Raw genomic sequence first — 72,089 nt, 5'->3', positions numbered from 1 at the left:
AAGTGAGCTATATGATCAGATCTGAACTTTAGGAAAATCAGTTTGGGAGCTTTGTGGATGATGGATTGAAGTGGGAAGACACTCAAGTGAGGGAGGCCTCAAGACCAATGTTTGGCATCATATGAGCCAGAAAAACACCATAGAAGAGAAAATTATAAATAAGCAACCATCCCTCGCTGAATGTTTACGAGGGCTAAGGCTGGGCCCCAATTCCATCAATGTCACAAATGGTAGAGATTTTCTTTCAAAAGCAAATTGTTCATAAAAACCAGCCCAATCCCTTGGTATTTTAGGTACCATATTGGAACAAAATGAGATACTCCTAGGTCAGTCAGCAGTTAACAAAAGGAGATTTATTTAGCCATAGCACAAAAAAGGAGATTAAAGAAAGATAGACATTGAGATTTTTCTAGTTGGTTCAGCTGAGACAAGCTTCTGTTGTGATCTGCCTGTCAAGCATCAGAGATCTCCTGGCTGTCCCCTGTTTTGTATTTAGATGATGAGAAAATGATATCAAGAGTTTGAGTCAACCAGTTGAGTCCCCTGAACCAAACAAGTCTCAAAAATTTCTCAATACTTTTAAAGGAAAAAGCAGCTTAACTTGCATGGAGGAGGGATGGGTGAGTTAGAATATCGCTCTTACCACAAAGTTTCATTAGGTGCAGAGTTTTTGTTAAATGCTTCCCTAAAAACAACATAATGTAATCATACAAAGGCTAGGCTAGGATCTAGGTTTATCTTCTGCACTGGGGCTTCATATTTATTCAATACTTCAGTGGCCCCATGAGCCAACATGAGTATACCCTTTATAGATGCAGTTGGCAACTCATTCATGCCATCTCACACTCTATGAATTTTGTCCATATTCTCCCTTAAATCCTCCATAGGGATGTCCTTCAGTGTTCTGGGTGTCTTCTAGATCTCTTAACATTGTAAAGGCACCAGTACAGCAAGTACCTTGATCTCAATGCATGACCTTAATACATGACTTTCTTGATGTCATGCATCTTTTTTTTTTTTGATGTTTTTAATGGTACTTCACATGTCTTAATTCTAATATTTTAGGTTATTATTTTACATATCTCTATGCTAAAAAGCATAGTTTATTTCTCTGTGAAGAGGATCAATCTTTACTCAGCACCTACTATATGGTCAGTCATGTCCTACTGATAAAGGAAGGAAAGGAAAAGTAACTGTTAGAGCTTATGTTATCATCCCTGTCCTCAGGGAACTTAAAAACTAGTTGAATGAAATGGTGAGATGAGGCTCAAGAGGGAGACAGAGCAATACAGTAGAAAACAATGTGATCCTGAACTCCTAGACTTTAAAACTGGTGATTGACTTGTTCTTTTAAAGAAGTGACTTTGCTAAGTGGTCATATGTCAGAGTTCCATGATACCGACATCTAAGTTGGTGTGGCTGTTACTAGACTGCCTGTGAGTCTAGAGAAATGATAATTGGCCTTGGGACTGATTCCCCTGAAAGTATATTTAATGAAATACTTACTAATAATATCAGACAGAGATGATTTCCATCTGTTGGTCCATTTTTTTGGTCAAGCACCCTTTGGCCTCCCATGCACACTAAATATTTATCAGCTTGCTTGAAAAATACATTTTGAATCTTATATAGGTTCTTTATAAATAATCCAAAACTTTTTGTGGGAATATTCCTGTAGAGTTGTGTTCTAATATCAATATTTCAGCAATGAATTGACATCAAGTCTGCCAGTAGCCAACCTGTTTATTGTTTCCTACATACCTATGCATTCACCCCCAATCACTCATTTCTATTCTGCAGCATCCTTGGGCTTGGTATAGTTAAGTTTTTTCAAGCCATTGCCATTTGGGCTGCGTGCTTTATTTTTATCTTTCTTGCTGCTTTAGGTGAAAGGAAAAGGGTGGTGGTGGTCCAGTATAGGGTAAGGGAAAAGAGAAGAAAAGGCAGAGAAAGCAAAAGTCCTGAAGAAAAGTGGAGAGAAACAGAGGAATACATATAGAGAAACAACAGGCAGGTAACCTGATAGAGAGACAGAAAAAGGCACAGAGAAAGAAATAAAGAAGCTGAGATAGACTTCGAGAGACAAAGAGATTTAGCAAGCTAAATCCAAAGACAGACAGAAAGACAGATGGGGGAGGGAGAGAAGAGAGAGAGAGAGAGAGAGAGAGAGAGAGAGAGAGAGAGAGAGAGAGAGAGAGAGAGAGAGAGAGGATGTCTTGAACAGAAAAACAAAAATAGAATATCCAGAAAGACAGACAGACACACACACACAGACAGAAATAGCTAGAAATGCATATAACAGTGTCACTGAATAAGACATAATCATATTCATACACAGAGGAGCAACAGAGAAAGATTCAGAAACAAAAAAATGAACAAATGAGAGACACAGACACAGAGACAGAAAGAAGTGGATTCTTCATTACTTTATTGGCAATGGCTTTGTAACCGTGGAAACTGGAAAAAGGTCAATTTGTGGGCAAATGTAGGTTAATAATAACACTAATAATTCATAATATTAAAGATAGGTCCTGATTAGTAGGAATAATGAATTCTCTGAAGGTATGGCTTTATTTAAATTTACACTGTATATTTCTGTTGAACCAGAACCAATTTTTTGAAAATATAATTTTAGCTTCAAATTATGTGAAATCAAGTATGTGTGACCACTTTGTGGCATACATTATTCTCTCTAATAGAGGCTGAGCTGTAAGATCGCTTGAAGGTTTCCACAGCGCTTTCTCTTGCAACATAGTGAGGTAGGTAGCATAAATATTATTATCCCTATTTTCCAGAAAAAAGTGAAACTCCCAGGCGTGATTTGTCCAAGGTCCCATATGCCCAGCACAGAGCTCTTTCACCATTTCACTTTGTTCCTCACATTTTTCTTCCTTTCTAAATAGTATTTTATTCTTTTCCCAATTACATGTCAAGGCAATTTTTAGATTTTTTTTTTACACGATTTTGAGTTCCAAATTTTTCTCCCTCTTCCTATAATGATAGGCAATTTGATATAGGTTACACATCACATTTTTCTTTTTGAAGCAGTGTGATATGCTGGAAAGAAACCTGACTTAAGATTCAGGTTCGAGTCTGGGCTCTATTAATAACTTGTTAACTTGTGAAAATCAGTTGATCTCACAGGGATCATTTTCCTCATTTGTCAAGTGGGAATGATAGTACTTCTATTCTCCTTACAGTTGTATTTATGAGGCTCAGATAAAATAAATGACATGACCATGCTTTAGACACTATATGATGTTATGCAGTATAATAAATTGTTATTATTAGCATTATTGCAATAATTATTATTGTTTTGGTGGGCCCTGTGATTTCTTTGGTCTGGGAACCTCCCAGTGTGGAAGCTCCATCCATTGATACAAATCAGCAACTTGTCTGCACTTTATAGTCTTAGAGAGTTGGCTGATGCAGTGAGGGGTTAAATGACTTAACTATGGTCACTATGGTCACACAGCCAGTATGTATCAGATACAAGGGTAGAACCAAGGTCATCCTGACTTTGAGACTGGCTCTCTATACCCTATGCAACTGTCTGTCAAGGAATTATGATTATCATTATATTTTATGCTGCTCCCAACTAGTTTATACTTAAATTTCCTAATAAGTAATTTCTAGTTTAATGTCAAACATTGATTCATTGGGAGCTGTCTTAAACATGATACTTACTTGCTGACGTGGTTTGCTCATGGTCTGGATTTTTCCACATTTTTGTCCAAGTACAGTCGTTGTATTGTAGAAGAAACAATCTGACTTTATTTCCTGAGTAGAGTTCCCAGTTTATTCCTTTGGTTGGCTTTTAGTTGCATTCAGTCTTAAACTAAGAACATTAGCCCTGGGCTAAAGTCCAGGAAATACATTGATTCACATTTCGACCAGAGTTAACAGTGACCTTGATGAGTCTCCTTTCTGCTTCCTCTTTCTTCCATCATTTCTGCAGGATGTAAATAGTTTTCATCTTGTAAATGTGAAATGATATGTAAGTTTATTATAATTAGTTGTTGTTAATTGAATAACTCTTTTTGAATTATATACTGGTAATTATTTCAGAGGAAATTATTTCCACCTCCTTACTCTTTTGCCTGATAATGTGTTCCTTAAATTTATAGTCACAGGAGGTGAATGGTTTAATGGGTGCTTATTAAAAATCCAAAGAGGGAGTCCTGCTTTTCCTTTCATTGTGAAATGGAATATTTTGTAAGGGCATATTTTCCTATGTCTATCATGGGAGACTGGAACACCTTGCTTTTCTGTTTCCACAGCCCAATCTTCATCCCCATCTCCATCCTCATTCCCATCCTCATAGCATCCCTTAGATATAAGAAGGTGGTTTAATAGAAATAACATTGAATTTAGAGTTAGAAGACCTGGGTTCAAGTATTGAGAGTTTTACTTAACAGAGCTGTGTGATAGCAAGCCAGATGCTCACTTTCTATGAATCTCAGTATCTGTAAAATGGGGATAAATAATACAGACTTTACTCAAATGTAGTAACATCTGTGTTTTGAACACCTCTATACAAATAGAGAATGTTATTATTAGATTATGAGTAAAAAGAAGGGCATAGGTGGATAGAGTGAGGGGCCTGGAGTCAGGAAGACCTGAGTTTAAATCTGGCCTCAGGCACATACTATCTGTGTGACCCTGGAAAAGTCATTTAACCCTGTTTGTCTCTGTTTCCTCATTTGTAAGGTGAGCTGGAGAAGGAAATGGCAAATTAATCTAATATCCTTGCCAAGAAAACCCCAAATGGGGTCATGAAGAACCAGGCATGACTAAAATGAGTGAACAGCTACAAAAACAAATATGATGCACAGAACAGGTTCTCATTTGCATTGGTAGAGGAAAAAGTATATCAGTCCAAAAATGGGAAGAAAGTATAGTAAGATTTCAATTCATTAGAGTTTAATTAATTAGCTTAATCAACTAATATTCTCTTAGCTACCCCCCATTCCCCATCATGTTCAGTTTTTTTAAGAAGATCAAAATTAGAACAAAATAAGCTGATATGAGAGATTTATCTAGTCAGGAAAATCAGCAAAACAAATCTAGACTACATCTGGGGCCAGTCAGCTCAAGCAACTTGGACATCATTACTTCTGTCCAGTGAAGACTAAATTTGGGAGGGCAACCCTGAGACCCAGCAAGAGATGTCAGGAATAGATGATTCCATACATTTATTTGATTGTACATGAGCAACAAAATGGGCATTCACTATAGATTTTCAGCAAAAAATTAAGTCTTTTTATTTTGAATTGAATTTCTATTTAATTGAATTTCTTTCCTGCCTTTTGTGGCTCAACTCCTCGAAAAGGTCATCTATAATATTTTCTTCCTTTTTCTCTCCTCTCTCTTCTTAACTCCTTACAGTCTGGTTTCTGACCTTATCATTCCACTGAAACTACTCTCACCAAAGTTACCAGTGGTCTGTTAGCTGCCAAATCCAAAGACATTTTTCCAATCTCCATTCTCCTTTACCTCTCTAGAGTCTATGACCCTATTGATCATTCTCTCCTCCTCAGTATTCTCTTTAGGTTTTAAAGGCATCACTCTCTCCTGATTCTCTTCCTATCTATGTGATTACTCCTTCTAAGTTTCTCTCTCTCTCTCTCTCTTTCTCTCTCTCTCCTTTCTCTCTCTGTCTCTTGCTGTTTCTGTCTCTCTGTCTGTCTCTGTCTCCATCTCCTTCTCTCTCTCTCTCTCTCTCTCTCTCTCTCTCTCTCTCTCTCTCTCTCTCTCCTTTCTCTCTTTGTCTCTTGCTGTCTCTGTCTCTCTGTTTGTCTCTGTCTCCATCTCCTTCTCTCTCTCTCTCTCTCTCCCCTTTCTCTCTCTGTCTCTTGCTGTCTCTGTCTCTCTGTCTGTCTCTGTCTCTGTCTCTTTCTCTCTCTCTCTCTCTCTCTCTCTGCTGCATCCTCATCCCAGATCATGTCCTCCAACAGGATTCTATCCTGGGCCCTCTTATCTTTACTACATCATTTGGTGATTTCATCAGTTCCTATAGATTTGATTACCATTTCTGTGGGGACAGTTCTCAGATCTAATTATAACTTTGCTAACCTTCAATCTTACATCTCTAACCACTTTTTTGACATCTCAAATTGGATGTCCAATATATATCTTAAACTCAATATATCCACATCTGAACTCATTATCTTTTCCTGTTGCCATAGATGGCAGTGCAGTCCTCTAACTCCCTCAGACTCATAACACTGGTGTGTCATCCTCACATTCTCAGTATTTCTCTCCCCCCATGTCCAAGTTATTGCCAGGGCCTATTGTTTTCACTTTTGTAACATATCTTGAATGTGCCTTTTCTTCTCTCCTGTGACACTGCCACCACTCTTATGTAGGCCCTCATCACCTCATACCTGGACCATTGCAATGGCCCGCTAATGGGTCTGCGTGCTCCAAGTCTCTCCCTACTTCCAATCCATCCTTCATTCAACTTCCAAAGTGATTTTTGTAAAATGCAGGTCTGACCACATCACTCTTCTACTCAGTAAACTCTAGTTGTTTCCTGTTGCCTCAGGATAAATTGCAAAATCCTGTGTTTGGAATTTAAAACCCTTCACAACCTAGCCCCCTCCTACTTTGACAGTCTTATTTACACCTTACTCACCAACATATAATCTTTGATTTAGTGATGTTGGCCTCCTTGATGTTCCTTAAATAACATATTGTTATTTTATTATTTCTTTTTTTTTGTTTCTTTGTTTCTTTTTATTAAATAATTAATTTTTAGTTTTCAACATTCATTTCTACAAGATTTTGAGTTCCAAATTTTCTCTCCATTTTTCTCTTCCTCCCACCCTGTGTTGACATAAATTCTAATTACCCCTTTCCCCAATCTGCCCTCCCTTCTATCACTCTGCTTCTGTCTTCTGTTATCCCCTTCCCCTTCTATTTTCCTGTAGGGCAAGACAGATTTCTATACCCATTGCCTGTATATCTTATTTCTCAGTTGCATGTAAAAACAATTTTTAACATTCACTTTTAAAACTTTGAGTTCCAATGTTGGCATTTTCTTTGACTGTCCCCCATGCCTGGAATGCTCTCTCTCTTCTTATCTACTTACTGGCCCCCCTAGCTTCCTTAAAGTTCCAACTAAAATCCCATCTTCTATAGGAAGCCTTTCCCAATTAATTAATTCTAGTGTCTTCCCCCTCATTTCCAATTTATTTTGTATAAAACTTGTTGTACATATTTCTTTTTTTGTGTCACCCCCTTAGGTTATAAGTTCTTTGAGGGCAGAGAGTGTCTTTTGACTCCTTTGGTCTCCTCAGCATTTAGCACAGTACTTGGCAAACAGTAGGCATTTAATAAATGTTTATTGACTGATTGTATCCTCATAGCATTGTGCTTATATATTCTGCTTTGTGCTTAGTTATGTGCAAATATTAGTACTCCAAGTAGACTGCAGACTCCATGTAAGCAGTACTACAGGGCCTTAGATATAGCAGTAAAAGAGACCTCGGTGGCCATGTAGTCTAATTTCCTTATATTACAAATCAGGAAACTGAGGCCCAAAGAGGTTATGTGACTTGCCTAATGTCACATGGATAGCAAAAGTCAGAAAGGTTATTCTAACTCAGGTCCTTAGACCTTTTACATCTTTCTCAGCACAATGCTTATTGTTAGTAGGTACTAAGTAGTAGCTGTTTTCCATGCTGGAAGAGTACCAAAATGATATCACTGCGTCAGGGACAAGGTGCAGTTGAGCTGTGGCTGATCAGACCAACACTAGCTTGGAAGGCTCTACCACAGGTCAGGCACAAATAGTCCATGTGATTGAATTGAATTTGTACCCTGCCTACTTCCTTAAAAAGTTGAAGCAACTTATATATAGATGAAAACACAATTCAAGATAAGACATTTCAGGAAGAAATAGAGTACATCTAACAGAAAAGAAAGGAACAGATGCTTTCAGAGTTGAGATTGCAACATTTAGGCAATAGCTCTAGCTCCTAGTTTTCTATCATTTAAGCCAAAAAGTTAACATAACTTTTGTTTTTTGATACCAGGTAGCAGACACATTCATCTGTGGGGACAATATTTTTTCCTAGAACTGAGCTCAGGCAGGAACTTATTAAATGAAATAGTGGCCAACATCTTCAACCATTGTTTTATAAAAGATAACATAGATTTTCAGCAAATGGCGTTAAAATAAAAAAAAAAAAAGAAAAGTTTACAGCTATTCAGAAAATTCAGTTTCTCAGAATCTGATTTTCCAGAGGATTCCTGGTCATCCGTTCTCTTCTGATTTGACTTTTAAAGACTTAACAATTGAAAAAAAAAAGACAACCTTTCTCTGGGCTAGTGCCATTTCTTATGTCTTTAAAAGTTCTCTCAGGAGCCATTGGGGATGAAGAGGAATAAGGGCTGGATTTCTAGGTTTTGCAAAGCCCTATACATGTTATCATATGTGAGCTTCATCCAGGGAGACAGGTTCTACAACTAAAATTTTAAAGATGAGAAATTGAAAAGTCAGAGAGGTTAAGTGACCTATCCAGAAGCATATTGTTATAAGTGACTGAGGAAGGATTAAAATCCAGGCCTTTTTGACTCCAAGTCCAACACTCTTTTTATGAGGCCAAATGACCAAGATGATTCCTGAGATTCTTTCCAGTTTCTTATAGCATTTATTTTTTAAAAACTATGTGTGTGTGTGTGCATGTGTGTATATACTTCATTTTTATATTATCTTCACTTCTAAATATGTTACTTTCCCTAGAAAGCTACCTTTTATAGCAAAAATGGAAAGGGGGAAAACCGTGTCAACAATATGCAACGTTCCCAGAGAAGGGAGGGCAGTGCAGTACATTTTCTCCATTCTTTTAGGTCCAAGTTTGATCATGATAAATATGCCCAGCTCTTTCTTTCTGTGAAAAGATGCAAGGTGGCATGGGGTGCGGGTCGATTGTTTTTCACACCTGATTGTGATTTCCAGGTAATTATCACATATATCATTCTTCATATAACTTAGCTGCAGACCTAGATGCCCCTTTGGCAAGGTGGTCCCAAGAATAGCTCTCCAGAGTCATCTGCTTCCATTACTGAGGTCTCCTGATAAGAAGAGCAAAGAGAGTTTTAAATCCTATCATGAATGGATAATGTCTTTAAAAATGGTCTAGGCGGAAGGGCTTGTGGAGAAAGCCATGTGGCATGATCATTCTGAAGAAAGTTTATATCCTCAGTAAAACCAGAGGTTGCTGTGATTTACAGGGCTGTGTACCTCTGAGCATTATCATATATTATGCTTTTTGACGTCAAGATGCTAATTGCTGAGAGATTCCTGGGTATGCCCATAAATTAGCTGACAGTACTTCATCTGACTGGGCTTTTTGTGCTTTAGTCATATCAAAAAGTAATTATATTTTCTGCAGACTTAATCCCACTGGTTTAATGGAGCATGTAAAATATGCCTTACAATTTACCTTTTATTAATCTGAGTTTGTGGAAACTGGGCACCATCTAACGAGCTGGATTCTTTAAAACTCACCATACCCTTCAGTAATAGAACCTTTGTTTAACTTTGCCAAGCTTAGGAGAAATGAACTTTTATCAGTGCCAACTCCCCTTTCCCCTCCCCTGTTCCCCAAATGAAGCCCAGTCAACAGGCACTTACTATATGTTAGATACTTCACTAAAGAAGTAGAAAGAGAAGAACTCTTGTCCTAAAGGAACTTACATTGCAAAGGAAGAAGATAATATGTAAAAGGAGCTGGGGGTGGGGTGGGTTGGGGGGAAGATGAAGGTCAGGTCTAAGGAATCAGGAGTACAGCCTGAAGAGGAATCACGCCCATGCCATACATCTTAAAAAATGTATGTTTTAGGATGAACCAGGCAGTCAGAGGGAAAAGCAGCAGGGGAGCAGGGCAATTTCAACTTCCACAGTGATGAGATCTCTGGGACATTATAGAGAAAGTCTGGAAGAGTCAGGAGTCTAGACTGGAGAAGAATGAAGGACAGTGATCTCTAAGGGTCATGGTAAATAAAGGAAGATTCCATCCAATCCCTTCTCTTTACTTACTTACATACATACTTACTTACATAGTCAGTACCTTCATTCAGGTGCTCATCATGTTTTTCCCTCATTCCAGTCCATCCTAAACACAGCTAAAGTGATTTTCCTTAAGCCTGGAGCTGACTACAGTGTCACTCCTCTACTCAGTAATAGACTCCAGTGACTCCCTATTGTCTGTAGGATAAACTAAAAACTCCTGTGCTTAGCTTTTAATGCCCTTCAAACCTTGTCCAATTTATCTTTCCATGACTTCCCCTCCCTGAAGGGTGAATACTTTGCTTCTCACCCAGGTCCTGGTTGCACCCTCTGTTCCACATGCCTGATTTGCATTTTATTTCCCCTCTGCCTCACAGAAGCCTCCTATTCTTTAAAATGCCACTGGCTACAGTAAAGTTTTCCTGATCCCCTCGCCAGCTGTTGTCCTCCCTCTCTAACTACCATGCACTGATTTTCTTTACACTTACTCTTTGCATGCTTATCTATGTTCTGACTGCTTTAATGTAAACTCCTTGTGAGCAGGGATTGTTTCATCTGTTTTATTTGTACTCACCTCCATGCCTACCACAGTGCCTACTACATATTAAGAGCTACGTAAAGACATTGATTGATTCAGAATTTCTACCAGAGAGAGCCAGTCTAAGATAGAACCAAGGGTTGCAGATTGTGAATTTGTCTTTGCCTAGACCACGGCTTTCTTTATTGTGTTTGCTTTTGTTGTGGCCTCCATATTCTGCTTCTTCTTGTTCAGTTGTTTTTAGTTGTGTCTGACTCTTTATCACCCAATTTGGGGGTTTCTTGGCCAAGATACTGCAGTGATTGCCATTTCTCACCCCCTCTTTTCATGGCAACACCACACCAATATCATGCAAACACCATGCCAATGTCATGGCAATATCATACCAATATCACACAATATTAAATGTCATACCAATGTAGTACAATCTGGACACTATCACACGAACATCACACCCAATATAATAATTATGACAATACCATGCCAATATTAAACATCATATCATTATCATACAAATACCACAGTGATGCCATGCCAGTATCATGTAAACACCACAACAATGTCAGATCAAATGTCTCAGAAGCTCCATACCAATGTCATGACAATAATGAACACCACACCAATCTCATGCAAACATGATGCCAATGTTGTACCAATATCATGCTACTGTCACAGAAACATCATGTCAATGTCACATCAACATTAAACCTCATGCCAATGTCATATCAATATCACATTAATATTAAAACCAATGTTAATATCACACAAACATCACAGCAAATTTATGCCAATGTCATGCAAAAATCACAGCAATATCATCTCAATATCATCTCAATATCATGGCAATATCACATCAATATTAAACTGTCAGGAGTTTTATTTAGAGCAGTGATGAGACTCTAGTCTCCTCTTCCAAGCTAGAACTCACTTCCTCATATCAGCATTTTAAGGATATTTTAACCATAGTTAAGACAAATTAACCATTTCTCTCCTCTCTACTCAATAAACTCTAGTGGCTCCCTATCACCTCCAGGATCAAATATAGAATCCTGACTTTGGCATTCAAAGCTCTTCATAACATACTACTCCCATGCTTTTCTGTTCTTAAACTTTATCTTGCCCCCCCACTCCAAGTACTCTCTGATCTAGTGACATTGAACTCTTTGCTCTTCTTTGAAGAGTCTCCTTTCTCTCAGTATTTTATTGACTGTTTCTGATACTTGGAATGCTCTTCCTCCTCGTCTCCATCTTCTGCCTTCCCTGACTTCCTTTAAGGCCCAGTTAAAATCCTTCTATAGGAAGCCTTTTCCAATCTCTCTTAATTCTAGTATTCTTTCTCTTGATTGTTTCCTATTTCTCTTGGAAGGCCTCCTTCACCCCACAAGCAGGCATTCAGGCCTTGCCTGAAAGTGGGCTGGAGTGCTGCTCCCGCTCCAAACTGATTAGTTAAGCAGTGAAGTGGTGGAGAATTTAGCTCCTCAGAAGCCATTATGGGAAGCAAAATAGGTCCCAAAATCCAAATTTTTAATTTTTCACTTGGGCAGACAAAAAAAGTGTAGCATACCCATAAACAAATGAGGCAGGTGAGTAAAGCCTTGCATACATTTGCATGGGAAATGCATACAGGGAGCAGGACTGGGAATCAGACTATAAGAGCTTGGGTAAAATCCTGCCAGATAAGTCTTCAACTGAGAGATGAGGTTCAGTAGGTTCAGATGAAAAAAATAAAAAGTAAAAAATATTTTGTCCAGATAAGAGATGAGACTTTGGTTATTTTAGTCAGATGTAGCTAGATGGCATAGCACATAGAGTGCTAGAACTGTGATCAAAAAGACCTGAGTTCAAATATGGCCTAATGCTTAGTAGCTGTGTGACCCTGGGCAAGTCACCCTCTATTTGCCTTAATCTACCAGAGAAGGAAATGGCAAACCACCCCAGTATCTTTGCTAAGAAAACTCTAAATGGGGTCCCCAAAAAGTTTAACATGATTGAACAACAAAAAGAAAATATATATTTTGTACACAGTTTTGTTTTGCTGTCTTCCTCATCAGATTGTGACCTCCTTGAGGGCAGGCACTAACTGATTTGGGGAATGTCACTTCATTTCTCTAAGTTTGTTCAAATACCACAGGCAAAAGCTTTTATTCCAATTTATTTGTTTCTAAATGGCACAAGAGGTAATCACGAGTCAGTCAATTGTCTGAGTTGCAAAGCAAGCCCATTTGAGGGCTATCATCCCTGAAGATAGTAGTCAGGGAGTTTCAGAGGCCTTTATATATGACACTGGTTGTATAATATTATTTAGATATGGTACATTTAGGGGTGAAACTGTCAATCAATCTCTTTCTCTCTTTTTCTTCCCTTTCGTTATAACTGTTATTGCTGGTAGGATGCTCTAAACTTTTTCATTATTTCCCAGCTCATTTACCCCCCTCAACAGACCTCCAAAGAAAGAGCAAGCAGTTGGGAAATTGCCCATGGTGTTAAACCAAACTATAAGTGTTCTAGAGACTGGCATCATCTTTATGAGACAAGAAAATCAGATGTGGAAATGACCAGTGAATTATTCTAAAATTTTTAGGAAAACACCAGTTTCTGTTCCTTTGTGCTTGGTGTAAGAGTAAGGATGAAGCCAGAGAGAATTTATACTTTATGGAGCAAAAAGATGTCTGTGAATTAGCCCTTAAAATGACTCAGCAATCCCCCTTTAGAGCAGTATCTAGCAAGAAGTCCAAATCATTCCTAGATAAGTAGCATGACATGTGCCTTCAAATTAATTTTGTGATATATGATGTGAAAATAATACAAGAAATATTGAAGACAAATCAACTGAGTGGGAGGGAGGAATAGTTATTATCAGTGGTTCCAGAGCTGCTGAAATATTTCATGTGTTAAGTTTTTGTGCCCTTTAAATTTTGGTGTTTTGGGACAGAGCTCATTAACCTGCCCTAGTCATAATTCTGCTTCAGAGCTCTTCTGAAGTAGGTATGGATTTAACGGGAGCATACCCATCAAATCTCTGGCCAGGATAAACTCCTCTTCCTGTTTAAATTGACAGAACTGAGACTTGAAATTTCAGCTCCTATCGAACATCAAGAGGGCAACCCTGTTAGTTTGGTAAAAAAAAAAAGATCAAGCTTCTGAATGGCAAAATATTCTTGCGGTGAAAATTAAAAATAAAAATGGTTGGAGATTTGGTTGAAATTGAAATGCTGATGGCCCCTTACGTGGAATGGCTGGGAAGTTCAGAAGGCATGGTAAAGAGTCTTTCAATTACAGAGTAGCTTGCAGGAACACTATGTGGAATCAACCAGTTAATCCCTTTAAGTTCAGTCATTATTCTGTTCCGCCTTCCTCAGGCATTTTCACCTTGAACTCCGAATCTAAGGAGAAATAGAAGGGGTTGACTGCAGCTCGTTTTATTCATCCTGCCAGTCTGTGGTTTGGGAAACACTACATTAACAGGAAGAAGGATGAGGAATAATAATGATGATACCGTTATATAATACTTCAATCTTTATATAATGCAATGTCACAGGAAACATTTTCCTCAAAACAACACTGTAAGACTGATATTTTAGAGATGAGGTGATAAACTTTGTCCAGGTCACTAAATTAGCTCCAATATAGAACTAGGATTTGAACCTCAGGTCTGATTCTAAATCCAGTGTTCTTTCCAGGAAGCATCTGGGCTTCTCTCATTAGACACTGTCTAATTAGAGTGACTTTTCACTTTGTTTATACTTGTGATGGCTGGGATTGTGGGTAGGAGTGGATCATGGGAGGAAGCAACCACTAGCATTATAGATTTTAAATGGGAAAGGACAATAGAGATGATCATTATGTAGATGATGAAACTAATGTTCAAGAGATGATGACTTGCCCCAGGTCACATAAGACTGAAATGAGTCTGGGCATATAGGACAGTGGACAAACCTGGGCATGGGTTACTGGAGTAACGATGCTAGAGGTCCTGGAGCTAGAGCACACACATCCAATCTAGGAATAAGGCAGTGGAATGACACATGTTTTGGAAGCAGAACTGTGATTTTATTGGTCTAGAGAATTCCTCGTGAGGAAATTCTCTTTATCCAGTGTGGGTAGGTGTCTACTTTAGAACTTAGTCTTGGAATTTTGCTTAAGGCACTGAGAAGTTAAAAGACTTGCAGGCTCACACAGCCAGTAGGTATCAGAGCAGAAACCTGAACTCAAGTCTCATTTCTGAGACTAGCTTCCTACCCAATAGTAAACATAACCTTTTTTATTTTTACCCATCTACTTGAACGAATTGCAGTGTGATGCCATGATATGGCCTTAAGGTTATAAGCTTTAGAGAAAGTGCTTCCTTCCACTGGTAGAGATACTTATGAAAACACTGGTTTAGTCCCTTTTCTTTCCTGCCCCACCCCCCAATCTCAGAGATTTCCCCCCTTGTGAATTCTAGTTCTTCATATCCTCAAATGCCTTTATATTATTATAATCTACTTTTGATTTTCCTGCCTCCCTGTGTCATTCAGCAACCTCTTCTGACGACTGATGAAACAGTCTGAGTGGAGTAAGCTTGGCTACTTGGAACTTGGTGCAATGAAAGTCCAGAGCAGATTTATCCTATTTTAGTCTTGTACATTTGTGATCTTGGTTACAGAAGGGTAGTGCTTTAGAGAATGTTGCTACATAAAAAACAATTGAGATAGTTCAGGTTACCCTAAGTAGTACAGTGGATAGGTCTAGGGTCAGGAAGACCTGAATTCAAATCCATCCTCAGATACTTCCTAGCTGTGTGACGCCAGGCAAGTCACTTAACCACTGTTTGCCTGGGTTTCCTCATCTGTAAAACGAGGACAATAATAGTACCTGCTTCCCAGGGTTGTTAGAAGAATCAGATGAGATAAAGTGCTTAGCACAGTGCCTGGCACATAGTAAGTATTATCTAAATGTTAGCAATGATGATGATGATGATGTATTTTTTATGTGCATATCCTCATATTAAGTAGAGAATAGGAATTTTATATTAGACTTTTTTGTATCTGCAGAAGCAAACAGAATGTCCTACATATTCAGTTACTGAGCAGAAGCTCAAAATATGTTTGGTGATATAGTAGGTACTGTGAAGTCCAGAGTCAGACTCCTGGTTCCTTCTCAGTTTACACAGGCCTAGGTAGGAATCAGTCAAGAAGAATTGTTTTCATTCTCATTGTTCAATTCTTTCTATCGTGTTCAAATCTCACTGACCCTATGTGGGGTTTTCTTGGCAAAGGTACTAGAGTGGTTTGCCATTTCCTTTTCCAGCTCATTTTACAGATGAGGAAACTGAGATAAATAGGCTTAAATAATTTGCTCAGAGTCACAGAGCTAGTAAGTGTCCAAGGCCAGATTTCAACTCAGGAAGATGAGTCTTTCTGACTCCAGGACCTGCACTCTATCCACTGTGCCACCTAGCTGTTCGAAGATGAATTTACTTAGCACCTCATAATTGCCAGGCACTTAACTGTGACCACCAACAATGACAAAGTAAAAGAGTCTGTCCTCCAAAGAGCTTCTATTTAAGTGGGATATGGGCATGTGCAATTATATGCAAAATAAATGCAAGTTTTATTTTATTTTTTGAGAAAGACATTAGTACCTGAATAGACCAGGAAAGACTTCATATAGAAGTCTTGACACTTGAGCTACATTTTAAAGGAAACGAGCCATTCTAAATGTGGTAAGGAGGTGAGGAAGCACAGTATTTCAGGTATGAAGGGTACCAGGGCAAAAGCATGGAGATGGAAGATGGAGGGTCCTGTGAGAGGAACAAGAAGGCCAGTTTAGTTGAACCATAAGATATGGAGGGTATAATGTGTGGAAACTTAGGATCATGGAATCATTATAGGATCAAATATTTGGAGCTGGAAGGGACCTGAAGGGCTATCTACTACACCCCCAACATTTTTTTTCAGATGAGGATACTGAGGCACAGGACAGTTCAGTGACTTGCTGCAGAGGATTTTAAACTAGGTTTCCTCATATCATGTCCAACGTCCTTTTTACTGCACCAAGGTCTTTCAAATGCCAAGCATAAGTTTGAATTTGATCCTAGAAGCAATAGGGATTCATTCGTTAAATAGGGGAGTAATCAGGTCAGACCTGTGTTTAGGAAAACACTTAGATAGCTGTATAGAAGCTATATTGGAGAGGGGATAGACTTGAGGCAGAGAGATAAATTAAAGTGATGTTGCAACGTAAGAGATTCCAAGAGTCTGATCTGGGATGGTGAACGACATCTGGAGTGTAGCAACTTGATTATATAGAAACTCATATTCAATAATTAAAAAAAAAGAACTCTAGGAGACCAAAGATTGTTGATAGAAAATAAACGTGAAACTTCCTTAGGCATAAACCCATAAACCTGTGAAACTAAAGTGTTAGAAGAGGTGTACAACCTTTTTCTTTTGTGTCCTTTTCCATGGAACTTTTTATAATTTCTATTACATGTTGAGTACTCAAGAGATGTTGGTGCTATGAATGAAAGAAGTATAAGGCAGTAAGGTAATGTGGTGGATAGAGTGCTGCACTTGGAATCAGGAAGTCTTATTTGGAATCTGGTTTCAGGCACTTAATAGTTATAGTTCAGTCACTTAAATTCTATCTGCCTTAGTTTCCTCATCTGAAAAAAATGGGGAGAATGATAGCACTTATCTTTCAGGCTCACTGTGAGGATCAAATGGTAGTGTGTATATGTATGTATAGGGATATAGACACATACTCATATATGTTTGTATAGATATGTATATTGCTTTATAAATCTTAAGGCACTATATATTAAGCATTAGATATTATTACAATCTTAAATGAGACTATCAACAACATGAATCAATTTTATAACCTATCAGATTTCATTGTGGTTCCTAAACATGTTTTCTATGTATTGGCAGCACTGTAGAGTGAAAAAACTATGAACTGGGGATAAGGAGACTTATGTCCTTGTCCCATATCTCCTACTAATTAACTGTGTGACTTTAATGAAGTCACTTTACCTCTCTTGGCTTCGATTTCCTCCTTTGTTTTATGAGAGATTCAAACTTGGTAAACTCTAACGTCTCTAATTTCCAGCAGCCTTGTCTTTTTCTTCTTCCAAAAGTTTTAGGATTACTCCTGAGGTTTGTGGAAAATAAATGAAGAAGACTGATCAGATATCCATATTTCTCTTCATATTTCTTTCTACTGAAATAGCCCTGACTCTTGAAAAAAAGGAGTTGAGCAGTAACATATTTGGTAGCAGAAGTCAAATCAACTTGGGGCATCAGGAGAAAAAAAGAGATGGATGGTTAAGTGCAGTTCAATTATCACAGCTAGGAAAGCAGTTTCAAGTCTATGCCCCACTTAAACTGAGTCAGGAATCCATCTTCTTCTATGAAGTACAGCATGCTGTTAGTTACTAGGAAAAGAGAAGGCTCCAAACTTTTTGAAAGGGCAGCATATTCTCATCATCAATGAAATAGAGGGAGTTTCAGATATAGGAGGAGGATCAGCCCTTGGAGGCTCAGTATCATCCCTGGATTATAGATGTTAGAGCTGGAAGGGACCTTAGTGATTCTTTATGTTTGTTGTAGTGGTGGATATCTGTTGTCCATGGTGCCAGAGAGGCTGGTGCTGGCAGATTAACTGAGCTCTGGAGTTCTGAGCTTCGGATGTCTAGGCTGCTCAGGTGTCTGCACTAAGTTCTGTATGAATATGGTGAGGCCTTGAGAGCAGGAGACCAGTATATTGTCTAAGGGAGGGAGGAAGGGAGGGATGACAAACCAACCCAGGGTGGAAATGGAGCAGGTTAAACTCTTGTTAACAATCAGTAGCAAGAAGTGGGACAATAAGTAGCTCATATACTTCCAGCCTGGACAGTTTTATGAGAGAGAGAGAGAGAGAGAGAGAGAGAGAGACAGAGAGAGAGAGAGAGAGAGAGACAGAGACAGAGACAGAGACACAGAGAGAGAGAGACAGGCAGACATACTACCCCAAATCATACAAATTTGACATCAGAATTGAACCCAATAGTCCTGACAAAAAAGAACAGTACTATTACCTCCCCTCCCCACACCTCCCTATACCCTCATTCCAGTCTTGGATACCATACTTTTTTTTTTTTTTTAATTATTTATTTTTAGTTTTCAACATTCATTTCCATAAGATTTTGAGTTTCAAGTTTTCTCCCCATCTCTCTCCTCCCCCCACCCCAAGACACTGTGCATTCTGATTATCCCTTCCCCCAATCTGTCCTCCCTTCTATCACACCCCTCCCTTCCCCATCTCCTCTATTTTCTTGTAGGGTAAGATAGATTTCTATATTCTGCTACTTGTATTTCTTATTTCCCAGTTGCATATAAAAACAATTTTTGACATTCATTTTTAAAACTTTGAGTTCCAACTTCTCTTCCTTCCTCCCTCCCCACCCATCCCCCCTGAGAAGGCAAGCAATTCAATATATGTTATACATGTGTAGTTATGCAAAAGACTTCCATAAAAGTCATGTTGTATAAGACTAACTATATTTCCCTCCATCCTATCCTGCCTCCCATTTCTTCTATTCTCTCTTTCGACCTCGTCTCTCCCCTAAAGTGTTTACTTCTAATTACTTCCTCCTCCCATTTACCCTCCCTTCTATCACCACCCCCCCCACACCTGGCTTATCCCCCTCTCCTCTACTTTCCTGTAGTGTAAGGTAGATTTTCATACAAAATTGAGTGTGTATCTTATTCTCTTCTTAAATCAGATGTGATGAGAATAAGCTTCCCTATTTCCCTCCCACCTTCTCCCTTTTCCCCTCCATTGAAAAAGCTTTTCTTACCTCTTTTGTGAGAGATAATTTGCCCCATTCCATTTTTTCCTTTCTCCTCCCAATATAGTCCTCTCTCACCCCTTAATTTTATATTTTTAGATATGATTTCTTCCTATTCAACTTACCCTGTGCCCTGTGTCTATATGTATACAATGCCTCCAACAACCCAAATACTGAGAAAAGTCTCAAGAGTTACAAATATTATTTTTCCATATAGGAATGTAAACAGTTCAATTTTAATAAGTCCCTTATGATTTCTCTTTCCTGTTTACCTTTTCATGCTTTTCTTGATTCTTGTGTTTGAAAGTCAAATTTTCTATTCATCTCTGGTCTTTTCATCAAGAATGCTTGAAAGTTCTCTATTTCATTTAATGACTATTTTTTCCCCCTTAACTATTATATTCAGCTTTGCTAAATAGGTAGGTGATTCTTGGTTTTAATCCTCGATCCTTTGACTTCTGGAATATCATATTCCAAGCCCTTTGATCCCTTAATGTAGAAGCTGCTAGCTCTTGTGTTATCCTGATTGTATTTCCAAAATACTCGAATTGTTTCTTTTTGGCTGCTTTCCATATTTTCTACTTGACCTGGGAACTCTGGAGTTTGGCTCCAATATTCCTAGAAATTTTTCTTTTTGAGTCTTTTTCAGGAGGTCATCAGTGGATTCTTTCAATATTTATTTTACCCTCTGGTTCTAGAATATCAGGGCAGTTTTCCTTGATAATTTCATGAAAGATAATGACTAGGCTCTTTTTTTTTTTATCATGGTTTCAGGTAGTCCCATAATTTTTAGATTGTGCCTCTTGGATCTATTTTCCAGGTCAGTTGTTTTTCCAATGAGATATTTCATGTTGTCTGCTATATTTCATTCCTTTGATTTCGTTTTATAAATTTCTTGATTTTTCACAAAGTCATTGGCTCCCATCTGCTCCATTCTAATCTTTAAGGAATTATTTTCTTCAGTGAGTTTTGGATTTCCTTTTCCATCTAACTCATTCTGCTTTTTAGGGCATTCTTCTCCCCATTGGATTTTTGGATCTCTTTTGCCATTTGGGTTAGTCTATTTTTTAATGTATTATTTTCTTCAGCATTTTTTGTGGTCTCCTTTAGCAAGCAGTTGACTTGTTTTTTCATGATTTTCTTGCATCACTCTCATTTCTCTTCTCAATTTTTCCCCTACTTCTCTTACTTGATTTTCAAAGTCCTTTTTGAGCTCTTCCATGGCCTGAGACCAATTCATATTTTTCTTGGAGACTTTTGATGGAGGAGCTTTGACTTTGTTTTCTTCTGTTTGCATGTTTTGGTCTTCCTTGTCACCAAAGTAAGAATCTATAGTCTGATTCTTTTTTCCAGTTTTTCCTCATTTCCCCAGCCATTTACTTGACTTCTGAACTCTTTGTCAAGGTAGTTCTCTACTTCCAGTGGGATGAAGAGTGTATTGTCAGTCCCTTGATCCCCCAACAATCTGTGGGCCTAGAGCTCCAGAAATAGTGGCTATCCCTACTGCTGCTGTGGCTGCCTTGGGTTCCTCTATCCTCTTCCCCCTCAGCCACCCTGGGGCTGGGGCTGGACCATTCCACTCTCCTGCACTAGACCCACAGGCTTTTTCCACTGATTTTGGGGTCATGAAGTCTGGAAACCACAACAGGTGTGAGAGATTCAGTCTCCCAAGGGCCTGCTCAGGTCCTGTCTGTTCCAGCATGGCCCACACTACACTGCGCTCTGCTCCCAATATGGTGTGATAGACATTTCCCATCGACCTTCCAGGCTGTCTTGGACTGGAGTTTTTCTTTACTCTGTCATTCTGTCGGTTCTGCAGCTCCAGAATTTGTTTGGAACCATTTTTTACATATATTTGGCTGGGCTTAAGGGCAACCCTCTAGAAAGTCCATGCTGTTACTCTACCATCTTGACTCTGTTTCAAGCATACCTCTTTTAATCTAACCAAGTGACCTCATTAGTTTTTGGAGATAATTGTATTTTATCATTGACAAACTGAGCTTCTAATCTACTAAAATTAGAAAGATAAAATTGATAGAGTCCTGGACCTAGACTCGGGAAGACCCGAGTTCAAATGCAACCTTGGATGGTGTGGCCCTTAAATTTCTCTCTCTGTTTTAGTTCCCACAGCTGTAAAATGGGGATAATAATAGGACATATTTTCCAGGGCTATTGTAAGTATCAAATGAGATAAGATTTACAAATTGCTTTGTAAATCATAAAACACTTCATAAATGTAGCTAGGTGGCTCAATGGATAGAATGTTGGACCTGGAGTCAGGAGGACCTGAGTTCAAATCTGGTCTAGAACCTCCTAGACTGTGTGACCCCAGGCAAGTCAATTAACCTTGTTTGCCTTAGTTCCTCATTTGCAAAAAGATCTGGAGAAGGAAATGGCAACCCACTCCAATATCTTTGCCAAGAAAACTGGAGAATTGGACACAACTGAAACAACTCAACTATTACTATTACTTGCTATTACTATTGCTATTACTAATTAGTTGGAAAGCACTTATCTAAAAAATATTCATATTATTATTACATATATACATATAATTATAATATATATATATATATTATGTCATTATATTATATAATGTCATTGTCATTATATTATGTGCATTATGTCATTATAGGATATATAATGTCACTATACTATATATATTAAGTCATTATTATTATATTATGTCATTATATCATATAATAGCATTATTAACTTTATTTTATTAGGTATTTTAATTAAAATATATAATAATTATTATTATCCACAGATATTTTTTCAAATACCATACTTTCTAGCTATACCTTTTCCATCTTGCACTTGTGTATTTATTGAGTGAACTTGGGAAAGGGTAGCAAATGACCAGAGATGGTCAGAATCACTGATGAATCCATGGTACAGCCCCTGACTTTAAAGGTATTCTATTAACTCATGTGCTTATCCATATATGGCTTACTCATGAGTTTTGATTCCCTAAAGGATAGAGAGTTTTGTATATATTGGTAAACAGCATCAACTTCCTTTCTCCAGCTGAGTATGAATGGTCATAGACCCCAACCTTTTTGCCACTTTCAGAATCAGTCTCTGTGATTACCAGAAATAACAAAAACAACAATAATAATAGATAATCATAGGCAGCATTTATATAGCGCCTACTATGTTCCAGGCACTATACTAAGTGATTTACAAATATTATCTTATTTGATCCTCAGTACCCTGGGAGCTAGGTGCTATTATTATCCCCTTCTTATGATTTAGGAAAAAAAGGTTCATAGTGATTAAGCATTTTGCCTAAGGTCACAGCAATCTTTATTGTTCTAGGAAGGGCTGGTTACTATAAACTAGGACCAGTATCAAGATCCAATATGGTACCTTCTTATTGCTTTGATCCCTTTTGGAGTCAGTACATAACACATCACCTCCCAACATCTTTTCCTTTCAATTTTGTCCCTCACTGTAAGAGTGCAATCACTTTGGATGTGAAATGATGCCACTCAATCTTGCAAATGCTTCCAGCACCCTAAGCTCCCATCATGACATTTCCTCAATAAATTTCTCTATGGACTTTTTCTCCCCTCCCACAACATTAAGAAGGATGGTGAACTTAATTACATCTGTCATTATGTTGACACAATTTTGCTGCAAATCATCCTGGGCCAATAAACCAAAGCCTTTCTTGGTGCCAGTATGTAATAAAATCTCCACAAAGAGAAGCCTGCTCCCTCTTTAGAAATAGAATTTGGAGTTCTTTGGTTTCACCCAGCCACTTACTTGAAGGGGGGAGGAAGACGAGTGAAGAATTATTAACAGTTTTTGGAACAGGTACAAACAGTTCAGGCAGCTTATTTATCTTAAAGACACTGAAAGCAAACATTTTCATCTAGAGTGTGAAGTGATAGATAACAGAAGAAAATCTATGGGGGGCCTAGTGAAAAGTTATTGCTTTCTTCTAGGTTTCTGGGAGAACAGTGGGGGAAAAGTAAAGTTTGCCAAGCAACCACACCTCAAAAAACAATTCTGTAGGTTATACCCTTAAAGAGGTAAAAGGAATTTCTGGAGACCCATAATTTGATATTCTAGAACTCCTTGATGGCACATAATCATCTCCCTTCAGGCAGCCCAAATGCATTCTAAGAGGGATACTCATCTGTGAAGATGAAAGGTGGGAAAACAGGCACAGGGGATAATGCTATAGCTCCCCATTTCAGCTCTAAGGGACAGAAGGCTTACTGTATCAGATGAGCTGTGGAGTTGCAATCTATGCTCACCATTTGTTGGAAAAACAAGTAGACAGGAAGGTAGGCTGGATATTACCATAAGGGTTCTTTATTTTAAATGCTCCTTTTTAAAAAAAATTGTGATAAAACTTGAGGAAAAACTGTAATTTTGGAGCTCTGCAGTGAATTGAGAAATGAAAAAGGATTCTGTAGCTTAGATAAGGATTCTTAACCTTTTCCATTTTGTAGAAATGTATGGCAGTCCGATAAAGCCTATAGATCCCATTCTCAGAATTTTTTTAATGCAGAAAATAAATTATATTGTATTACAAAGGAAAATAATTAATTGAAATATAGTTATCTACATATATGTTTGTATGCATACATATACATCTACACACACAAATACCCATACACACATATCCCAGATTAAGAACCCCTGCTCTAGATGAAAGAGGAAGACAAAATTGAGGATAAATTTATTGAGGATTGTAAAAATATTAGAATTGGAAAGTTTCTTGTCTAATTTCCCTTCCAATGTGGGAACTGACTCTACAACATACCTGACATATGGTTAGCTATACTCTGCTTTAATATATCCTTAAATGGAGAGATCACTTCCTAGCCACATATCTCATTCTATTTCTGTACAAGAATTCAAATTGTTCTGTGAAGCTTATATTGACTTAAATGTCTATGTTCCTGTGACTTCTCTTAGTTCTTTTCTCTATACCAAGAAAGACTATGCCTTTTCCTCTTTTAAATGCCAGCCCTTGAAGTATTTGAAAAGAATGATAATGCCTCTCATTAGTTATCTCTTTCAAACAGCTCCTGTTTCTATAACCATATGATATGGTTTCCAACCCACTTCTTTTTCAGGTTGCTCTTATCTTGTCAAGATTCCTCTTAAACTGATATGCCCAGAAATGAACCAATATTCTCGATGTGGTCTGGCCAGCTGTGGCTGGGATTGTTGTTTCCTGTTTCAGACATCATTCTATTAATAAAGCCTAAATCCACATTCCTTTGCTATCAACTATGTTACATTTTGGGGGATTATATTGAAATTGTGATCAATTTTCAAAAGTCTTTTCCACCTGACCTACTAGGAAGCTGTATTTTTCTCTATCCTATACTTGTATAATGGAGTTTTCTAATGTAGAAATGAAATTTTGTATTTATTGCTATACAGTTCATCTAATAATAATCTAGCCAATAAGCATCCTGATTAATGCCAGTTCTGAGCTAGTTATTTCTATTAAATATGTTATCAAATTAAAAAAAGATTCCGTTTAAATGAGATTTGCATTAAGATTAAATACCAACTGCACAAGATATGGGAGATTTAACTTAACATCGATTGATGGGAAAGAGACTTCAGCATTTCAGGTGACTGAGTCCAGCAGTGTAAAATGGGTGCTTAAAAAAAGCCCACTGCAGTCTTATTTTATATTACACACACACACACACACACACACACACACACACACACACACACAGCCCAGAATAACACAAGTAATCATCCCCTTGTATACTAGTTTGGTCAGAGCATACCTCTGTTACTGTATTTAGTTTTGGGAGACAGACTTTTCTGCTGTTAGATTTCTAGAGAAGCAGAATGGGAGAGTTTATAATGGGGACCAACCTTCGAATCAGAAAGATCTAGATTCAGATTCATCTCTGATGCATTCTGGCTGCCATCGTAGGCAAGTCACATAACCCCTGCATGTTCCAGTCAGTTCTCTAAAAGAATAAATCACGGATTAATTTCCAGTCTGTTTTGAGAGACATCAAGCAGGCAATTAACATCTATTAAGTACATACTATGGGCCTACTCCTGTGCAAAGTACCAGGAATGCAAGAAAGAAAAAGAAGGAAAATTCCTGCCCTCAAAGAGCTTATATTCTACTGGGGCAAGATGACACACAAAAGAGAGTTGAAAAATTGGGAGTGCAGTAAAGGTGGCATGGTATTGAAGTCTGTAAAGTCAGAAGCACAACCTGAAGTGGAATAAAGGTTGTTCAGTTAAGATCACTCCACAAAATCAAGGCATCAGGAGGAACTCACCAAAAGGAAATGAGGACTGCCGTGGCAGAGGGACATACCAGGGTGAGAAGGCAAAAGGCAAGATGAATGTTCTAGGGGGAGGAGGTTCCAAGTCCCAAAGGAGTTTCCAGGGTGAGAGTGCTGCTGAGACAAGTGTTGAAGTCCAGAAAGTCAGAAGGACAGCTGAGAAGGTCCTGAAGACTGACCTTCTGTTTTCTAAGACAAAAAGTTACAGAGCAGTTGCCAATCTGCTTTGGCATAAGGAATTTCCACAATGAAAGCTTCCAAATGAAATCACTTCTTATGTGAAAGAATGTTTTTATAACTAGGTACATTACTAATATTCTCTGTTCATTTTATTCTAGTTTTATTGCCTCTCAATGTCAATTTTATTTTCCTTGTTGCAATCACCATCTAAATTGTTCTTTTGGTTCTGCCTTCTAAACTTTGCATCACTTCAGAAAAAGTCTCCTTATGTTTCCCTGATTCTTCAAAGTCTTCTGTATGGCACAGTAACATTCCATTATATTCATATAGCAGAATTTGTTCAGGCATTTCCTTATTGGACACATTATATTTCCAAAATGTTGTTATGAAATACAAAGGTTGTGGTATACGAGGAACTCTCTTTGTTGTCAGTCATGACCTTGGCCTATAGTCCAAATAGTTGGTTTTCCATTTCAAAGTGTATATATAATTTATTGACCTTTGCCACATAATTAGTACTTTTAAAATCAAGATGATTAAACCAAATCATAACTTCAACAGCAATAAATTTGCATATCCATCTTCCTTGAGTCTCTCCAGTAATGAGTTTTCCCATTTTTCCATCTTTGTCAATTTGATGGGCGTGGGGTAGCATGTCAGGGTTGCTTTCTTTTGCGTTTTTCTTATTACTGGTGAAAGTGAATGGTTTTTCAGGTGAAGATTGTATTTGTTCTTTTGAAAACTGTTTATATTGATACTTTGACTTGTTGAGAATAGCTCTTAATCTCATAGATATGTCAATTCCCTCTAAATTTTGTGCAGTCGTTTGAGCCCATCACTCACTATTCTGGTGTCTTCATGAACCAAGCTCCTTCAAGTTCATCTTTGGGATCAGAGGTCGCTCTGAGGGCTATGTTGCTACCATGTCTACTTGTCTTAGAGACAGTGTTGGATAGGGCCAGAACATAGGATCATAGATTTATAACTGGAAAAGATCTTAGAGGTCATGTAGTCATTTATACAGAAGGGGAAACTGGAGTCCAGAGACATGAGTTGACTTGCTAAAGATAACATAGGTATGCATCAGAATCAGGCTTTGAACTCATATCCTCTGACTCAAAATCTAGTTTTCTTTTCATTGTGCTGCTCTCCTTAGGATCATCAATTCCAGCAGGAACTCTGTGAGAAACATTTGCTGATTTTTATCAAAGTTCCTGATCTGATATGATATTCTTGTCTCTTTAATTTGTAGCTTATATTAAACTGCCTAGCTAGTAACACAAGCTGAGACAATTGGATCACATTTCCTAATATCAAATGATTCTTTAGCATTGTCTAGTTCAGTCCTTTTCTTTTTAAAAATAAACCCTGGCCCAGTGATGTAAAATAATTTGCCCAAGGTTACAAAGGTCACCAATGGCAGAGGTGACCTCTGATTGCAAATCTAGTACTCATTCTACAACACCACACTGCCATCCTTTATGGAATGGAATCACATCTTATACATTGTAAGTGCTTAGTATTTGTTAAATTGGAACTGGATTATTATATTTCAATTTTAATGGATCCAAAACAGTATCCTCTTGTGAGTGGATCATATATTTATTTAGATGTTCTTTCTTCCTACAGTTTCACTATGTGAGCATAAAATTTTAGTCACATTTTCCATTTAAACTTGTACTTTTGAAAGCCATGTGGCCACTCAGGGGCATGAAAGAATTTAGTTGCTGGTAAAAAAAAAAAACAAAAAACTGAAAGCTTGGCCCTGAATATTTAAGAAATGAAAGATTGCCATTAAGATAAATATTTGGAGTTCAGGAGACATTGCCAAAATGCAATATTTTAAAGTTATGGTAGATCACATTTTTGGCTTCAGTTCCAAGAGATTTTAATTTATTTGATCAAATTAAAAATACATGACATGCCTACAACACTTTGTAACACCTTACTTGTAAAGGGAGCTCAGGCCAAGTCTTGCTGGAAAAAAAAGTGAAGCTAACCTCCTCTAAATTCATTCTGTAATCATCTAATAGTGTATACCTAGGCAGCAGCACGTTGTAGAAATGTGGAGAGCAGAGAAAATGTGGATTGTTCTGTTTTTATATTTCATGTAGAGAATGTAATTCAGTCCAATTCAAAGAGGACTTATTGCTTGTAAAACATGTAAGACACTGGGCTAGGAGCTAGAAATACAAAATCAAGATGAAAAACAGACCCTGTCCTCAAGTACCTTACATACTACTGGGAAATATAGGAAGAAACTGTTAACAGCTGTGTGATGTGGAAAGGGTTTAGGTAGAATGTGACACTTGAGGATAAGGACACTCTCAAGGTCTCTCTGAAGAACTTTGACATTGACTGTGAGACATGGGAGACACTGGCACAAGACAACCCAGAATGGCATGCCCACATCAAAGAAGGTACTGTGCTTTATGAGCAAAGCAGGATTCCTGTAACTCAAAAGAAACATGAGATATGCAAATTTAGAGAAGTCTCCACTCCAAATATTCATATGGGATATTTGTACCTGATGTATACTAGAGCCTTCCAAGCTTGTATTGGTCTGATAAGCCACAGCTGGGCACAGTACTTTGACCCTGATATCATGATGTCATGCTGGTCCTCTTTGAGCATGAAGGACAACAAGACAAGGTACCTAAGCTCAGCTGAGGCTAAGGATTCCATGAAGTAGAGGTAAAAAGGGAATGTATTCCAGAGAGCAGCTTATACAAAGGCAGAATAGTGGAAGGTGAAATGCTTACTTCAGTTTGGGTTGCAACAAATAGGCTAATTTGTTTGGATCAAAGTACGTAAAGAATGTAGTGTGCAATAATTCCTAAATAAATGTTAAATGAATATTTCTTGAAGTTCTAAGTGTATCTAAGGAGTCTATATTTTATTCTAGAGGCAACAGGTAGCTACTGAAGATTCTTCAGCAGGGAAGCAATATTCTAAGTTCTTGTTCTTTAGAATGATTCTTTTGGTAGCTGTGTGGATGAGATTAGAGAAAAATGACAAGCAGATTATGAGGTTACTACAATAGTCCACCCAAGAAGTGATGGGGGCATGAGCTAGGGTGGTGGTGGTGACTGTGAATGGAGAAAGAAGGGATAATTGTGAAAGAAAGGAGCTCAGGATGTAGTTAAATAGTCAACCTGGTATGGTGAATGGGAGCATTGTATCTAGCTTTCAGTATAGATTTCACAAAGATAGTTAGCTTTTATATACCAATTTAATGTTGCCAAAGGCTTTATTGTCTCATTATATTCTGACATCAACCCTGGAAAGTAAGTGCTATTATTATCTTTATTTTACAAATGAGGAAACTGAGGTAACTAAAGGTTGAGTGACTTGTCTAGGATGGCACATGGAACTTGATTTGAATTCAGGTCTTCCTAACTCAAGGTGCAGCAGTATCTACCAGGCCACATGCCTGCTTCAATGAAGTCCTGTAATGGTGCTTCTTCATCATATCAAATTAGACATTGATTATACTTCAAGGACAGACTGTACTTAATGAGACTTACAGTATATTATAAGTTAAAGGAAATGAATTCTACTCCAAGGTCACAGGTACCTTTTAACTATATTCCCACCACTTTTATCAGCCCACTGCTTGTTACAAACACTACTCACCATCTCGATTCTACAAGTAGAATCAGGTTTTTTGTTGGTTTGTTTTTAAGAATCAAGGTCACAATTCTTTTGTTTAGATTTTTAAGTCACTTGTTTTACCAATTGGCCTTAGGGAAATTTTTTTTTGGGAGAATTGAATTTCTTGTTTGTTTTTCAGTCAAAGGTTGGCCTAGATTGCTTCTCTTTCAGAAAGTTTCCTCAGACAGATTTATCTAGAGCATCCATGGACTTAAAGACAAAATTCAAGGCTTGAATCCAAGCTTTGGTACTTATTCACTCACTGACCTTGGATCTCAACTTACTCATCTTTAAACTGAGGGAGTTAGATTAGATATCTTTAATGTCCTTTCTAACATGACATCTGTGATTGTATCATCTAGTGTTGAGAAAAAGGGATTTATCTATGAGTAGACTTGGGTTTATTGATAATTGCGTAATTTTAGGGTAACTCATTTAGCTCCCCTTACTCTAAGGTCATTGCTATTTACTGCAGATTTTAGGAATCAGAATCCTTATCAATCTATAACTCAGTAATATGTATTTTAGGGAGTAATTATTTTTATGACTTGACAAATATCAGTAAGCAGCAAAGAAAGATAGAAAGGAAGGATTATATGTGAAACAATGAATCTAAGATATGTAGCATATTTTCTTGTTTTCAAATATAATATTAATAATTTAATAAGTATATTTTATAGGTCAGCTAGGTGATACAGTATATAGAGTGCCAGGTCTGGAATCAGGAATGCTTATCTTCCTAAGTTCAAATTTAGTCTCAGACACTTACTAGCTTCGTGATACTGAGCAAATCACTTAGCCTTGTTTACCTCAGTTTCCTCATCTGTAAAATGCGCTGAAGGGCAGCAAGAACGACAGTTTGGCTGGCCTATAGAGTACACAAAAATAATAAATATATAATGGAGAAGGAGGGGTAGGTTGAAAAGAGTTTGTGAAGGCCTTGAAATGCTCAACAGAAGAGTGTATATTTATTGTAGAGGAAATAGGAAGCCACTGGGAGTTTTTTGAGTAAAGGAGTATTTATCAAGACAGGGAATTATGTAATGTGTTCTAGAAAGATTTCAATGATGTATTTTAAAATAATGATGGTAGTTATTTTATTAAGTTATTATTCATTTACTAAAATCCCACTCTGATGCCTTGCTATTGGTTCTATCAGCAGAGTTCAGTCTCTGGCAGATTCTGTCAAACAGGAAAGACTATTAAGATGCACCTGAAGACTATGCATCTGCTGCGTAAGGACTAGTTTAGTTAGTTTCTCATTACTAAATTGGCCACATTGGGATGAATTTTTCAGCCGTAGCAACCTTTGAAATACATAGATAAAGTTATAAAGGGTTGCAATCTGAGTTGGTAGAGAGAACACTCATATCCACCCACACAATATCAAGATTCTTTTTTCTTATTATTAGGTTTTTCCACTTGGTGGAGTTTTCTAGAATATTCACTAAGGAGACCTCATTCCACAGTGATGTTTGCTTGCATTACATCATGAATGGATAGAGATTGTAGATTGACAATGAGTCAGCTGAGCTGGAGATGGAAGAAAACTTTTATATAAAAGCGTTAACATATTGTAGGGAGCAAAATATATATTCCTCACAAATTTAAGGGTCTGTGTTAGGATTTGATTGAAACCAATAGCAGGAAAGACTTGATGTAATAATTTTCCCCCCAAAAAATTCATTGCAGTTGTTCAATAGAATCTTACTATATATTATTCAAAATTCAGATAGATGTTGGTGTCATTTTTAGAAGAGATGCAATAATACAACTGAAAGCAGTGATTTGTTTTTGCAATTTTTCACCTTCACTTTGTAGCTGCCTAGGAACATCAAAGAATGATTTGGTAATATCATTTCTAAAAATGAATAGAATCCAATCTAACAAGTATTTCTCAAGTACCTACTTTGTATAAAGCACTGTGCTTGGCACTGAGGATTCAAAGAAAAGGAGAAGTGTATTTTTCCCTCTGCAGCTTATACTAAAGGAATATAATATGTGAACAGATAAGTATATACGTGATGATTTGAAGAGAAGAGAACATTAAAAAGCAAGGAAATCAATAAAAACTTTCCTTTTTCTGGTGATGGTACAACAACTAATCTTTGGAGGAAAGTCATTGGCAAGTGAAATGAGTATGCTGATATCTGGATGAAAATTTTGCCATGTGGTATTAGGATAATTGTTACCTTTCAAAAATAACCGACCTATAACCTCTGCATGCTCAAATCTGCTGCTCAAAATTACCAACTTTCAAGGCTCACCCATAGGAAACCTTCTTGGTTTTCCCTTTGATTTTTAGGAGTCTCCCCTCTGCCCACAAGTTACTTTGTCTTTACTTTGCATGCTTTTGTGCTGGTTGCTCTCTGTATATGTTGTTTTCCACCACTGAACCAGATGAAGGCAAAGACTGTTTCACTATTTATTGTCTTTGAATTCCCCATCCCTAGCTCAGTTCCCTTCACATTATAGGTACTTTAAAGTGTTTGTTGAGTGGAGTGACCAGAGTCCCTGCACTTTTCAAGGTGACCCTAAACTACTCACAACCTCTCTGAGCTTCAGTTTCTGTATCTGTAAATATGGAGATAAAAACGCTTGCATTATCTACCTTCTAGAAGTTTTGTTTTGTTTTTGGTAGGGATAGCATTTTGGAAACTTAAATTGCTATAACGATTTGAGCTGTCATTGAACCATTCCTAATTCCTTCATTTCAATTTTTTATGGACCCAAATAATCTTTCCAGATTTATTGTCCAACAATCCATTTTACTTATTTCACCATTCATCCAACCTTAGATTTCTTGTTTTATAAACATACAACATTCTTTCCTAGCTTTGTATCAATATTCTCCTTCATTCCTCTACTTAAAATACCCTTTACTCACATTCACCTATCTAATTCTTACTCATGCATTATGGTCCAGGACAAATGTCACATCCTCCTTGAGTACTTTACTTTTTCTCCCTTATCCCAGTTAGAGGCAATATTTTTCTCATTAATCCCTGCAAGCATGCTTTTTTTTGTGTGTGTATTCACATTACACCTGTCACTATTTAGTAACAGTCATACTTATATAGCACAGCGCTGACAGGATTACAAAAAAAAAAACCTTTCCTCACAATAAACCTAAGAAAAAGATAGTGTAAGTCTTATTATTTCCATTTTAAGGATAAAGAAACAAAGACTTAGAGAAGTGAAAGGACATATAGGGTCACACAGTTAGAGTCAGTTTTCTTAATACATGAGTTTTCCTCTTGTACCATTTTACACGTCCTTATAAGCTCCTTGAGAGTCAGGGTTATTTCATACTTCTCTTGTATCGCAGCATCATGCCTACCCACAGTAGGTATTTGCCTATGAAATCAATGAATAGCTGAAATAGAATATTGTCAAGAGAAGGGGGATATTGAAAGACGTTATGTGATCTATTTATAAAGCTTTTCAAAAAAATGTTAATGAATGTAGTCTCAAGACTGTGTTTTAGAAATTATGACTGTCATAATAATGTCATTGACTAAACCACTTTCAGGCAGGCTTTTCCCCTAGAAAAAGTATTTTAATAAGAAAAATGGTAATTTAAATCAAAATCCTTTCTAAAAAATTCATGATTTTTATCCATCCTGCTATATAGCTTTAGTGACTATGGCTTGAGAATGTTAATTTCCCCTATTTCCTCAAAAGACTTGGGGTTATTTAACTTGGAAAAAAAGAAGGTAGAGGCAAGAATAGCTTTCAAGTATATGAGGTCCATGGATATGTAATACTGAAAAATCACTATTGGGCCCATAGGAGCTGGAATACAATGCTTACTTCCCTTTCTATACCCAGACATGCTGTTTGGACAGGTTTTAGTCCTTGCAAAGTAGGTTATGGTTCATGTCAAGGGTTTTCCCAAAAGAGATGGGATGAGGGAGAAAGATGCTCAATGTGCATTATCAATCAGGCATAAGACACCTCTTTATTCCTACATACAGAAGAAATGTTAAACAAGAAAGACTTGGATTGGATTTTTGATAGAAAGCCTTAAAAATGGATTTCAGTAATGTAATTTTTAACTACAATTACAATCTGCTGGAAGGATTAAACTTGTGCCTCATAAGAACATAAAAGAATTTGTATGATTGCTGATTAGGCATTTTACTTTTCACCTCAACTCTGTGCTTTCCAAATAATTCCCAGTATGTCTCCTGGTAAAATGGCCAGTTTTGGTCGGTCCTCTTGTTGGTGGCTATCCTCTTTAAAAACGCTGCAGAAAGCCCTTTCTTTTGCCATTGAGCTCTGACCCTTTGGAACTTACAAGTTCACATATAAATCTAGATATATTCAATTCAGGATAAATGCTTCTTTACCTAAAGTTAGTAAAAAAACATGCAAGAGTGGAATAGGGATCCCGTTACATCTAGTTGTTTTTCCCTACGGTATCTGTCAGAAGGGTATATTGGTCATGATACTGGCATGGATAAAAACCAGCCCTTCCCCACCACTCACTGGAATTCTGGAAATTATGAGATGCCACATGGAAAGTTGAAGGAAGAGAGCGCAAGATAAAACTTTTTTTAATCTCATGCATCATCTTACTTCTGCCACTATTATGGGTTGGAGAAAGACAAAGAGACAACTCAGGGTTTTGCTACATCATAATGAAAAGCCAAGGCAGCTGTGTGGTACAGTGAATAGATCACTGGGCCTCAAGTCAGGAAAACCTGAGTTTAGATTTGGCCTCTGACATAAACTAGCTATGTGATCCTGGGCAAGTCACCTAACACTGCTTCAGTTCCTCATCCATAAAATGAGTTAAAGAATGATGTGGCAAACCATTCTCTGCCAAGAAAACCTCAAATGGGGTTATAAAGAATCAGACATGACTGAAATGTCCAAACGACAACAACAAATGAAAAGCCAAGACCTTGCAATACTGGGACAATCCATGGCAGGAAATAATCTGCAAAACTCCTGACATGGTTGGCTAGAATAAGGAAAGATAGTTCTGCACAAATCTGATGGTCTGGCCTTTGTTAGAGTTCATTACATCTAAGATTCTTTCTGGACGCCTGTGCCATTGACCATCTTCATTCTGAAAATGCTGTACCTCTACAGTCTCTTTCCCTGAATGCCAAGTCTCTCCCTCACTCTCCATTTGAGGCAGTGCCTATGCCAACCATGCTTACTACAAACATAATTCAGCCCATGACTCTCCAGATTGTTTCTGGACTTTGTCTCTCTCTTCTTTTTCTTTCATATGACATTTTTCCTATTAGAAAACAATCTTTTGGAGGGACTGTCTTGATTTTTGCTGTATTCTAGAACTTAGTACCATGCCTGGAACATAATAAGTACTTAGTAAATGCTTTATCTATCTTTATCTGTCTATTTAGATTATGTTAACTAATAGTTCCCTAATTCTACTGAATATTAGAAGAAACTGGCTGTAAGAGTTGCATGAAGGAGTTTGGTCCAGATAAATGGAAAAAAGAAAACTTTTTAGTGTACGTACAGTTTTAAAACATGAATTTGGACATTTATGTAACCCCTTTCCCCAAAGAAAATTCTTGTCATCCCACTGTACTGATTTAAATGTAGTCCTGTCTGGAGGCAGGAGAATAAACTTTGCATATGAGAATCATATAATTGAAAGAGACTTTAGAAATCATCTAGTTCCTTATTTAAAGATGAAGAAAATGAAGGTTAGAAAAGATAAGGAAATTCCTTGTCTCTGGTGAAGACAGCCTTGTTCTGTTAGCACAGCTCACCAGAATGTATAAAGAGGAAATGATTACTCTTACAGTATGGATATGTATGCTCCTCTGTGAAGGTGAGATCTTTTTCTTCAAGGGAAGGGGAGTCACTTAAGAGTTCCAGGAAAATTCTAGATTTCTTTGTGATACATAATAAAAGCTCCATGTAATGTTAAAAATTAGTGAAGGGACAAAAATCAGAGAAAAAAACCAAGTGAAGATTGAGGGCAACTCATTGTGGCTAAGCTTTAATGTCTCTGAAAACAGTTTGTGAGAGAGCACTGCTTGTTAAGATAGAGAAAGGTTTTTTTGGGTAAGTAGCAAGTCCAGAAGAAGTGAGGATGGAGTAGTAAGAAGACAGTTTGGAGTTTGAATGGACAGATAGTGGCCAGGACACTAACAGTTAATTTCTAGGGAAACTTCTAACTTCTCACAGCTTTTTTAACTAAGGCATTTTTAGTCCAGCTGCCTAAGTAAGACAGTGTTAAAACAACAACAACCAGTGAGTCTAATGAAAACCAGGTATGGTCTTAAAAAGTACTTTGTATTTTTTGGTTTTTAATCCTCTTATTTTTTGAATCATAACACTTAGTGTTCATCTAGTATCTCCTTCCCTCTTATTTGAGAGTCTTCCCAAGATCCTCTAGTAGAGGACTATCAAGCATTTTCTTCTGATGATGGAGATTTTACTACTTCTTATGGCAGTCCATTTCATTTTTGGACAGCTCCAGCTGGAAAAAGGATTTTTTTTATGATTGTATTGTATAGTGAGGCTTGTGGAGGGAGGTGACTGTAGCCATGTGCTCATTTTATTCCCTTTGTGGTCCTCAGATTTACAAACATATTTTTTTGATTGTACATGGTTCAGTGCTATTGTGATTTCTCCCTAGTAACATATTAGACTATTTTTGTGAAAATTTGCCTTTTGATACAGCTTTTAGGAGTATGTTGCATTATTAAAAAAATTACAGGACAACTCATATATGTGTACATATCTTATCACTAATGATAGAATATGAGTTTTCATGTGTCACTTTCTATTTTTTACAATTTTCTATGAGAGGCAGTATGCTACAGGAGCAAGAATGGTAGCTTTGGAGGGAGAAGAACTGGACTTGACATCCAGTTCTGGTTCTTATTGCTCACATGACCTTGGGCAAGTCATTTATCCTTTGGGATCCTCAGTTTCTTCATTTTTAAAACCAGAGGGTTGGAGTAGATGTCTAGATAGTCTCTATATTAGTTACTCTAGATGGTATCTAGATTAGAAAGTCTCTGGGGTACTCTCCTACTCTAAATCTATAATTGTCTTATGTAAATTATATGAACAGTTTTTCTACAATAGTTGTGCAGACCTAGTTCCTCCTTTCCTGTTACTTATAATTGATTGAGTGCTTACCTTACATTGAAATCTCTAAATATCTTCACCTACTAGATCCTTGAACTAGATCCTAGTTCTCCTGATGGAATAGCAGAGAACGAAACTCTTCCTGCCTCTACGTCACAGACCAAAGACAAGTGTTTGGTTTTCACAGGGCTCTGTGGATGGTAGAACATGAAAGGTTTTGGCTGAAGTTTATGTTCTTAATCTCCGTATGTGTGAAATAGCAACCAAAAACGACAATGCTAATTATGAGATGACTGAAGATGGGGTGAAAGAATAGTTGGAAGTGAGAAGCAAAGGAAGTGTGGGAAGAAAAATGAACATTTGTTGCCTTTGAGTGTTTGTGAATAATAATAGTGGTAATGGCATGGAGTAGTGGATAAAAATCTTGAACAGAGGATGATATGGGATTCCTCTGGGCCCCCATCCCTGGCTGGATGTGTGACTCTTGACAAGAAGCTAACTTCTTAGTGCTCCAGCCAACTAAAACTATACAGGTTGCAGAGGGGGTGCCAGTCTGCATTGGTTGAGGAATATTCCTTTCCCAGGAGTTCCCTATCCCTAAATTTATAAACCTAGATTCATCTATTGCACACATACTACTCTATTGAGTCATGACTACTTTAAAATAATTTTTGCAGTGCTGATAGAAGTTGCCTTTATTGCTTTCTGTTTACTTTATACTTTAAGGTTTATGACTAATTTTTCTTATATTTATTATAATATTTTGCTCATTTTATAATGAGTAAACTCAGCCTAAGAGAGGTTAAATGACTTGCCCAGGGTGACCCAGCCCTGAGGTTGGTTTTTCTAATTTGAAAGATTTCCGTGTGACCTTTACCATCCAAATCCAATTCAGAAAGGACAAACTTTCTGGCTAACCTGACTATATTGTCCACCAGTCATCAGTACCAGAGTTTGCTTTTCAGCATAGAACAGTAGTGTTTTGAAAAAAAGAAAATCCATCTCTCTGGAGTTTTCAGATTAGACAGACATTCTTGAAAAGGATTCACAAGTACTCACCTGGATGACAAAGGTGGCACTTAAAGTGGTAGGAAGGAGAGAAATCAGTTGCTGTCTCAAAATGATCCTGTCACAAGCATGTCTCAGACTGAAACCCTTTGCCCGTTTTTCAGATCAAAGCAAAAGGAGCAATTTGACCCAAGCCCATTTATTGTCTCTTCTAAGATAAATGCTTATAGGACTTTGTTTTTAACAGAGATCCAGAGCTTTACATTGAGAACAGGAGTCAGAAATGATCTGTCCAACCTATATTTGAACAGATACAATAATAACTCATAGTTGAATACTACTTCAAGGTTTGTACTATATTACTTCATTTTATCCTCACAACCACATGAGGTAGATGCTGGGATTATTCCCATTTACAGAAGAGGACAGTAGGCTCATTCACATCAAGCTCCCCAAGGGCAGGGACTCTTTTTTGTCTCTTTTTGTATCTCCAGTGATTAGCAGAGGGCCTGGCACATAGGAGGTGCTTAATAAATGTTTGGTGAATTAAAGTGACTTGTCCAGGGTCACAAGGCTAGTAAGTATCTGAAGTAGGCTGTGAATCCGGTTCTTGAATACTCTTGCACCTAGGTCCACATAATATTCGCTATACCATGCTGCTCCTTGACCTCCTTCCATGGTATCCAAGATAAATGGCCACATAACCTCTACCTGAAGAGTTTCAGTTATCTGATACCACCCTCCTCCTACTTCTTTCCCCTTCCCATGTCATTCTACTTTTGTACAGCTTTAATTGTTTTTAAAATATAAATACAATGTGTGTTTTTTTGTTTGTGTTTTGCATTTCTGTCACTCCACAATGACTCTCTTTCCTACTCTCAGAGAAACCTTCCTTATAACAAAGAGGCCTGTTGAAGCAAAACAAATGAACACTTTGGTCTTATCTGACAATGTAGACCTTATTACATTAGTTATGAATAATCTTTTAATTGCCAAATCTAATGACTTTTTTCAGTCCTCATCTTCCGTGCCTTCTCTCTGTAGCTTTTGACATTGTAAATCATCCTTTTCTCTTTGTCTTTTTTCTCTAGGTTTTGATGACAGACACTAATTTGATTTTTCTTCTACCTACCTGACCTTTCCTTTTCAATGTCCTTTTGCTTCATCTTCATCAAGGTTATGCCTACCAAATGATAGGTTTATCTAGGGCTCTGTCCTGGGTCCTCTTTTCTTCTTTTTCTAAACTATTTTGTTTGCTGATCTTGTCAGGTCCCATGGATTTAGTGACCATTTCTGTCCTGATGACTCCAACTTTTACTCATCCAGTTCTAACTCCTCTCCTAGCCTGTGTACTCTAATTTCCAACTGCCTATTAGACACTACAACTAGATATCCCAGAGGTATCATAAACAAGTCCAAAACTGAACTCATTATCATTCTCCTCACATCCACTGATTTGTGAATTTTTCTGTTCTTATGAAGGGCATCACAATCCTCCCAGTTATTCAGGCTTTTCATTTCAATGTCATCCTTTGACTCGCTACTGCCACCTTTATATAGAGCTTTGTGGTGCCTTGGTTAGAACCCTGGGCATGGAGTCAAGAAGATTTGAATTCAAATCTGGCCTCAGACACTTAATAGGTGGGTGATCTTGAGTAAGTCACTTAACCTCTGGTTGCCTGAGTTTCCTCAAATATAAAATGAAGGATCATAACAATACCTACTTCACACAATGGTTGTGAAGATTAAATGAGATAATATTTATAGAATGCTTAGCATAATATCTGAAATACAGTAGACATTACATAAATGCTTATTCCCTTTGTCTTCCCTCCCCCCTCTATCCAACTGTTTTTCCAAGTTCTGTGAATTCTCTATTATATGCCCCCTTGTCTCCTCTGACATCAGTCTGGTATAGGTCCTCATCACCCCACATTTGGATTATTATAACAGCATACTGTTTGGTCTTCTTGCCTCAAGTCTTTCTCCCTTCTAGTCTGTCAAACTGATCTTCTTAAAGTTCGAGTTTCACCATGTCACACCCCACTGTTCCATTTAATAAACTCCAGTGGGTCTTCTATTATCTCTAGGATCAAATATAAAATATTTTTTGAGGGGGACTTTCAAAGTTTGATTCAATCTGGCTATCTCCTATTTTTCCAATTTTCTTGTACCTTTTCCCTCTTCCTAAAAAAATATTTTTTTCAATCAACAAAATTTCACCTTTTCTCTCTTCCATTCCTCTCCTCCCACATTGAAAGAAAGAAAAAAGTCCATTACAAACATATATTCAAGCAAAAAAATTTCTGTATTGTTTCTTCCCACCCCACCAAAGTGTAGGATATCTCAAAAATTTTAGCACAGGTTTTAGTTGACTTTTAGAATACCATCTATTTTATGATTTGCACTTAGTCCTTTACCTCTCTATCAAAAAGTGGATTGCATGTTTCATCATGAGTCCTTGGGAATTATGTTTGCTTACTACATTGATGAGTGCAAGTAAGTCTTTCAAAGTTTGTCATATTGTCATCATATGAATTGTTCCCCTGGTTCTGCTCACTTCACTTTGTATCACTTCATCCAAGTGTTCCCAGGTTTGTCTGAAACCATCCTCTTCATCATTCGTTACAGCACAATAGTATTCCATCACGTTTATATACCATAACTTGTTCATCTATCCCCCAATTTATGGGAGCTCCCTTAGTTTCCCATTCTTTGCCACTGCAAAAGGACTACTAAGTGGTCCAGTGGATAGAGTACTGGACAAGGAGTCAGGAATACCAGTTAAAATCCAGCCTCAGGTACATACTAGCTGTGTAACCCTGGGCAAATCACTTAAACCTATGTCTCCTTCAGTTTTCTTATCTGTAAAAAGTGGACTATAATAGACCTTACCTCCCAAGGTTGCTTTGAGGATCAATCAAGTTAATATCTGTAAAGTACTGTGCAAAACTTAAAGTACAATGTAAATACTATTACTATTATTATTGCGTACCATCTGTTAGAGTTTGTTTTGCTTAGGACTAATCTCCCCTCCTCCCTTAATCTACCATCTGTATTGTTCACTTTATTTCCCCTTCTACCTTTTTCCATTTCTTTCCTTGTTTCTCCTCTCATGTTCTTATTTCATTTATAAAAATATAACTCTTTTAAAAACTCTTTATCTCTTCCAGGAATTCTACTTGAACTTTTGTTCAAGTCTAGGCTACCTAGGAAGGTTCTGTTCTTGCTTTCTTGTGGTACTGAGTGTCATCTTATTTTGTCATCTCAAGTACAACTCAGGCTAGGGCTCTGCAAGTTTTCAGTTCTCTAAGGCAAAGCCTGATTGCTCTTCTTGTGGTTTGAGCTCTGTCTTCAAGTTCCTGACTTGATCTCAATCTGAGTCACACATCTAGGAGCTTTTATATTACTGTTCTTGAATAGCGCTTCTGGACTCAGACGCTATCCAGCTGGCTGAAGCTCCCCTTTGGTCTGGGATTCCTGCCCTTGTTTTTATGCCACATGCTTCAAATTGGTCTGAACTGCAGCTCAGCTGAGATTCCAATTTGCCCCTTCGGTCTGAGTCATACAGCTGCTGTTTGCTTCTTAACTTGTTTCTTGCTTAGTACATAGCCTAGGACTCAAAACTGCTTCTGGTCCTGGAATGCCATCCTTTGTTACTGGTCCTTTTTTAAGGAAAGCCTTGGATCTATTACTTAAACTGGGTAGTGAGCAGCAAAGATTGCAGTTTCCACCCCTTTCTTCACCTAAGACAAATTTGGGGCACTATACTCTATCTGGAAATGGTGTTATGCCCTAGTGCACAGCTTCTCTCCCTGCTAAAATACTCTGCCCAGCAATGCTTGGCTGGACTCTGTTCCAGTGAACACAGATCTCTCATCTCTCTCCTGTGTTGACATGGGCTGGAAAAATGACTCACTGTAATGTTTTTCTCCTGGATTTCCTGATCAAGATTCAGTGTGTGTGTGTGTGTGTGTGTGTGTGTGTGTGTGTGTGTGTGTGTGTGTGTGTGTGTGAATGTGTGCAGTGGGGAAAGCTCATTACAGTTTTTCTTCTCTTCTGCCATATTGGCTTCATCTTCTTACATTTATACTTAGCCTTCCAGGTACTCTGTTGTTGGTCCTTTGTTGTCAAAGAGGACCAGTGACATCATGAGTGTGATGTCTTGACTTGAGTGTGAATAAGATTTAAGTGAGGCAGAGAATGTGTAAAGTTGTGAGCTTCACTCTTTCCTCCAGAGTCATCAAATTCCAGTGGCAAGACAAAAGCCAAGACTACTGAGGCAACGGCCCAGGATGATCCAACGACACTCACCTTCTTGCTTTTGTTTCATCTCCTGACTCAAAGCATTTTTATTGACTGTCCCTCATGGCTGGAATTCTTTCCCTTCTAATTTCCATCTCTTGGCCTCTCTGGCTTCCTTTAAGTCCCAGTTAAAACCCCGCCTTTTATAATAAAGCTTTCTTAATCCCCCTTAAGGCCTGTGCCTCTCTTCTGCTGATTATCTCCAATTTATCATGTATGTAGCTTGTTTGTACATAGTATTACATGTTGTTTACCCATTACACTGTGAGCTCTTTGAGACCAGTGATTATCTTTTGCCTTCTTTTGTATTCCCAGTGCTTATCACAGTGCCTAGCACTTAAAACGGCACTTAAGAAAGTTTATTGACTAACAGTTCATTCCACACCTACAATCCACTCCCTAATTGTCAACAGGAAAGACAGATGCTTTACTGCTAGACTACTGTATTGATTAGGGTTCTGATGTCTTTCAATATTTTTTTGTATTATTGAAGTTACTGTATTTTTTCTTGATTCTGCTTATTTTACCTTTATAGATATATATTGCTTTCTGACATCTCTCCAGATTCTTCATATTCATTATTTCTTTTGGTACAATTACATAAACCATAATTTGTTCATCTACTCTCTAGATGATAGGCTTTTTTTTTTCTAGTTCTTTGCTACTCCCATCAAAATGCTGGTATAAACACATTCATACATGTGTCTTTCCTGCAGTCCTTGAGTTGTTTGGGCTATATGCCCATGAGTGGTTTCTGTTATAGTTCCAAATTCTTTTTCAGAATGGTGGGATGAATTCACAGTGTATCATTGTGATTACCTTCCCAGAATCCCTCCAACAATTGCCACTGTCTTGTCTTTTATCATTTTTACTGGATGGTTGAAAAGTGCAACCTCATAGTTATTTTAATTTACATTTTCTAAGAAGTTATTTAAAGCATTCTTTCATATGCTTATCGATAATTTGCACTTAATGCAACCTCTGAAGCTGAGATGCAATAAAGTACGGATCACTTCTCTGCTGTTTGTGCTAATTTTGGCCTAATGACTAACACTCAGAAAACAAAGGTCCTCCATCAGCCACCACCACACCATCTTTATGTAGAACCATCAGTTATAGAAAATGAAGAAATTCCGAGTGCTGTGGTTAAGTTCATTTACCTTGGTAGTGTACTTTCCAGGGATGTAAACATTGATAATGAGGTTGAAACGTGCATTACTGGAGCTAACTCAGTGTTTGGGAGACTCCAAAGGAAAGTATGTGAGAGAAGAGGTTTTAGACTTACTACCAAACTGAAAGTCTATAGAGTTGTTGTGCTGACCTCATTGTTGTATGTCTGTGAAACCTGAACATTTTCTGGATTCCAGCACTATGCCAGGAAACTGAATTGCTTCCATTTGAATTGTCTTAGGAAGACTCTGAAGATCACCAGGGAGGAAAAGATACCAGACACTGAAGTCCTCACTGAAACTAAACTGCCAAGCATTCAAACTCTGCTTCAGAGAGCTCAACTCCAATGGGCTGGTCATATTGTTCAAATGCAAAACGTATGGTTGTCAGAATGACTATTTTATGGAGAACTCACATAAGTTAAGTGTTCACATGGTGGTCAGAAGAAGAAATACAAAGACACTTTCAAGGTCTCTCTGAAGAACTTTGGAATTGATTGTGTGACATGGGAGACAGTGGCATAGGATCACTCAACATGATGTGCCCATGTCAGAGAAGATCCTATGCTTTATGAGCAAAACAGAATTGATGTAGTTCAAAAGAAGCACAAATGCAGAAATTTAGAGAATCCACCCAAATGTTCACACAGACTATTGTGCCTGATCTGTAGTAGAGCATTCCAAGCTTGTATTGGTCTGATCAGTTACAGTTGTATACACTGAAATTTGACTCTAGCATAGTGATATCATTTTGGTCCTCTCTGAGATTAAAGGACAACAATCATTGCTAATTTGTATTTCTTGTTTTAAAAGCTACCTCTTCATATATCTTGATGATTTGCTTATTGGGGGATGGCTTTTAACGTTGCATCTTTATATTAATTTCCTATATACTTTTGAAATTATACATTTATCACAAATATTTTAGAACCAGTTTTAGTCATTTTCTTTTTTTAATCATTTTCCCCCTCTATATTCTGTCTTTCCTGGTAACCTCATTAGCTCTCATTCCAGCCTTTTTTCCCCCTTCCCTGAGCTTCACTTGTAGATCACCATTTGCCAGTTGGACATTTCAAAACGAATGTCATGGAGACATTGTAAACTAAACATGATGAAAATTGAACTCATTTTCTCCCTAAACCCTTCCTTTTCTAAAATTCCGTATTTATGTGGAATACTCCACTATCCTTCCAGAGTCTTAGGTTCTTAATCTCAGAATTATCCTGGACTCTTTATTGACCTCATATCACATATTCAATTAGATCATAAGTCTTGTCAGTTCTCCTTTCACAACATCTCTCACATCTAGGTCCTTTTCTCCATTCATTTATATAGCTATGAAGCTAATTTCAAGTCTTCATTATCCCTAACTTAGATTATTCCACCATGGTCTTCCTGCTTCAGATTTCTACTTCAGTTCATCCTACACACTGCTGTCAAAATAGTAGGTGCATTAGAAATGCTTGTTGATTTTGATTGTTACTATCAGCTTGGGGCTTCAGATCACTCTCCAAACTCCCCAATCAATTTAGTCCATGATTCATAGCCTTCTCTTAGACCAGTGGTTCTCAAAGTGTGATCTGTTGATCCCTGGGGGTTCCTGAGACTCTTTCAGGAGGTTCTTGAGGTTGAAACTGTTTTTTAAAAATAACAATTCAAGGTATTATTTGCCTATTAAAATGTGCCTACCTTTTCAAATTACATGCACTATGAGGCTTGATTTTCTTAATATACTTCAAACAAAACATATTGCAACAGACTGAAGGTAGCATCACTTAGAATGTAACTGTCTTCCATGAATTCATTCATTAACAAACATTGCAAAAATATGTTAAAACAATGCTACACCCATCATTTTTGTTTTGGGATATAGTTATTTTTCATAAAAACTTATGTTAATATGTAATGTGTTTATTACTGTTATCTTAAAACAAATTAATGAATATTTGAAAAATATCAGTTTTTGTTTATAATATGATAAACATCTATAGAATTAACCCATAGAAATTTGTAGTTTTTTTAAAGTGTAAAGGAGTCCTGATACCAAAATGTTTGAGGTCTGTTGCTCTAAACCAACTCCTACCACTTCCTCCTACCCTCTTTGGACACTTAGTTTCTTTGCCTTCCAGTTTCCTTCTTAAATATAAATAGTATTTTATTTCTTCCAATTACATGAAGAGACAGTTTTTAATATTCATTTTATAAGATTTTGAGTTCTAAATTTTTCAGCTCCCCTCACTTGCCTCCCAACTCCCCAAGATGGCCAGCAATTTGATATAGGGTATACATGTGCAATCATGTTAAACATATTTCCACATTAGTCGTGTTGTGAAAGAAGAAACAGAACAAAAGGGAAAAGTCATGAAAAAAACAACAAAGTAAGTAAAAATAGTATGCTATGATCTGCATTCAGGTTCCATAGTTATTTCTGTGGATATGGATAGTATTTTCCATCATGACTCTTTTGGAATTGTCTTAGATCATTTTATTGCTGGGAAGAGCTAAGTCTATCGTAGCTGATCATTGCACAACATTGATGTTACTGTATACAGTGTTCTCTTGATTTTTCTCACTTTACTCAGCATCAGTTCATGTGAGTCTTTCCAGGTTTTTCTAAAATCTGCCAGTTCATTATTTCTTGTAAAACAATAGTATTCCATTATATTCACATACCACAACTTAATTAGTCATTCCCCAGTTGATGAGCATCTCCTCAATTTCTAATTCTTTGCTATCACAAAAAGAGCTGCTATAAATATTTTTCTACATGTTTCTCCCTTTTTAATGATCTCTTTGGGATACAGACATAGTAGTGGCATTGTTGGATCATGGAGTACGCACAATTTGGTTACTCTTTGGGTATAATTCCAAATTACTCTCCCGAATGGTTGGATCAATGCACAATTCTAGTAACAATGCATTAGTGTCCCAATTTTCCCACATCTCCAATATTTATTATGTTCCTGTTTTGTCATATTAGCCAATCTGATAGATATGAAGTAGAAACTCAGAGTTGTTTTAATTTGAATAGTGATTTAGAGTCTTTTTTATATGATTGTGGGTAGCTTTAATTTCTTCATCTGAAAACTAACTTCATATCCTTTGACTATCAATTGTGGAATGACTTGTTTTCTTATAAATTTGACTCAGTTGTCTATATGTTTGAGAAATGAGGCCTTTATTAGATACACTGACTATAAAAATTGTTTCCTGCTTTCCTTCTAATCTTGGTTGCATTGGTTTTGTTAGTGCAAAACCTTTTTAATTTAATATAGCCAATATTATCTATTTTGCATTTCATAATGTTGTCTATCTCTTGTTTGGTTATACATTCTTCCTTTCTCCATAGAACTGACAGATAAATTATTCCTTGCTCTCCTGATTTGCTTATGCTATCACCCTTTATGTCTAAACTATTTTTTTTTACCTTATCTTGGTATACACTGTGAAATATTCATCTTTGCTCAGTTTTTGGCATACTATTTTCCAGTTTTCCCACCAGTTTTTGTCAGATAGGGAGTTCTTATATCAGAAACTGGAGTCTTTGGTTTTTTCAAATTGTAGATTACAATACTCATTTACTACTTTGTCTTGTGTACTTATATATTCCACTGATCCACTGGTCTATGCCTTGGCCAGCACCAAATATTTTTGGTGATTGCCACTTTGTAACATAGTTTTAGGTCTGGTATGGCTAAACTACATTCTTATGCATTTTTTTATTAATTTCCTTGATATTCATGACCTTTTGTTCTTCCAGGTGAATTTTGTTATTATTTTTCTAACTCTATAAAATAATTTTTATGGTAGTTTGATTAGGATGGCATTGAATAAGTGAATTAATTTAAGTAGAATTGTCATTTTTATAATATTAGGTTGGCCTACCCATAAGCAATTAATTTTTTTCCAGTTACTTAAATCTCTCTTTATTTGTGTGAAAAGTGTTTGCAATTGTGTTCATAAAGTTCATGGGTTTCTTCAGAGCAATCAGACTCCCAAGCGGATTCTTTCAATGACTATTTTACTCTCTAGTTTTAGCATTTCAGGGCAGTTTTCCTTGAGAATTTCTTGAAAGGTGCTATCCGGACTTTGTTGTTGTTGATTATAGCTTTCAGGTGGTCTAATAATTTTTAAATTATCATCTCACTTGCATCTGTTTTCCAGGTCAGGTATTTTTCCAATGACATATTTTATATTCTCTTCTGTTTTTTCATTGTTTTGATTTTGTTTGACTGATTCTTGATGTCTCATAGTCATTAGTTAGCTTCAACTTGTCCAATTCTAGGTTTTAAGGAGTTATTTTCCTTCAGTTAACTTGTACCTCCTTTTCCATTTGACCAGCTCCACTTTATAAGGAATTGTTTTGTTCAGTGATTTTTTTCCTACAATTTGGCCCATTGTATTTTTAAGGAATTGTTACCTTCAGTTAATTTTTGTGCTTCCATTTCCAAGCTGCTTACTCTTTTTTCATCATTCTCTTGCATAACTCATTTCCCCCCAATTTTTCTCCTACCTCTCTTATTTGATTTTTAAAATCCTTTTTGAGCTCTTCCAAGAAGACTTTTTGGGTTTAAGACCAATCTATATTCCTCTTTGAGGCTTCACATATAGGTATTTTGACATTGTTGTCTCTTTTGAGTTTGTGTTTTCATCTTCCTTCTTGCCATAGTAGCCTTCTTTGATCAGGCCTCTTTTCATTTTTTTTTTTATCATATTCTAGCCTATTTCATGACTTTTAAAGTTAATCTCTGCTCTGAAGGTACAGGGGGCACTGTCCCCAAGGGATCTGGTCACTGACTTTCTGCAGTAGGAGCCTCCAGGGCTTGTGGCTTGACAGCCTACCTTTTCTAGGGTAGCCTATCCTAGTGACACTTGTGGTGCCCAGAATTCTGGGGCTAACAGTTTCCTTACTGCACTGGGGATGGAGGTTTCATAACAGGTCTACTATGCTACTTACCCGCTAAGTCAGGACCACAGGGCTGAACCATAGGTTCCTGATCTCTGCTGTATCTAAGATCCTCCTTCTGGCTTGACTGGGTGCTTTCTGCACTGAACTGTCCTCCCAAGTGAGGGCAGACCTTCCCTGCAGTCCTTCTAAGTTATCTTGGGCTGGAAAATTGTTTCATTCCATCTTTCTGTGAGTTCTGTTGCTCTAGAATTTGTTTAATGGCTTGATTTTATGTTGTTTCCTATGGAAACTAGGGAGAGCTCAGACAACTTCCTGGCTTTTCTTCACCATCTTGACTCCTGACTTCCAGTTTCCTTGCTTTCCTTAGCTACCATTATCTCTGATTGCAGTCTACTTTAATATCCCACAGGAATGCTCATACCTTAGACACTCTGATATCCCTCAAATAAATGTTCCCAGGTACCCCCAATTCCTTGTCTTCTAGCCCAAACTGAAGATATCCTGGATGTATGTGTGCATGCATGCATGTGTGCATGTGTGTGTATGTTTATATGTGTGTGTGGGAGGGTAATATGACACATACCTAGATAGCTATATGACAAGATAGAACATAAGCATGAGAGAGAGAGAGACAGAGAGAGAGGGAGAGAGAGAGAGGCAGACATAAATAGCACATTTTGGGAGGGTGAAGGAGGGAAATAATTACTGATGGTAATCAAGAAGCCCTCATGGAGAAGGTTATATTTGGCCTGGGCTTTGAAAAGTGAGTTCATTTTCAAAATAATGATGTAGATGTTTCCAGGTTTAGGGAATGATGTGAGCAAAGAACCAGGCAAAAATGTGTGGCTATTTTGTTTTCTTACTATGTCAAAATTTTTCTGCATTTCTCTGAAACCTATTGACATGTCAGTGCTTTGATTTAGTTTCCTCTGTCTCCACTTTTAGTTCACAGTCTCATTTTCCAAAAAGTGCATAATAGTGAACTATAGTTTCCATTTTTCAATCACTTTTCTGTCAAAATGCAGATTCCTCACCTGCCTTTGTTTGCATTAGTTGTATTCACAGAAAGACTTCTTGTCCAAAATTCTAAATCTTCCCCTTTCATCTATTGAAGTGTTCTTGGGAAAAAGCAGGGAAGTTGAGCCTGTCCTGTCTGCCAGAGCCACATGCTGCTCTGCTGCACTGGGGTGGGTATGGAGGTAGCACGGGGAGGAAGGGGTGTAAGTGAGTGTCTGAAACATGTCCAGAAAATATCTTGAGACTTTCTGACTTCTTCTTATGTCACTGAAAGGTATTCAGGCAGAAACAGCTTCGTACAAATTTACTGCTGAGCATCTTTGCTACTCTTCTGTATAATAGACTCAGAGCAAGAGGTTGGGAACAGCAATGCTTTCTCTAGAGAAGCAGCAGGATGTAACAGAAAGATCACGGCATTAGGAGACAGAATGCCTAGATTATGGGCTTGGTTTTGTTGCACACTAGCTATATAATAACCTTCAGCATTCCACTTAGCCTCCATTTTTCTCAACTATAAAACCAAATAATACCTACACAGCCTATCTCCCGATGTTGTTGTAAAGATAAAATAGGTTAATTTATTATTTTTTTAAATTAAATTTATTTATTTAACTTTTAACATTCATTTTCACAAAATTTTGGGTTACAAATTTTCTCCCCTTTTATCCCCTCCCCCCCAAACACCAAGCATTCTAATTGACCCTATGACCAATCTGCTCTCTCTTCTATCATCCCTCTCTGCCCTTGTCTCCATCTTCTCTTTTGTCCTGTAGGGCCAGATAGCTTTCTATACCCCTTTACCTGTATTTCTTATTTCCTAGTGGCAAGAACATTACTCGACAGTTGATCCTAACACTTTGAGTTCCAACTTCTTTACCTCCCTCCCTCTCCACCCCTTCCCTTTGGAAGGCAAGCAGTTCAATATAGGCCAAATCTGTGTAGTTTTGCAAATGACTTCCATAATAGTTGTGTTGTATAGGACTAACTATATTTCCCTCCATCCTACCTGTCCCCCATTACTTCTATTCTCTTTTGGTCCTATCCCTCCCCATGAGTGTCGACCTCAAATTGCACTCTCCTCCCCAAGCCCTCCCTTCTATCATCCCCCTCACCCTGCTTGTCCCCTTGTCCCCCACTTTCCTGTATTGTGAGATAGGTTTTCATACCAAAATGAGTGTGCATTTTATTCTTTCCTTTAGTGGAATGTGATGAGAGTAGACTTCATGTTTTTCTCTCACCTCCCCTCTTTATCCCTCTACTAATGAGTCTTTTGCTTGCCTCTTTTATGAGAGATAATTTGCCCCATTCAGTTTCTCCCTTTTTCCTCCCAATATATTTCTCTCTCACTGCTTGATTTCATTTTTTTTTTAGATATGATCCCCTCCTCTTCAGTTCACTCTGTGCACTCTGTCTCTATGTATGTGTGTGTGTGTAATCCCACCCAGTACCCAGATACTGAAATGTTTCAAGAGTTACAAATATTGTCTTTCCATGTAGGAATGTAAACAGTTCAACTTTAGTAAGTCCCTTATGACTTCTCTTTGCTGTTCACCTTTTCATGCTTCTCTTCATTCTTGTGTTTGAAAGTCAAATTTTCTTTTCAGCTCTGGTCTTTTCATCAAGAATGCTTGAAAATCCTCTATTTCATTGAAAGACCAATTTTTCCCCTGAAGTATTATACTCAGTTTAGCTGGGTAGGTGATTCTTGGTTTTAGTCCTAGTTCCTTTGACTTCTGGAATATCCTATTCCATGCCCTTCGATCCCTTAATGTAGAGGCTGCTAGATCTTGTGTTATCCTGATTGTATTTCCACAATACTCAGATTGTTTCTTTCTAGCTGCTTGCAATATTTTCTCCTTGACCAGGGAACTCTGGAATTTGGCCACAATGTTCCTAGGAGTTTCTCTTTTTGTATCTCTTTCAGGCGGTGTTCTGTGGATTCCTTGAATATTTATTTTGCCCTCTGGTTCTAGAATCTCAGGGCAGTTTTCCTTGATAATTTCATGAAAGATGATGTCTAGGCTCTTCTTTTGATCATGGCTTTCAGGTAGTCCCATAATTTTTAAATTGTCTCTCCTGGATCTATTTTCCAGGTCAGTTGTTTTTCCAATGAGATATTTCACATTATCTTCCATTTTTCCATTCTTCTCTCTTTGTTCTGTGATTTCTTGCTTTCTCATAAAGTCCTTAGCCTCCATCTGTGCCATTTTAATTTTGAAAGAACTATTTTCTTCAGTGAGCTTTTGAATCTCCTATTCCATTTGGCTAATTCTGCTTTTGAAAGCATTCTTCTCCTCATTGGCTTTTTGAACCTCTTTTGCCAATTGAGCTAGGCTAGTTTTCAAGGTGTTACTTTCTTCAACATTTTTTTGGGTCTCCTTTAGCAGGGAGGTGATCTGCTGTTCATGCTTTGACTTCATGTCTCTCATTTCTCTTCCCAGCTTTTCCTCTACCTCTCTAACTTGATTTTCAAAATTCTTTTTGAGCTCTTCCATGGCCTGAGCCCATTGGGTAGGCTGGGACACAGAAGCCTTGATTTCTGTGTCTTTGTCTGATGGTCAGCATTGGTCTTCTTCATCAGAAAGGAAGGGAGGAGATGCCTGTTCACCAAGAAAGTAACCTTCTATAGTCTTATTTCTTTTCCCTTTTCTGGGCATTTTCCCAGCCAGTGACTTGACCTCTGAATATTTTCCTCACACCCACCTTGCCTCCTGATCCTCCCAGCCAGCGTTTGGGGTCTGAGATTCAAATGCTGCTTCCAGCCTTAGGGCTTTTGGCGGGGGCAGGGTTGCTATTCAGTGTGAGATTAAGTTCAGATGGTCAGGTCGGGGCAGGGCCGCCTCTCAGGCTCAGTTCCCTCAGGGGGTTTATGCACAGACCTTCCACAATGGATTCAGGCTCTTGCCCCCTTGGGGAGCCCCAGTCTGCAGCCGCCTCTCAGCTTCTACCTCCCGGGGGGGCCTGAGTTATGGGGGCACCCCACTCCCTTCTCGACCCGCCAAAGAGACTCTCTCACCGACCCCCGTCACTTGTGGGTGGAGGGACTTGTGTGGACGCTGGAGATCCTGTCCCTGAAGCCTGCTCGGATCTGTACCTCTTTGTGCCATGGCCGCAGCAGGTCTGGGCTGGGCTCCGCGTCTGCAGCGCGATGGACCTTTTGCGAGAGATTTGCAGGTCCCTCTGTGGGTGGAGGGACCCTCATGGCCGCTGGAGATCCCATCCCTGAAGCCCGCTCAGATCTTTTCCTCTTGGTGCCGCGACCGCGGCAGGGCTGTACTCAGTTCCTAGTCCCGGTGCCCAGTCCGCAGCGTGAAGGACCCCCCGTGAGAGATTTGCAGGTCTCTCTGGAACAGAAATCTCCCTTGCTCCAATGTTCTGTGGCCTCTGGGTGCAGAATTTGCCGTGAGTTACTTCCCTGTAGCTGTTCTATGGGTTGTGGGTTCGGAGCTATGTGTATGTGCGTGTTTCTACTCCGCCATCTTGGCTCCGCCCCCAAAATAGGTTAATTTATGTTAACTATAAATATCAGGCATTACTGTTATTAGTTAGGATAGTAAATGGTGCTCAGGATTTAATATTTCTTCCTGTACAATCTTCCTGGATGCACAAGGTCTGAAGGGAGGCTAAATTAACATGGCATAAGAAGGTAACATCCTTAAGTATTAGAAAAGAAAATGATCTCCCTCTCCCTAAACAATGTTCTCTTTTTTTTATATACTTTGTGTGTGTGTGTGTGCATGCATGCATATGTGTGTATGTGTGTGTGTTTAATGAGCAAATGGGTTAAATAGGAAGAAATGGAAACATATATTGCCTCTGTCAAATCTTGATCATCATTTCTCCATCTGATGGCTCTTCTTTCTCTAAATCCTTCCTATATAACAATGGTTCTCACTTTTTTAGACCTCCCTGGTTAGTAGAAGCTCTTGTGTTAGAAAATTAGTGCTATAATATTCAGAATTCTTAGTAGAAATACCAAAAATCATAAGGGAGCATTAAGAGGTAAGAAATATTCCATCTTCTGATAAAATGCAAGTACTGAGTCCTGATTTTTCTCAAGGAAACATTAATACAGTTTCAGCTAAGTTTGTAAGTAGCTCAGAACTTTGATAGGCATCTACATTGCCTAGACTGTAGTACTTAAGAGATGCTGATTGACTGACATGTGACATACATATGATGAAAGTATTCTAGTGCATCAAGTCACAGTAAGTGGTGACTGGGTAGAACATTTACTTGTCCATTTTCTTGCATGTGTTTTTTTTGTCATGATTGACTCTTTGATATAAAAGGAAAGTATGCACAGCTAACTATTCTCTTCCTACAATCTGTGGTGATCCTTAACTGGAAGTGTAAGCCTAACTTGGAAGAAGAAACCTGAGCTGGACCAAGATGTGCTAGAAAAGGAATCATCTATTTTTCAAATTCTATTAGTTTTAGACAAATGTGTGCTAGAAAAACCATAAATTTTCACCATGCAAACCAAGGACTATCCACATCTACCACTAGCTTTAGGTTCTAGGTTATCCTTATGCTTCCAAGAAGGCTAGACTTCAGTTCAATAAACACTAAGTGTCTACAATGTGCTAGGTGCTGTGCTAAGCACTGGAGATACAAATAAGAAAAATATAGTCCTTGCCCTCAAGGAGTTTACAATCTAATGAAGTATGATGGCACATGGAAGAATAAAGGGAGAAAAAAGAAAGAATAAAGTACCTTGTGCAGGGGCATCTTGTTCCATGGAATTAAAAGCAAGCAGAGGAGCAAACAGAAAATGAATGAGCTACAAAGTCAAGGAGTATTCACATGTACACCTAGCTTCAGGCTCTTGGTAAACTTATATTTCCAAGAATGCTAGAGTTGGATGCAGCAAGACCTGAGTTCAAATCCTGCCTTCTCATTACCTTTGTGTCCTTGAGCAAGTCATTTAACTTCTTTAGGCCTCAATCTCCTCATCTTTTAAATAAGGCAGTTGGTCTAGATAATCTTGAAAGTCTTTAAGCTCTAATTTGATGATGTAGTAATGTTCCAAATTTCTACACCTTTATTGTTTGACTGTTATGACTGACTTCATCTTAAATACATAGGATTCTAAAGGTAGGGGGATCAGAAAGATTTGTTTGGTTCCACCAGGATGAACTACAGCCTAGTTTCAAAATGTGTTCGCTTATTTTCGCATAGAAGCTAGAAGTTGAATGAGCCTCACTCGAATATCAAGCTACCTGGTTCTACCAAATTTAATTCAGGCAAATTATTTTGAAAGATCTTTAAACTGAAAACTCAGAACCTATATCCCACAGGCTTCATATCCAGAGTACACAGAGCATTTCTAACTTTCACTTATTATCAGAGAATTGAGCCCCTTTTGTGAGAGGATCAAGGGCTATCATCATTTTTCCCATGCACTTCATTTGCCCCTGTTCACTCCATGGGATTTGGTCATCCCGCGCTGTAATCAAGAGCTGACATGCTTCTCTTTTGTTTTCCATCTCTTGATGAGTATCTGGAGTCTGCCATTCCAGGTGGTAGATTCGTTTTGCTCAGCCTCAGCCTTGTGGGTACATAATACTGCTGTCACCTGCTGACCTTTCTAACTGTAGTTTCTTCAACACTGCAGCAGGCACTGGGGAAAAAGGGTCTTTAACAACTAGGGAGTTCTTGAGGGTACCCACTGAGTCCATTGGGAGTGGTTTGCCTATCAACTTGACCCTTCAAGGAAGGGAGGAGAATATCCCACAAAGTAATTGTTGTAGCTGCTTTAGTGGAACTTGGTTCTTTCAGTGGGTCGCCTAGTGATTGGCATCATTCCCTCAGTCAAAGGCATTCCATTTTCATGGGCTCTAACTTTGTTGTCTTTTTGCAGTCATGGAGGATGGGTCCCCTGCTGAACTCTTCAGAAGTCAACCACTCACCCCAACACCCCTCCCTGGTAGTGGGTAAGTGGCAAATGAAAAGATTCTCTTGCTACTGGTCCTGTTGATTGACAGGGCAAGTGGCGGGGGATACCTGATGATGCCTTTGCTCTCAAAACTGCTTAATGTTTCTGAGATCAAATACAAAGATCATGGAAGGAACAGGTGATCAGCGGGGCTACAATAACAGACAACTGTGCCAGACTCTACATAAGTTGAGTGCAGAGAGACCAAAATGGATGGTTCCATTTAAAACGGCTTCAGAAGCATCAAAGGATGTCTCTGTAGTTACCGCATATGCCTCCAAACTTGCTTGCTCTTGCCTGGCACTGCTATTACCACTGGCGCAGAGCAGAAAGAAGAGAGAGGCTTGTCATTTATTATTGCCCTCCCCCTTCACTTTTTCAGTGAGAAATGAAAGCTTTCATTGTACATTATGGGATGGACCTGGAATGGAAAGTTTGCTCCAAAACTTTGCAAAGCCCCAGGGAAACAGGGATACTATGGGCAGTTTTTTTCAGTACAAGATTTCAGATCATTACTCAGTAGGGATATTCAGATATTCAAGGAGTAAGTTAGGATGCCAACCTTATATCTCTTGAGTTATAATCTTTATTGTCTAAGTTTGACTTTCTGCACTGGTACTGTTTTTTGGCATCTTATTTAATAATAAAAATTTGAGTGACTTTCCAAAAATGCATTTGGAGATGTAAAATCCATGTCACATTGTTAGCAGTAGAAAAACAAAACAAAGCAGCAACAACAAAAGAAATTTCCTTAATGAGTTTGTATGTCAAAGATTTCATTTTAATTTGACTCTGTTGTAACATTTATTGCACCTATTACTTTTTTTTTTTAGCTGACTGTCATCAAAGACTTTAGGAACCATTCTAGAGCCCTGTAGAATGATAATTCTTTATTAAAACAGTCAAAGATGGCATTAGGGTAAATTTTCAGTTATTCATAAATATCTTGTACATTTACTGATACCTCTTCCTCCTGGCCAACAATAAGCTCAACTCAAGACATGTCCAGGGCCAGGTCCAGATGGATAAGAATGGAGTGGGGAGAACAAAAGAAAATTTGTTTACTTGTGAATGGTTGTATTCCAAAATCAAAGAGAAAGGTTTTCCAGATTTTCATCCCATTATTTATTATTCTTATCATTTCTGTCTTTCAATAGCACCAGATAATCACAAGATATGTGATTAATCTTAAGTATTATAGATTTACTATCTGGAGGCTTTTAAAGGGTTAATAGGTATCTTTTCAAGAGGTAAAACCATACCCTCCTCTGTCCTATTTAGAATAACTATAGTCAAAAAGGTGATAGGTGCTATCTAGTCTAATTTCTCCAGAGTGGGAACTGACTTGTTCATGGACACACAACTGCTATGTAGACAGAACTGAGACTCAAATCTAGGTCTTCTAACTGCAGTTCAGCATTTTTCTACTATTACAGTGCTATTTTTTCAACAACTGTACTTGCCAATTTTAGTTGATTGGGATTTCTGATTACTTTTGTATTGATTTGCTTACGTAGTATTTGTGGTACATGACAATTATCCTGAATAGGCAATTAAATCTGGTGCATATATGTAAAAGATCTATTGTGTTCAGAGCATTGTACAAGACAATAGAGAGATTTGAAGGTAAATAAGACATTTCTGCCCCTATGGAACTTTAAATCCTGTGGGAAAATACAACACATGCATGAATATCTATACTACAGAATAGATGGTAAAAACAAACAAAAACAGCCCAAAAGAAATGCAAAATTCTTTGTGTGGTCCTAGTGGGGAAATATCACTTCCAACCACAGAGTGACTACTGTGAGAGATACAAAGAAGTATATGGTAAAGTTTCTGCTTTCAAGGATCTTTCAGTTTAGCTGAAGGAATAGAGGTAACTGGAGAAACGGAAGATAAATGTGCAAAATAGACAAAGGAGCAATGCATGGTCATGTGATTAAGTGTTGAATTGTGTGAGATAGATTATATTTGTTATGGAAATTTAGAGAAAAGAGAGATGGATATGGATTGGAGCCATTTAAGATGTCAAGGAGTGGAAGCATGGATAGATTTAGAGTTAGAACACCTGGTTAGAATTTGCCTTCTGCCTTTTGCTCTCTCTTACCTTAAGGAAGTCTCTTAACTTCTCTGATCTTCAATATGTGTTATCATATATATGTTTTTTCAGTTCTAAATCTATGATCCTATAGCATTATCTGATAAGATAATTTGAAATTTTGCGAGGAGATTGGAAAACAAAGAAATGAGCTATGTGTATAAGAAGACAAATATAGTGAACAATGATGCTAGACTTGAAATCGAAAGACTCCAAAGATTTGACTCAAATCTAGGTCTTTCAACTCCAAATCTAGCATTTTCTGTTATCCCACTGCTGTCTTCTAGGACAAAGAAAATCACCAAGATTAACCATAGATTCTTGATGTACTAGAGAGAATTCTGGATTGGGAGTCAGGAGACCTGATTTCAGTCCTGGCTCTAGCATGAACTTGCCTTTTTAACTCAGCTCAGTTCTTTAGCTTCTTTATCTAGAAAATAAGGGCATTGGACTACTAGGTCTCTAATATCTCTTCCAGCTGTAAAACACCTAGGGATTTTTATTTAATAAATAGTTTCTGCCACTTGTAAGGTTAATGGGATATAAGACCTTCCCCGACCATTAATAGACCTCACATGGAGCCCTGGTACAGAGCCAATTAGAGTGTTAGTCACAGGGATCCCTACAACTTTCCAGTTAAGTGCTGATTTCCAAGCTGCTTGGCACTAAGGCAATCAAGGGCCAAGAGTCTTTGATTAGAAACAGTATATATTGTATTTCTTGGAGAGAGAGGGAAGCAGGCAGAGAGCAAAACAGGCTAAGGAAAGAACTTGCCTAGGGAACTTGCTTGCAATGTTGATGCTTCCTGGATTGGTGATGAGTACCTTACTAAATTTGCCTTCTGGTATCCCAAAAGCAATGTTCCAAATAAATACTTTGTTTTTGTCTTGGAGGAGAAGGGTTTATTATTATTTTGTGAACAAACCCTGCCTATGTGTATTGCATTAATGTTACACCACTTTATCCAGTCAAATTTTAATTTGGCCCTTCATTATGGGCATCCCTCATGAAAGCCCCCTGTGTTATTTGGGAGGAAGATGGGGAGTTGTATCAGATGTATCAGAACCATTCTCCTGCAAACACCAGGCTTTCCAGAGACATAATTTCTTTAAAAAGACCAAGTGAACTCATAATTTGCTTGAACTAGACTCCATAATGCAGCTGGAAGTAGTTTGGTGTATGTTTTTCTATAAGTGTTCACAGATAGTACTAACATGGGATGGAATTGAATTATTTTTTAAAAAAAAATCCATTTTGGGTAATTTATCTTTCTTGTTGTTAAATAGTAAAGAATTCTACATTCTGACAAATCTAGAATGATGATTTCAGAGTGGATCTGATGGGCGGAGAGAAGCTGGAAAAAATTCAGCTCCATGGCTTGGGACCTCACTTATATTTCCAGAACCATTTGGAAGAACAAATGTACTGAGTATTTAATCTGTGGTGTTTGTTGTTCTTTGTTAATGCCATGTCACAGTGAATGCTAATAGCAGAGATGCAAAGAAGATGTCAATATTTATGATGCTGTAGGAAATATAATTATAAAATATGGTTTCCAGGATTGTCTGTTGGGAGCTATAAGGCAAGCCATGTGAAAGAGAAGGACAGCTTATACGTGAACATCTGCACAAGCATCATGTAATGCAAGGCAAGCCTCCCAGGATTTTATGATTAGGAGCTATTCTAGCCTACAGTCTACTACATAGCCCCCAGTGACCACAGCCTGCCATGCCTTTGCTGAAACTTTCCCTGGAGGACCATAAGACACATCGCTTACTACCCACTATTGTGATGCATGGGAAATCTCCAGGACACGATGTCAGGCAGACAAATGTCACCAATGGCTTCAGAATTATTGCCAATTGCAGGGCCAAAATTGTTCTTTGAATCAGATGCCTGTGACTGCACTCGACAAAGTGGAAAACAGCTCATTGCTCACATCACAGGCCAGTGAGGATGTCTTGATGGAGAGGCTGACTTATGTGACAGTAAAAAAAAATATGGGTAAGTGTCATTGAAGAGCAGAATGTCCTTTGCAACAATTAGAAATCATGATTTGTGAGGCTGTCAATCAGATTGTGGCAAGGCTCACTGATGAATAATCAAAAGCAGGCATAGAAGAAATAGCCCCAAACTACATTGCAATTGTATCAGGGAAGCTAAAGCAATGGCTTATTCTGAAGAAGCAAATTTATGCAAATGAATTATACTGTCTCCATTGAACAATTTCAAAGAATACTTACATATGTTTAGCTCAGAAAGCAACTAGAATGATGTAGCTCATAGAAGAAATTCTAGAAACATGGAAGCTTAGAAGTGTGGTGAAGACAACATGTTGATAGCACAAGTATGCTAGTATGGATAACCTCTGATAGCACTGTACCTAGAACTGCCTAATAGAGAATACCTTATATGTATGTCTCACAATGAGTGATAGATATAATATGGGAGAAAGACCATTGTAGGAGACAGGAGGTTTGGGTTCTAGGTCTGAACTGCCACTGACTTAGTCATGGTACCCTGAACAAGTCAGATGGCCATCCTGAACCTTATTTATGAATGCTTGAATAATTCTGGCCATCTCTAAATAATTAGTGGGAGATGCTGTCCTGACCAAAGCAGATTGTAACTCCTCCATGCTTTAGAGATAGTCCTTATTACTTGTTGTGTCTAAAAATATTCCTTACTTGGCAGCTGACCTTCAAGCTTCTTTTGGCTTATCCTTTGATATCCAGTATCTCACTACATGTATAAGTAAAATCTTTCTAACTCAGAGGAACCTACCAGAACTTGTGCTCTGAAAAAGAATTTAAAATTACCTCCATGTACTGATGGTATATCAGAGTGGAATATCTAGGGGGCAGACATTAATACTTACCCTAAGTCTTAACCTTCAAAAAGGTATTATAAGGATGCAATGAAACAATGTATGTGAGAGTTCTTGATATGTGTTTATGTTATTATTATTTTGTATTTTTGGAGTCCATATAGAAACGCTTCTGGGACAAGTGGCTATTCTGCTATTCTTCTTGTGTGTTTAATGTTCTGTGACCTATTGCTTGTTTTTGCAGTTGAATGAAAGTATTGGGATACAGGCTTGAGTAGTAAAGAGGATAATGGATGTGATATTTTGAAATGGTAAAACTCTGTCTGATTGTTTCATCCTCAGCCCCTAAGATAAAAGCTAGAACTTAACTCATCCAGGAGACCTGATATTTCCCTTGTTACAGCCATGTTAACATTGTGGCATGATAATTTTAGTTTCCTGGCTTCCTGTTCCTCATTTCTTATTCCTTATTAAGCAGTTTAGAGGATATTCTCTTTTCAGTGGTCCAAAGTACCCTACTACCTTGCCTCATGGATGATAGAAGAGTATTCTAGTGACATGTCAGCTCTTTGTTTAAAAGTTCTATGTTGGTTTAATTCCTAAGAGACTTTAGAGCTTGGGATTGGAATGAATATCACACTGCACATCTGAGCCACTATGTGTATGCTGTCCAGGGGAGCCACATACCTTTACTTTTCCTCGTTGGCATTTGTTTCTTATAACTGTCATCCCTGTGTGGTAATGTTGCTGTTCAGAAATAGCTGCCTTCCCTTTTGCACTGTAGATATGAACTTCATCCTGTTTCCATGGCTTTGATTTCTTCTAGTAGGTCACCTTATTTTGATGCCTTTTCATTCCGTGTATTGTGAAAGTTATGAGTGTTCAGAAAGTCTCAGTCTATTAAAACATCATTCTGAATTTTTTGTGGGTCATATTGTACCTGAGCAATTTTGGTTTATTTGATATTCACTGTTATTTGCTTTTAGTTCTTTGCATTTTTAGTTTCATATGTTAGTGCTCCAGTTCTAATACAGTTCATTTACTAGATTCTCAAGGATGTTTTGAGGTTTGTATTTGTAGTATGGGGATTTGTTATCTGTTAGCTTATGAAGAATAAAGATCATCTGGTCTATTGCTCTGACTACTTGATATGTCTTTCTTGGTAGTTGCTAAAATTTTTCAACCTGAAGTGGTAGGTTGTACCATTTCTTCTATTTCCTGACAAAACTTGAATTGATCAATAAGTCTAATCTTAAGACATAATTTTCTGTAGTTTCTGGTAGCCATGACTTGATCTTGCATTGTCATCTTAAACCTAACTCTTTTTGTAAGCAGATACACTGACTTGGTCAGTTATTTGCTTCTTTGTTGCTATATTGTTGGAAAAGTATGTGTGGATGTTGCCCATGGATGGTCTCTTCCTCTTCCTCCCATAGCCCCTGTGATAATATAAACCTCAGCACAAAGCTGTTTTGAATAAGACTCTCTCCTTGGTAGCAATGATTGCTTAGTACTCGGAGAATGCATGATGGGTAGAGTTGTCAAGAACTTGGGAGAAAAGTGATTTTAGTTTCTGGGTTCAAGAAGGAAGACATATGATTCCAGACTCTCTTTAGGTCCCAGGAGGAAGAGAAAGACTGTGGGAAAAAGTCAACATTCAGCACCTTGATCATTCCTGTAACCATAGCTTATTGCACCAAAGACTGGAGAATTTTTGTCTTGGGCAAGATATGGGACTCTCTCTTACTTGAGAGGAGTTATCTCCCAAAGGGAGAGTTCATTCACTCTCTGTATTGTCCGATATATTCTTATTTGTATAGTTGCTTTCTCTGATTTCTGTTTCTTATTAACTTGGATACACTAATTTTTTTTGGTATTTACTATTTGTATTCTTAATGAAACTGGCATTTTGTATGAAGAGAAGGAAGCTTTTCATATAGAATTTGGGGACATTCCTCCTTCCCCACTGAAGGATATTGATCAGAAGCTCAACTGGAACCTACAAGGAATTTTCTGATGTAATTCTATCCTGATAAGCTCTTTCTCTGAAGAGAGCAGAGTGGCTAGCATATGAGTCCAACTTCCTGCTTCCCCTTCTGGGAAATTTCCTCTAGGAAGGTTGGGTAGATGAGTTTAGAGGTATCATGTTTCCCTATGAACCACATCTAAACAAACCTAGGTGGATACATACAACTTCTTGGATAACACAGAACATAACACCTCTTACATGGAGAGAAACTAATTTCAGTTACATTTGACAAATCTAGTAGTGTAGGCTTCTTGTCTGAGGCAGCTAGATGGTTCAGTGGATACAGCACTGGGCCTGGAGGCAGGAAGATGAGTTCAAATCTGGCTTCAGAAACTTATTGCGGTGTGACCCCAGACAAGTCACTTACCCTCTGTTTGCCTTAATCCACCAGAGAAGGAAATGATTGGTAATCTCATTTTTTGGCAATATATGATAACTTCAGTTAAGATAGAATAAAGCTTGCATCAGAAAGAGAAAATGCCGGTAAAGTTCTTTGCTAGTAACTCATGCACCAACATGAAGCACTGGATCAATAATTATGGATCATATCTGAAACCACAATTTCCAATTTTGCAATGAAACTAGAGTTGGTGGCCTCCATTGATATAATAATTTTGATTTTCACAAGACAATTGGTGTATAACATTACTCTTTCACATCTGGCACAATCAGTGTTTTCATAGAAATTTAGAACTTGGGAAAAAACAGACCTCAGTAGCCATCTAATTGAAGCATTCTACCCAATAGACTGAGGCCCATAGAGGCTAAGTGAATTGCTGAAATTCACACAGGTAACAATAAGAGGTAGGACATAAACTCAGTTCTCAGACACTAGAGTCAAGGTTCTTTCCCCTTTCTTTGTCAGTCAATAAAAATTTATTAAGCACCTACCATGATATCTTGGAAGGTATGTTTTTTGGCCATATAGATGACAAGAAATTTTGTGTCCCAAGAAGTAACTAAAGCTCTGGCACATAGTGGGTACTTTAATAAATATTAATTGACTTGAACTATTTGATTCCTTGAATTGATTTAAGTTTTGACTTTGTCTTTCAATTGTTAATTAAGTGTATCAAGAATTTTCTGATATAAATTTGTCTTCCAAATCCAATCTACATGTGACCTTTTTGTTGTCTTTAATTAGTGGATATTTAAATTTTCTCGTGTGTACATTGGCCAGATTGTGATATAATTTTCCAATGCCTTTCCATAGCCTCCACTAATTTTCTGAAGTCACTTTTTGCTTTGATGGTATTTCATGTCTATCTTTAGGAATTTTCCTAGATAGCTCTACCTTTCCTCCTATGGTCTTCATAATGGCTGTAACTACAGTTAGTCTGTCAGTCAACAAAAGTTTATTAAGCACCTACTGTGTGCCAGCACTGTATTAAGTATTAAACAGACAAAGAAAAGGGGGAAGTCAGTCCCTGATCTCAAGGAACTCATAGTCTAATGTAAATATCTCTGCATAAACTACACATTTACAGGATAAATTGGAGGGCACTAACATTAAGAGGAAGTAGCAAAGGCTTCCTGTGGAAGGTGGGATTTTAGCTGTGACACAATGGAGATGAGAGAAAAAAGGAATTTCAGTTATGGGGGAAGGTCAGTAAACATGCCTGGAGTGGAGATGTAGAATGTTCTGTGTGAATACTAGCAAAGAGGCCAGTGTCACTGGATTCTAGAGTACTTGGTGGGTAAGGTGTAAGAATACTGGAAAAAGAAGGAAGTGGTGAGGTTATAAAGGACTCTGAATGACAAACAACTTTATAGTTGAACCTGAAGGTAATAAGGAGCCATTGACACTTATTGAATGGGAAGAAGGTGACATTATCGGTCCTATGCTTTAGGAAGATCAGCATGACAGCTGAGTGAGGGATGGACTAGAGGGGGGAAAATCTTGAGCTGAGGAGACCAAATAGCAGGTTATTGCAATAGTGCACATATAAAGTGATGAAGATCTTCACCAGAGTGGTGACAGTATCAGAGGAGAAAAAGAACACATAAGAGAAGTATTATGAAAGTAGAAATGATGGAATTTGGTAAGAAATCAGATATGGGTGTGGCTGAGTAATGAGAGTCTGCAGCATATACAGTTGTGCACAGTTCTTAAAATGTTTTACACTTCTTGTCAAATATATGAGAGAATGCATTCATTAATGATGATTATAGCTGATATCAGATTTTAAAAATTACTCTATTTTTTATAGTTGACCTATTAATTGGATTCATGCCACCAAAGTCAAAAAGGGCTTTTAAAAGGTCCATTCTAAGTATTCTCATCTTATCTTTAAATCCTTTTGAGGCACTGGCATTATTTTTGCCATCCATTTCATTGTTAAGTAGAACTTCTGGTATATATGTTAAGTGTAGATTTTCAAAGCCTTTAGGTTCTTCAGTTTTCCTTCTTCCTACTTAAACAATGTCACAATTTCTACCCTTATTTCAACTATTTGAGCTTAGTAATGATGTTATTTATTTCCTGTGATTGATCTGTGATAAATTGTTGCATAACTTGGAGCTGAGGATATCATCAACAAAAAACAAAATGAAACCCTTTCCTATGATTGTAGGAAAATGAGTAAGATCTATAGGGTAGCTAGGTGGTGCAGCGAATAGAATGAATGGACTCAGGAAAACCTGAGTTCAAATCTGACCTCAGATATTGACTAGCTGTGTGATCTCAGGCAAGTCTTAACCTTCTTTACCTCCTTTTCCTCATCTGTAAAATGAGTTGGTGAAGGAAGTGGCAAAGTACTTATTATATTTACCAAGAAAACCCCAAATGGCATCACAAAGAGTCAGACACAACTCAACAAGAAATAAAATCTGTTTTCAATTTTGAAAAAGTATACACTAATTGTTATACAATTAAGGCTTTATTATCTTTGATCCATTTAATGTATACTCATGCTTTGCCTACGTGAGTGGTGAGCATAATTTATATCAAAGCATTTCCAGAAGTAGAATATGGGTTTTTATGATTTGAGTCACTATATCTTGCCTTCTTTTGGTATCCTGACATGAGAGTTCCCCTTGTTCTACTCTGCCATAGCAAGCTGATCATGAAAGTTTTGAGTGGGGTTAACATGCAACCCTATGCCACTCCAGGTATTTCTTATATGAATAGAAACAGTTAAACAACACTACTAGCCTGTGTACTAACTCAATTTGTGGCATCACTAGAACCCAACTGGCTGACATTTCAGGCATCCTGTCAGACCTTGAAAGCTATCATAGTAGTCTCAGAGCCCATGGAGTCACTTCAATGAGTCCTTCCCATGGAGTATTTCAATCTGAATTCAAACTCTATCAGTTCTTTTTCTGGCAATCGATAGCATTTTTCATAATCCTTTGAAATTGTCTTAGATCATGGTATTGCCAAGAATAACTAAGTCATACACAGCTGATCAATGTATGATATTACTATTACTGTGTACACTGTTTTCCTGGTACTGCTCATTTCATTTTGCGTCAGCTCATGTAAGTCCTTTTGGGTTTTTTTCTGAGAGACTCCTGCTCACTATTTCTTATAGGACAATAGTTTCCCATCACAATCATATACCACAATTTGTTCAGCCATTCCCCAATTAATGAGCACCATCTCAACTTCCAATTCTTTGACACCACTAAAAGAACTACTATAAATATTTATGTACATAAAGATCCTTCCTCCATCCATTTTTATTTCTTTGAGATACAGAAATAGTAGTAATTTTGCTGAGTCAAAAGATATGAATAGCTTTATGGCCTTTTGGAAATAGTTTCAAATGGCTCTCCAGAATGGTTGAATCAGTTTGCAACTTCACCAATAGTGTATTAGCATCTCAGTTTTCCCACATCTCCTCCATTTGTTATTTTCCTTTTCTGTCCTAGTAGCCAATCTGATAGATATGGGGTGGTACCTCAGAGTTATTTTAATTTCAATTTCTCTAATCAATTGTGGTATAAAGCATTTTTTTTCCTGTGAGTGTAGTTAGTTTTGATTACTTTGTCTCAATACTGCCTGTTCATATCTTTTGACCTTTTGTAAATTGGAGAATTCATTTTATTTTTTATAAATTTGAGTCAGTTATCTGTATATTTGAGAAATGAGGTTTTTCTCAGAGAAACACTATCAATTTTTTCACATTTTTCTCCCTGTCAATCCTCAAAAAGTGTTTTGTTTCTGATTACTGCTTCCTCCAATTTGTCCTCCCTTCTATCAGTCCCATTTCTTATCCCTTTCCCCTCCTATTTTCCTGTAGGGTGAGAAATTTCAGTATCCAACTGACTGTCTGTTACTCCTTTGAACCAATTACAATTAGAATAAAGTTCATGTGCCTCCATCCCCTTCCCATCCTACTTTCCACTGTAAAAGCTTTTTGTATATCTTTCATTTGAGATGATTTATTCCATTCTACCTCTCCCATTTCCCGTCTCCCAGTATATTCCTCTCTCTCACTCCTTAATTTTATTTTTTTAGATAAACATCCTATTGTACTCAGATCACACTTGTGGCCTCTCTATATATATACATTCCTTCTAACTGTTCTAATAATTGTTAAGTTCTGAGGAGTTCCAAGTATCATTTTCCCATATAAGAATGTAAATAACTTTATTAAACCTCTTATAATTTCTCTTTCCTGTTTATCTTTTTATGCTTCTCTTGAGTCTTGTATTTGAAAGTAAAATTTTCAATTCAGCTCTGGTCTTTTTGTTAGGAATCCTTGAAGGTCCTCTAGTTCAATGAATATCCATTTCCCCCTGGAAGGATTATACTTAGTTTTGCTGGGTAAGTGATTCTTAGTTGTAATTCTAACTTTTTTGCCCTCTAGAATATCATAGTCCAAGCCCTCCAATCCTTTAATGTAGAAGCTATTAAATCTTGTGTTATCCCCACTGTGGTTCCAAGATATTTGAATTGTTTCTTTCTGGTTGTTTGCAGTGCTTTCTCTTTGACCTGAGAGTTCTGAATTTGACTATAATATTCCATGGAATTTTCATTTTGGGATCTCCTTCAGGAGGTGATCAGTAGATTCTTTCAATTTCTATTTTATCCTCTGGTTCTAGAATATTAGCTCAGTTTTTTTGATCATGTATTTCAGGTGGTCCAGTAATTCCTAAATTATCTCTTCTTGATCTATTTTCCAGTTTAGTTGTCTTTCTAATGAGATATTTCACATTTTCTTCTACTTTTTTTCATCCTTTTTAAATTTTGTTTTATTGCTTCTTGATGTCTCATGGAGTTGTTAGCTTCCACTTGCCTAATTCCAAATTGTGTGGAATTATTTTCTTCAGAAAGCTTTTGCACTTGCTTTTCCATTTGGCAATTCTGCTTTTTAAGGAGTTCTTTTCTTCAGGGAATTTTTGCAAATCTTTTCTCATATGGCCAATTCTGTCTTTTAAAGAGTTTTCCTCTTAAGTGAATTTTTTCATATCTTTCCCCCCAATTTAGTCAATTGTGCTTTTTAAGGTGTTCTTTTATTCATTGGATTTTTTTTTTTTGTGCGTCTTTTTTTTCTTACTGTTTGGCCTATTCTGCTTTGCAATGTTCTATTTATTTTTTAGTTGTTTTTTTTTTCTGTAACTCCTTTACCAAGTTGTTGACTCTTTTGTCATAATTTTCTTGCATTACTATTATTTATTTTGCCACTTTTTGCTCTGCTTCTCTTATTTGATTTTAAAAATCCTTTTTGAGGGCAGAGCCAAGATGGCGGAGTAGAAAGACGCACATACACATAGCTCCAAACCCACAACCCATAGAACGGCTACAAATAAGTAACTCACGGCGAATTCTGCACCCAGAGGCCACAGAACATTGGAGCGAGGGAGATTTCTGTTCCAGAGAGACCTGCAAACCTCTCGCAAAAGGTCCTTCGCGCCGTGGACTGGGCTCTGGGACTGGGAGCTGGGACTGGGAGCTGAGTACAGCCCTGCCACGGCCACAGCACCCAGAGGAAAAGATCTGAGCAGGCTTCAGGGACGGGATCTCCAGCGGCCACGCGGGTCCCTCCACCCACAGGTGACGGGGGTCGGTGAGAAGGTCTCTTTGGTGGGTCAAGAGGGGAGTGGGGTGCCCCCATACTCAGGCCCCCTCGGAAGGCAACAGCGGAGGCGGGAGCATACCAGGGCTCCCCAAGCAGGCAGGAGCCTGGATCCATTGTTGAAGGTCTCTGCATAAACTCCCTGAGGGAACTGAGCCCGTGAGGTGGCCCTGCCCCGACCCAGCAGCTGAACTTGATCTGACACTGAATAGCAGCCCTGCCCCTGCCGAAGCCCCAAGGCTGGGAGCAGCATTTGATTCTCAGACCCCAAGCACTGGCTGGGAGGATCTGGAGGCGAGGTGGGTGTGAGGAGAATATTCAGAGCTCAAGTCACTGGCTTGGAAAATGCCCAGAAAAGGGAAAAAAACCAAGACTATTGAGGGTTACTTTCTTGGTGAGCAGGTTTCTTCTCCCCTCCCTTCTGATGAGGAAGAGCGGTGCTCACCATCAGGGGAAGACATGGAAGTCAGTGCTTCTAAATCCCAGCCCACTCAATGGGATCTGTTCTGGGAAAAGGTCTTAAAGAGCCCAAACAATTTTCTAAATCATGATAGAGAGGTGGAGGAAAAACTGGGAAGAGTAATAAAAGACTTGCAAGCAAAGTTTGAACAACAAATCAGCACCCTGCTAAAGCAGACTCAAAAAAATGCGGAAGAAAATAACACCCTGAAAAATAGGCTAACTCAATTGGCAAAGGAGGTTCAAGAAGCCAAGGAGGAGAAGAATGCTTTCAAAAGCAGAATTAGCCAAATGGAAAAGGAGATTCAAAAGCTCACTGAAGAAAATAATTCTTTCAAAATTAGAATGGAACAGATGGAGGCTAATAACTTTATGAGAAACCAAGAAATCACAAAACAAAGCCAAAAGAATGAAAAAATGGAAGATAATGTGAAATATCTCATTGGAAAAACAACTGACCTGGAGAATAGATCCAGGAGAGACAATTTAAAAATTATGGGCCTACCTGAAAGCCAGGATCAAAAAAAGAGCCTAGACATCATCTTTCATGAAATTATCAAGGAAAACTGCCCTGAGATTCTAGAACCAGAGGGCAAAATAAGTATTCAAGGAATCCACAGATCACCACCTGAAAGAGATCCAAAAAGAGAAACTCCTAGGAACATTGTGGCCAAATTCCAGAGTTCCCTGGTCAAGGAGAAAATATTGCAAGCAGCTAGAAAGAAACAATTCAAGTATTGTGGAAATACAATCAGGATAACACATTAAGGGATCTAAGGGCGTGGAATAGGATATTCCAGAAGTCAAAGGAACTGGGACTAAAACCAAGAATCACCTACCCAGCAAAACTGAATATAATACTTCAGGGGAAAAATTGGTCTTTCAATGAAATAGAGGACTTTCAAGCATTCTTGATGAAAAGACCAGAGCTGAAAAGAAAATTTGACTTTCAAACACAAGAATGAAGAGAAGCATGAAAAAGTAAATAGCAAAGAGAAGTCATAAGGGACTTTGAAAAAGGTGAACTGTTTACATTCCTACATGGAAAGACAATATTTGTAACTCTTGAAACTATTCAGCATCTGGGTACAGGGTGGGATAACACACACACACATGCATATGCACACGCACACACACATAGAGACAGAGTGCACAGAATGAACTGAAGAGGAGGGGATCATATCTTAAAAAAAAATGAAATCAAGCAGTGAGAGAGAAATATATTGGGAGGAGAAAGGGAGAAATGGAATGGGGCAAATTATCTCTCATAAAAGAGGCAAGCAAAAGACTTTTTAGTGAAGGGAAAAAGAGGGGAGGTGAGAGAAAAACATGAAGTTTACTCTCATCAAATTCCACTAAAGGAAGGAATAAAATGCATAGTCATTTTGGTATGAAAACCTATCTTACAATACAGGAAAGTGGGGGATAAGGGGATAAGCAGGATGGGGGGGATGATGGAAGGGAGGGCACGGGGAGGAGGGAGCAATTTGAGGTCAACACTCATGGGGAGGGACAGGATCAAAAGAGAGAACAGAAGTAATGGGGGACAGGATAGGATGGAGGGAAATATAATTAGTTCTTACACAACACTACTATTATGGAAGTCATTTGCAAAACTACACAGATCTGGCCTATATTGAATTGCTTGCCTTCCAAAGGGAAGGGGTGGGGAGGGAGGGAGGGCAGATCGGCAGACAGGGGCCTCGGTGTTCTGGGGTGGGGGGAGGGGACAAAAGGGGAGAAAATGTGGAATCCAAAATTTTGTGAAAATGAAGGTTAAAAGTTAAATAAATTAATAACAAAAAAAAAATCCTTTTTGAGTTCTTCCAGTAATTTTTTTGGGACTGAGACCCATTTTTTTTGAAGCTGAATGTAGCAGTTTTGATTTTGTGGTCTTCTTCTGCATTTGTATTTTGATTTTCTCTTTCACCATAGTAACTTTCTATGGAAAGGATCTTTTTTGTTGTTGTTGTCATTTTCTCATTTTTTCTATTTGTTAACCTTTATTTTTTTTAATTAAAGTTGTGTTCTGTTCCTGGGATGGAGGGTACACTGTCCCAAGCATCAGATTATTTTGTGCACCTAGTTTTGAGGTCCTGTAAGTTTTTAGTTCTTCCTAGATAGTATGATCTAAGAAAAGGTGTGTTTATTACTGCCCTGGCCTGTGCTCTGGTCTGTTGGTAACCATAAGCACAATTTTCTGCCCTGGAACTATCATCAGGGTCCTGGCTTGCCTGGGGCCACATGCTTTGGTATACTCATGTTCCTCCCTGCCCTGAGACTGTAACTCAGGACTGTAATTTGGATGCAAATATTGGCAATGCAAGAATCCTGCACCTAGTACTAGCAAAGAGATCTGTTATCTTCTGACTAGTGGCCTAATGACCTTGCTGTTTGTAGGTTGAAAGTTGGTGTGTGTCTTGATTCAGTTATTCACAAGGCTGGCTACTGTTTTGCTGGTGCATGATCTGTGCCGGTGCAGCCAGCATTTTACTCTCACTGGTGAGATCCACTTAACTGCCAACCTTCTAAGCTATCTTGGGCTGGAAAATTGTTTCACTCCATCCTTTTGTGGGGTTTTGCTCCTCTAGAATTCATTTTGAAACATTATTTAAAGTCGTTTGGAAGTGAATTTGGGAGGACACAGGCAAGTTCCCACCTTTTCTCTGGAATATTGGCTTCACCCTCCAAAACTTTTTTTTATAGGAATTGAGATTTTAGCTGATACTTGAAGTTGGGGAATCCAAGAGATGGGAATGAGAAGGGAGATAATTCCAGGTGTGGAGGGAAGCCAATGAAAATGCACTGAATTAGGAGATGGATCAACATGTATAAGGAATAGTAAGAGATCTAATGTCACTGGATTGTATAATACATGGTGGGGAGTAAAGTGTGAGGAGGTTGAAAAGTTAGAAAGAAAACTATATTATGAAGGTCTTTAAAAGCCAGGGAACTTTATATTTGACCCTGGAGGTAATAGGGAGCCACTTTTGAGTGAAGTTTTATTGTTTATGGGTGACCTATCCAATATTTACTGAGCTTATTTTACCCCTATCCTGAATTTATTGAGGTCAGACCTACCCTATCCCTCTGCCTTCCCTGATTCTGGTGTTGGGTTGTCAACCAGGCTGTATTTGCCTGAATTGGACTACTATGTCACAGAAACTAACTGCTTCCTATTTATGTGTAGCGTTGAGATCTTTTTTTTTTTTTTTTTGTGGAAAAATTTTGTAATTCTGTGCAGGTATTCTTTCACTCACGATTTCCCTCCTCTAATTGCAGATCAGTTCCTGTTCTTTCCTCCCTAATCCCTGCATAGGTCCTTGGCTTTCTGTTTTCTCTCTCTGAGGAGAGAATTGTTTGCTATTTATACTTCTTTATTTGTTGTCTTTTCTCTAAGGAGGAACTCCTGGGTTAGACATCTGGCGGTGTCTTCTTTTATCTCCAAATCTCTGACTTTCAGGCTCCATTTTTGATACTCTGTTAAAAAAAATCTAATACCCTGATAATACCTTGTTCTAGTTCCTTCCTGGGCACCAGTTTTCCACAGCTATCTCTGAGAAACCTTATGAATATTGTGCCCAGGGCAACATTTAAGTATCAAGTACAGCCAGAGAAATAAATATATGCTTGGCCTAAGGATATTAGGCTGTGGGCCTAATGAAAAATCAAACTGAGGAGTCTGGGCATGTATGCTTATTTTTATGGCTGTCTTGGAGCTGG

This window comes from Notamacropus eugenii, chromosome 5 (assembly GCF_028372415.1).
Source record: "Notamacropus eugenii isolate mMacEug1 chromosome 5, mMacEug1.pri_v2, whole genome shotgun sequence".
NCBI classification, from domain to species: domain Eukaryota; kingdom Metazoa; phylum Chordata; class Mammalia; order Diprotodontia; family Macropodidae; genus Notamacropus; species Notamacropus eugenii.
This window is presented reverse-complemented; position numbering follows the sequence as displayed.